The sequence below is a fragment of the Muntiacus reevesi genome, chromosome 11 (genome assembly GCF_963930625.1).
Source record: "Muntiacus reevesi chromosome 11, mMunRee1.1, whole genome shotgun sequence".
NCBI lineage: Eukaryota > Metazoa > Chordata > Mammalia > Artiodactyla > Cervidae > Muntiacus > Muntiacus reevesi.
The window spans coordinates 80,915,646-80,987,734 of NC_089259.1; the positions used below are offsets into that span (position 1 = coordinate 80,915,646).

The 72,089-nt window shown below is 49.4% G+C and overlaps 1 long non-coding RNA gene and 1 other non-coding gene across 2 annotated transcripts; one reads left to right on the forward strand and one right to left on the reverse strand.

Moving 5' to 3' along the window:
• The first annotated feature begins 3,719 nt into the window (after positions 1-3,719).
• Positions 3,720-3,796, forward strand: TRNAY-GUA (transfer RNA tyrosine (anticodon GUA)). Its single transcript has one exon. It is a non-coding gene; the product is annotated as a tRNA-Tyr (tRNA).
• A 4,769-nt stretch (positions 3,797-8,565) lies between these two features.
• On the reverse strand, positions 8,566-25,010 carry LOC136144296 (uncharacterized). Its single transcript, XR_010658520.1, has 3 exons — positions 24,908-25,010; positions 14,674-14,815; positions 8,566-8,640 (listed from the first exon to the last, which is right to left on the reverse strand). It is a non-coding gene; the product is annotated as an uncharacterized lncRNA (long non-coding RNA).
• Positions 25,011-72,089: the final 47,079 nt, after the last annotated feature.

The window sequence follows — 72,089 nt, forward strand, 5'->3', positions numbered from 1 at the left end:
CTCACCTCTTCAAATTGTGAATTGATTTGGACTCTCTTTCTCCATCGATTGCTGTGTTTTTGTTAGTTTCACTGCATGCGCCAATTCAGAATCTGCCCATGGCGACCATCATTTGTCCAAATGAGCTCCCCTTTGGGAGAAAGGAGGCCACGTCAGGTCATGAAAAATGAGAATGTTTTTGTTGGTGTAACCATGTCTCCCCCGCCCCCACGCAGGTACATCCACGTCAGGAGCCATCATGACTAATTACAGGGTCAGTGCAAGGCGTTCAAATTGTGCAATCGGGTCCCACGCATGCCAAAGCAACGTTTTTATTTGCTTGTTTCGATCCGGAGATTTTGCTTATGTAATTGCTACCAGGCTAAACCTTTCTGAACGTTGTTTACTCCACGCCTTAACTCCATAAACGAGTCTGGATCAATCCTTCTAGGTCAAAAAATGAGGAAGATCCCTAATTTCCAGCATTTCCAGACTGTCTGTTCTCCATGGAAAACGATTGCCTCAGAAGACAACTGTTCTGTCACAACCTCTGCTGTGACACGCCAGAATACAAACCGGCCCCTGGCAACTTGCAAAATTCTCTAGCACGAAAATGCTCCCATTTTGTTTTTAAAGGGGGATTGCTCAAAGACATTAAAAGCAATTGTCTCATGTACCACGTTTTGCTCAACTTCATTCGACATGATCAATAAATCTGTGGAGAAAATCAGTGTATTAAGAACTATAAATTGTCCTTATTTCCCCTACATAGGAGAACATTGATTGTGAGAAGAGAGTGGATACGCACTTGTAGGCACCAGGAAGCTTCAGGAAGGGCCCTCCTGGTGATAAGTTCCTCCACGAAAGCCCGGCTTGACCAGGAGCAGGGCCAAGTGGCCGCTGCTCCAGAACACAGCGGCGAAAAGTGGAAGTGTTACCAGCTCAGTCGTGTCCGACTCTGCGACCCCGTGGCCTGTAGCCCGCCAGGCTCCTCTGTCCGTGGGACTCTCCAGGCAAGTATACTGGAGCGGGTTGCCGTGCCCTCCTCCAGGGGATCTTCCCGACCCAGAGATCAACTCAGCTCTCCCACGTTGCAGGCAGATTTTTGATCATCTGAACCACCAGGGAAGCTCTACAAAGCATGAAATGGCAAATGGCTAAAGCTAAAATTTTTGCAAAAGAAAGCAGTGTAGTTTATTTGCACCCTCTAAAGGCCCAGCAAATGGGAGGTTTCCCAGGCCAGGCTTGTCCTCAGGAAAGCAGGAGTACGGCAGCTGAGACTCTTCAAATATCCCCCCAAACAAGACTCAGGTACATTTTCCCAAAGTTCCCAGAGACAGAGAACTATAGGAAGCTAAGAAATTAGATCAACTACATGTTGCATGTAAAAGGCACGGTGAGGAAAAGGAGGAGTTGCTTCCATACCCGGCTTGGAAAGCGAGCCCTGAATTTGCATGCTGCTGGGACACAGCCTGACCATCCGGGACAGGCCAGCAGCAGGCAGGCTGGGGGCCTCAGAAGTAGCCGTGACCAGGAGGAGGCGGATGGGGCCCGGAGGAGGGGCCGCCCCGGGGATGGGGGGCACCGCTGTGCCACGGCATCAGCGGGGCCCGGAGGAGGGGCCGCCCCAGGGATGGGGGGCACCGCTGTGCCTGGCATCAGCGGGGCCTGGAGGAGGGGCCGCCCCGGGGATGGGGGGCACCGCTGTGCCACAGCATCAGCGGGGCCTGGAGGAGGGGCTGCCCCGGGGAGGAGGAGCACCGCTGTCCCACGGCATCAGCGGGGCCCGGAGGAGGGGCCGCCCCGGGGATGGGGGGCACCGCTGTGCCACCAGGGACGCCAGCGGAGCCCAGACAGCCTGGACTCGGCGAGCACCGTCCTCTGCAGCCGGGCCGTCTCACTGAATGACTTGCTGACCTACCTTAAGGGGGCCTTCTCAGGGGAAAGGTCCTTCCTCGCCCAGAGCTACAAGCTCTGCACCCAACACTATGTCACCAGGAATATCATCCCGTGTTTGTCTTCTCCGGGGTTGAGTTTGAGAAAACGGTGTTCCACAGCCTTGCAGACCAACTGCAGGCACACCTTCAGATATATATGGGTGTTCAGTTCCAGACCACTACAATAAAGCCAACTTCACAATAAAACAAATACCGCGATAAAGTGAATCACACAAATGTTTTGCTTTCCTGCTGCATACAAAAGCTTCATTTACAAGGGACAGTCACCTAGCAGGTGTACAGTAGCATCGTATCTAAAAAACACGTACATACTTATTAAAAAATACTTTATTGCTTGGAAATGCTAACCACCATCTGAACCTTCAGCAGAGTATAGTTCATGTGCATCCTCACTTGCTTCATGTCCGATTCTTTGCAACCCATGGACTGTAACCCCCCAGGTTCCTCTGTCCATGGGATTCTCCGGCAAGAGTACTGGAGTGGGTTGCCATGCCCTCTTCCGGGGGATCGTCCCAAGCCAGGGATCAAACCTGAGTCTCCTATGTCTCCTGCATTGCTAGTGAATTCTTTACCACTGAGCCATGGGGGAAGCCTGCAAGGTGTAGTTGTAACATCCAAGATCATAGATCATAGATCACCATAACAAATACAATAATAATAATGAAAAAGTTTGAAATATTGCACGAATTACCAAAAGATGATGCAGAGACACCAAGTGAGCAAACACGGTTGGAAAAACAGCACTGAGAGCCTTGATAGAGGCAGGGTTGGCCCGAGTCCTCAATTTGAAGAAAACAGGCAACATCTTTTTTCTTTTTTTTTTGGCCTCATGGCACAGCACGCAGGATCTTAGTTCCCTGCCAGGAATCAAACCTGGTCACAGGAACAGGTCTCCCAGGAGTGTTATGTAAACCATTAAGTGTCTTAGTCCCTGGTTAGCCTGTTTCTGGAATAAAAGAGGGAGCCCTGTGACTTTGCCTGCAGACTTCATTCTTGCTGCAATTCTTCCTCTCTGCGTGGGTGTCCCTCAAACATTTTCTTGTCCACCCCTGAAGGAGTTTTTAGACGTGTCCTTCCTAACCCCTTCCCATGACCTGTTCTTGTCACAGATAGGCCACACGGGCTGGGTACTGAGGTCATTTGAAGGCCCACAGACATGCTCATATCTCAGGGGCTTTCTGTCCATCCAGGATCGGTTTTCACCTCCTGGGAACCACGTTGCCTTGTTGGAGATGCATGTCCTACTAAATCCATGACTTCCTTGTCCCGTTTTTAAGATGAGGTGCGTGGAGAGCGTTTGAAATTCTCGTTCTAGTTTCCAATGAGCAATTCTTAATACACGATCTTCCTGCTCTTAAAACTCTGAGACGATCCCACGTTTCCCTGTGAAAGGAAAGGTCAGCCTCTTCCCATGGAGACCTGAAGGGTGTGAAATTCGATGCTGGCGGCCACACCTGCCCTTGGACGTGGGTTGGGAGGGGGGGAGGGGGAAGGACACGTGACGTGATGTGGGTGCCAAGTGACAAGCTCTGTCAGGCGTGTTCTGTCACAGGCAGGAAGGAAATGCACTGTTGGTGGGTAGATAAAGGGATGTCTACCTACCTTAGGGGCTCTGAGTACAGTGTTGTTAATAAATGACATACTACTTTTTCAAAAACTCTAGTGAAGTGTAGTTGATTTACAATGTTGTATTAATTCCTGCCGCATAGTGAAGTCATTCAGTCATACAGACATACACCCCTTTTTAAAATATTTTTTCCATGTGGTTTATATAGAATGGCTTCCCTGGTGGCTCAGGCGGTAAAGCGTCTGCCTGTAATGCAGGAGACCTGGGTTCGATCCGATCCCCGGGTTGGGAAGATCCCTAGAGAAGGAAATGGCAACGCACTCCCGTACTGTTGCCTGGAAAATTCCATGGACGGAGGAGCCTGGTGGGCTACAGTCCACGGGGTCGCAGAGTCGTGCACGACTGAGCACCTTCACTTATACAGAGTACTGAGTATAGTTCCCCGTGCTTCACAATCGGACCTTGCTGCTTATCCATTCTACAGGCAAAAGCTTGCATCCGCTGACCCCCCCTCCCCCGGCCCCCCTCCCCCAAACCCCCCATCTCCCCCGGCAACCATCAGTCTGTTCTCTGCGTCTGTAATTCCGTTTACAGATTTTAACACAAAACCAGACCTGTAGCATCTCAGCACCGCTCAGTGTGGGAACTCTCCCGCCTTCTGCAAGGGAAACGGCCCCACGTAGCTATTTCCATGGAGAAGTCAGCCCCGCCGGGCACAGAGCGTTTTCCCAGGGACCCACAGTCTACCTTAGGTGGGTGCCCCTGAAGGCTATTTGGCACCTGTGTTTGAGAGCCGGCCAGATGTCTGTCCAGCAGAATGGCTGGAGCCGTCAGCACGTGTCTGGGAGCCAGTGTGTGCACTACCTCGGAGCATTAAGCCAAGCTGTCTGCCTCTTGCAGGTTGCAGATGAGGCTCTGACAGCTCCTGTGCCATCCCGCCCAGCGCCCCCCAGTGCTTCCTGAGCCACGCAAAGGGTCAGAGCGAGGGGCTCCGGGGCTCTCACAAAGCGCTGGAAAGAGGCTGGGGAGGGCATGTCCTTGGAGCACTCCTCCCAGCAGATGCGCTCCCTCTGATGCTCCTGGGAGGGATCCCCAGCCCCGCTCCCCTCGGGTCAGACTCAGGGCTCCGCAGGGTGGACCTCCCGCAGACATGTTGCAATGGGGAAAGTAAGGGTGGGCAATGGCTTTCTGCATTCCCCATCCTCTCCCACCACAAAGATGCAAACTGACCAAGAAAGCGGAGTCACTTCTCACTTGGCCTTGTTCATTCAGATGCCGTTACACTCTGGTGAACTGATTCTGAAAAAGATGAGTGAATCCCAACGCACAGAACCTTTAAGTTTGGACTTTCCTTCCTCAGTTGACTGGAGCAAATCCAGCCTGCAGGGCTGCCCCCATCCTGATGCTCGGTCAGAAGAAGCGATGGCGCCCAGGGAGGCCGGCTCACAGGCAGGACCTGAGGTCCAGCCTTGGCCACCAGCTGCAAGACATCACGTGGTCTGATTTGTCTTTTGACTTCTGTGCCGTGTTCAGAGCGTGCGTGGGGAAGCCGCCTCATGGGATGCTGGCTGCAGAAATGAGTGAATGCAACTCTCAAAACCACCTTCCATTTCCCCTGAGTTCCTACTTTTATATAAGAAGTAGAGGCAGCCGCAATGGCTAAGAGTGAGAGCTGGGTGCTATGAGACAGACCCTTACTGGATTCTCTTGGCAAGCCAGTGAAGAAGGTAAACACACATGATACTCCATTAGCATGAAGTAATGGCAACCTTTAGAACCGACTGGTTTGTTTTCTCAGTAGTGTGTTCGAGGGCAGGGAGTGCAGAGATGAGCTCGATGGGCGAGGTTGAGTGGGACCACGGCAGGTCTCTGGTGGGGCGGGGGTGGGGTGGTGTTGTTCTCAGCCCGGGAGGTGAGCGATCATTGTCTCAGCTTGCAGGCTTGGCCCAGATTCTGGGATAACAGGGCAAGTCTCGTTAAGCATCCTGCTACATGAATATCAAGCTCGTGTGATCTGGAGAATGCTTCAAATACAGTTTATTATTGACATGAATCAAATAAAAAGCCACACATTCCATCGCCCCAAATTTCACTCTTGACAGCACGAGTCAGCCAGTTTTCTCCAAAAAGGCCCAAATAGTAAATATTTCCGTTTTTCAGGCCGTGTGACCTCATTCTCAACTATTCACTTGGCTTCTGTAGCATGAAAGCAGCGGGAGGCAATGCATGCACAGACGGTCAGGGCCCTGTCCCAATAAAACTTTACTTACAAGCACAGGTGGGTGCCCATATCAGAGCCAGGGCCCACAGTTGGCTCACTCTCAGTTTATAGCATTGAAACAAAATTGCTACAGTAAACGGAGTATCCACCCAGGAAACACGAGCTAGAAGAAATTGTGTGGTACAGGTGGTACGCGCTCTGCCACTCAGCCTCGTCTGACTGTTCTGCGACCCCACGGACTGTAGCCCGCCAGGCTCCCCTGTCCACGGGATTTCCCAGGCAGGAACCCCGCAGTGGGCTGCCGTTTCCTTCTCCAACACATGGTATACACCTTTCAAAAAGCAAGTCCAAAAATGAGATTTTAAAAGATAAGTTCTCATCCTGAGATGCAGAACATCTTTGAATCTCTTAAAAATTGTAAGCAAAGTTTTGTACAACAGTATTTTTCCAAGGACTCAATCTATAACTGCCAGGAGATTCCCAAACTGTTTCTTAAAAAAAGCTAAAAATCACTGATTTAAAGTAAAACACAAATTTCAAAGTGGTCAATCTCCAATTTCCTAATAATGACGGTACCAATCACTCTATCAAGCTCTGCTCCTGAGAAGGTTGTGCTCAACCTCTAGCATTGTCGTTGTCTGGTCTGCCTGACTCCCCCAGTCCCATTCGTGGGCCCAGAAAACTCCCCAGACAAGGCAGGAGAAGGAGACGGCAAGCTGTCTGCAGCCACAAAGTGAAGCTGTCCACTGCTTCTGTAACAGCCACGCTCACCAAGGCTTTTCAGCTCTGCCGTAAACTACAATTTCCGCAGGGTCTCATGAAACCTCAGGGTGTTCCCGGGAGAATGAATTCCTTTCAGGCAGGTCAAGCAGGAAATAAAACAAGATTACTCACTGGTAAAGGAATGTTCTTAGAAATTCCATTTTACTATTGTTTTTTTTTTTTTTTTTACTGAACGTGCCAAAAACCACACCTTGTAACTCTGGGAAATTCATTTTCCACCGCTGTGTGAAGGACTCTCTACACCTCAAACCGTGGCTTCTACAGACGTAGCTGAAGCATTAAGAGCTTTCAGAAACTTTTAAAAAACAACCAAAAACAGCACTGTGCTCATGCGTCCCTGACAGAATAAATGAGATAAAATCAAGCTCTAGGTGTGTTCCCAGGAAGCTCAGAATAGCTGGAGGGCTCAGGGCCTAGAAAATAAGTAATGACTTCCAAGGAATTTATATGTATTAGTTAAAAACCAAATGCACTTTTATCTACATACACAAAAAGAGAGAGAGTTATGAAGAATCCACACCTGAAAATCTTTCAAAAATTTAAAAGGTTAATAAACATAGAATATTTAAGAAGAAAAAAGTCAGAGTACTACTGTACTCAACTTCAGGATTTACTGTAGAACTAGAATAATTATGACAGTACAGGATTGGTAAAAGAACAGACAAAATAGATCAATGAAATTGCATAGATAACCTAGAAATAGACCCATACAAATAAAGACAAGTGATTTTTGAGAAAAAGAACCAAGGGAAATCAATGGAGAAAAGACAGTCTCTTCAATAAATGAACATCCTGAAGCAACTGGACATCCATATGCAAGAAAATAAAGCTAAACACAGACCCTATAGACTTCACAAAAATTAACTCAAAACAGATGATAGAAGTAGGCGCAAAATGCAAAGCCATGCACGCCCAGAGGACGACCCAGGAGCAAATCTCGATGAGTCTGGATTTGGTGATGACATCACTAAAAACAAAATCCAAGGGCATCCGGTGGACTCCATTAAAATTAAAAGCTACTGCTTGAGCCCAGGGAAAGCCGATGTCCCAGAGAAAAACCAGTTGGGGGGGGGGGGTGGGGATTTTCTCTTACTTGGGAAGTGTCAGCTTTTTTTCTATTCAGGTCTGCAACTGTCTGGGTGAGGCCCACACCTACCCTGGGGAGAGCAATCTGACTTACTTAGTTACCAATTCAAATGCTAATCCCACTCAAGAGCGTCCTCACAGACACACCCAGGATACTGTTTGACCAGTATCTGGGCCCCATGGACCAGTCAGGATGACCCAGTGAGGGAAGCTGGGCAGTTGAGGGAGCAAGGGACTCACGGGGACACCGTGCCGCTCACTCAGCTCCTGCCTGAGCCTAAAAACGCCCCCAAAAGGTGAACAACTCAGAATGAAGAGCTCACTTTTCAAAGAAGTAATCTCCAAACATAACTACATGAAAGGCGAGTGAATCTTACAAAAATAAATTTCAGTTAAGTGGAATTGATTGACAAGATTCACCAGTTTTCAAAACCCTCTCCCCTCCAGCCAAGCGGATATTAACACAACCCTTATTGCAAGGTAATGGTCATTAACTGGCAATTTAAATTTGTATGGTGGTTGTTCTCTTAGCATTACAGTAGAGGATTTCTGAGTGTAGGTTAAAGTAGACAGAGATTTCTTTAGTCAAGAGAATTCTGCCACCTTCCGTCTGGAAAACAGGAGAGGGGTCTCTGTGTAGCTCACTCCAGGGCACAGGAGAACTCCACAAGCTTTGGTAACAGTGACAGAAGGGCGGTTTTAGTGGCTATTACACCGCGTTTAGGGTTAAATCATGGTTCAATAAAATCAGAGGCTGGAAAACTCTTGCCTAAGAAACATGACCACCTCATGTTTTGCAAATAAAGTTTTATTGGAATACAGCTGTGCTCACTTGTTTAACTGTTGTCTGTGGCTACTTTTGCAAACGTCCATGGTTACAAAGCCTAAACTGTACTATCTGGCCTTTCGTAGAATAATCCTTCCAACTCCCAATAAATTTGATCAGTTGTTATTTTCTTAGAAGAAGTTTGGCTTGTTTGATTTTTATGAGGGAGAAGAAAACCTCCAACCGCTTCTAAATATGATATGGTATCCTGAATTAAATCCTGAAAGAGAAAAATAACATTGGTTTGAAAAATGGTGAAATCTGAATAAAGTCTATAGTTAAAAGTATTACAGCAATGTTAATTTCAGGGTCTTACAAAACGCATCATGGTTACATAAAACATTAGCACTAGGAAAGTTCTCTGCGACATGCATGCAACTTTTCTGAAAATCTAAAATTACTCCAAGATGTAAATGTTATTTAAAGAAAAGATCTCAGCAGATAGATATTTGAAATAAACATTCAGAATGTGGATGGAGTCTGCCTCCAGTCATACTGGTGGTGTGGCTATGGGGGTGTATCATTCATTTATCCAATAAACATTTAAGAATTTGTGACAGCAGCCCAAACATCTCTTTTACACAAGTATAGATGAACATAGGCTTGCTTCCCTGATTTTGGCAATTTTATCCAAGCTGAAGTTGGAACCTGTAAAAATCTTCCTGACACAGATGACAAGTGCATTGTGAGCAGGTAAAAGGAGGTCTGGATATGCAGGTAACAACAAATTCAGAAGCCAAGCTTGAATAAAGTCTTCCATTTATAACCTTCCCAGAGGAAGTTTAAAAAAGAGGAAATGAATACTTCCTTAAAGTATTGATGAGAGGAGGAGGTGAAACATCTGAGCGCCCGCTCTTCGCCCGGGTTGCACATTTCCTCTCTTGGCCGCCAGCCAGGTCTGAGCATCATGGAAGCATTAACCCAGACAAAATCCAAAGGGCTGAACCCGGGGGCCCAGGCTGGGTCCCCAAGGCTTTGGAACGACAGATCTTGGGGAAATTGTTCACACTCCTGGAAGAAAGTTCATGCAGATGGGGCTCTGGATGACTGGAAGCCAGACGCTTCAAAAGGCAGAAGTGGATATGAAATCATGTCCAGAGAACTTACAGAGCAGCGACGCTCCATCCCAGCCCTGCGGGGGTCGGACAAACTGCAGAGATGCACAAGATGCTAGCAGGGCCTGCGCAAGGAGACCCTGCAGCATGTGCGGTTTTACTATTACGTGACCAGTGGCCCGGGGAGCGAAGGTGCCCCCAGCCCTTCCTGCTCCGTGGCTGTCCACGCTCACGACCAGCACACGTCTCACGAGATGCGATGAACTGGTTCGTCCATCCTGTTCCGCCGAAGTTCAGAGCCTAGTAGTTAAGCCCGGCCAGGCTGCAAGGAAATAAGCCCTGCACATCTGCCTCTGCTGGCTGTCTTAGTTTCATGGCCTGCACACTCACTGAAGGGGTTAGGAGAATTTGGAACGCGCCCTGCAGCGCGGAAACGTGGGACACCGTGGTGAGCGCCGAGAGCTCTGACGTCCGCACGCTCCCTCTGACCTGATTAGGGACGGGTCCCCTGGAGAGAAAGTGACGGGGCTGCGGCCTGGGGACCCCACTTGGGCCACCCAGGTGAGAGAATTCTGACATCCAGAAAATACACGCTACGGGAGCCGCAGGGCGCTGTCACGGTCTGGCCTTTGGGAATCCGTGTTCTAAGTGCCCGCCGGGACTCAGCAAAGGCCACTCCGTGATCGCAAGGAGGAAACTTGAGCCTGGGGAAAAAAAAATCATACTGTTTGGATTGTATTTCCTGTCATAAAGCTGGAATCATGGTTTTCGCTCCCAAGCCGGAAACGAAGTGTTTCCTTATTGCCAGAGGCCTGAGATACGGGGTTAAAGGTCCCAGCTCAGAAAGCAATTCAGTGGCAGCTGTGTCCCCAGAAAACGCTGACTGACGAGTCCACAGGTGATGGGCTCGCTGCTGAGAGCTTTGCAAGAATTGGCTAATTTAACTCCCACATCTGCCTGCAAGGCAGGAGACCCCGGTTCGACTCCTGGGTAGGGAAGACCCCCTGGAGAAGGGCATGGCAACCCGCTCCAGTCTTCTGGCCTGGAGAATCCCACGGACAGAGGAGCCTGGTGGGCTACAGTCCACGGGGTTGCAAAGAGCTGGACACGACTGAGCAGCTTTCACTTTCACCTTCGTCTGCTCTACGGAGGAGAGGTTGTCATGATTCCAACAGGAGGAAAGCAGTTCTCAGGCTTACTAGCTCAGCCCCAGTCATGCAACTAAGAAGAACTCGAACGCCAAGAGTCAGAACCCAAGGTCCACAACTGCCAACACCCCTCCTGGAGCCCCATGACGTGGGGATGTGACTGTGCAGTTAGTGTCAGAAAGAGACCTGCCCAGCTCAGTGACAACTTGACTTCCCCTCTCAGAAAAGCAATGGTGGAGATGCAGCCAAGGTCTCCTCCCCGCAGTCTAGAGGCTGAGGCTCTGCGTCCCTCTGTCCTGGAGGAGCCGTGAAGTGTGTCCTGTAACCACTGACCCATCTCAACGACCAACTCTGAGCTCTGGCGTTTCCTCAGATAACTTGACCTCGTGAGCAACCGTGTACCTGAAGAGTAGGGGCTGCAAAGGCTACCACTTCCCCAGTTATAAGAAAAGCTCACACGCGATCTGGAGATGGAGCAACATTTAGAATCAAAGTGGTTCATGTTCATCCAAGAAAGACAAAACTACCGTTTTCTCCACTAAATTATAGTTGTATGCATCTGCTCTCTCTGTGGTTCCTATTTAATTTCTCTTTCTGTGTCCCTGATGATAACACTACTTATAACTTACAAAAGTGCTTTTCCTGTTCAGAAATGTATTTTACCTTGTATGACCACATTGTCATATTTTATTAACATCTCAAGAACCTGATACAATTAAATATACTGTTCTCTCACTGGAAGGATCTCTGCTCAAAATACATACTGTACTTTTGTATATTCTACTGAAGTACATGCTTGGGACTCCCCTGGCCATCCAGGGGCTAAGATTCCATGCTTCTCCTGCAGGTGGCAAGGGTTCAATGCTTGGTCGAGGAACTGAGATCCCACATGCCACATGGTACTGGCAAATAAATAAATAATAAAGTACATTTGTGTTGTCGTTAAATGCAAGTGCCCTTGTGTAGAAAGTTGGCGTATTTATATATTCTTGTTTTTGAAAATGACCAGAGTTTTTAATTCACTGAAAACATTTTAAAGTTGTATGCTTTCTGTTAAACTCAACGGGCTTCCCTAGTGGCTTGGTGGTTGGAGAAGGCAAAAACAACCCACTCCAGTACTCTTGCCTGGAGAATCCCAGGGATGGAGGAGCCGGGTGGGCTGCAGTTCATGGGGTCGCACAGAGTCGGACACGACTGAAGCGACTTAGCGGCAACAGCAGCAGTGGCTCGGTGGTAAAGAATCCCCCTGCAACGTAGGAGCTGCAGGAGACACAAGTTTGATCCCTGGGTGGGAAGACCCCCTGGAGGAGGGCATGGCAACCCACTCCAGTGTTCTTGCCTGGAGAATCCCATGGGCAGAAGAGCCTGGTGGGCTACAGTCCACGGGGTCGCAAGGAGTCAGACATAATTGAAAAGACTTAGCACGAAGCTTGCATGCTTAAGCTGACTGTCTTACAATAAAGTCAAAAGTCAAATTATCCTTCTGACATTTCCAACCACAGAATCTTATCTTTAGTGATAAGACATAAATTGATGATCTTCAGTGACTGTCACCTACAAAAAATGATTCTTTTATGCAGCTTTACCAAACATAGCCAGTTGAACAAAAAGCAGAAAACTTTGCCAACAGTACCTTGAAGCTAATGAATGAGAATATCAGCATGACTTTGCATCTGTTTCTGCAAAGGTGGTCTCTACCTGCGCTGCATAAAGAGAACACGAGGGTCACTCTGTCTGACTCCCCGTGGTGGTCTCAGCACGAGGAGTTAAACCACAACTCAGTGGCGTATCACAACTGGCAGGAATTCTTTCAGTCTGAGGAGCGATCTGATGATAGCGGTGTTGTCATGTGTCTGTGGTGAGCTCATTGAAGACACGGTGTTCTGTTCTTGTCAGACCCTGCTCATCGAAACAGGACTTTTGCAACGAGGGAGAGAATGAAGGCAGCGATCTACGAAAACAGCTTGGGAGAAAGGCCAGGGGTCAACAATACGGCCTGCAAATGATGAGGAAGTACAGGAGCGCACCTTCCTGAAAATGTGCCACCAGATGTCAGAGGGAGCAGGGCTTCTGTGTACGTGCGTGTGCGTGAGTGTGGGTGTGCACACCTGCGCTCGAGTGTGGGTGGGTGTGCGTGTGTGCGCTGTGGGGGAGCACACAAGCACATGTGTGAGTGTGTGAATGTGTGTGTGTGTCTTTCCGCCACAGAAGGTGAGCCCGAAAACGCCCATCGATTCCGATCAACTGGCCTGCACTTGGACGCCCTGGAATTGTATCAAACGCATCCCCAGAGAGGTTGGAGAGGAAATGAACCAAAAGCTCTGTTTCCAGTTAGGGTGGAATTAACTCCATAATTGAGTCTGGCAGGATGACTCTGCAAGCTAGGAATTTTGATAGATGGTGTCGTGTGAGCTAAGCCAGGCTGAAGTTTCAACATAAACAACACACTCATTCCCGGTTTCAGGGGAAGAGTTAAGTTTTAAACCAAGGGTGTCTTCGTTTCCCCTTTTTCCTTCTCTTCCTCTTGAATTTAGCAATAAGATACCCTCACAAGACAAGTGAGGGCTTCTCTGTGGATCCTCCCACAGAGGACAGCAGTGGATGCAGGAGGATGCTGCACATGAGTGGGTGTGGTTCATCTGCTCAGTCATGTCTGACCCTTTGTGACCAGGTGGGCTATTGCATGGCAGGCCTCCCTGTCCTTCACCATCTCCCGGAGCTCATTCAAATTCATGTCCATTGAGTCAGTGATGCCATCCAACCATCTCATTCTCTGTCGTCCCCTTCTCCTGCCTTCAATCCTTCCCAGCATTAATGTCTTTTCCACTGAGTCGGCTCTTAGCATCAGGTGGCCAAAGTATTGGACCTTCAGCATCAGTCCTTCCAATGACTATTCAGGATTGATTTCCTTTAAGATCGATTCGTTTGATCTACTAACTGTCTGAGGAACTCTCAAGACTCTTCTCCAGCATCACGATCAGAAAGCATCAGTTCTTTGGCGCTCGGCCTTCTTTATGCTCCAGCTCTCACACCGTGCACGACCACTGGAGAAACCGTAGCCTTGACCAGGGTGAGTGGATGAGGGGAGCCAGCCCTGGGGCCAGTGTGGGGAGTCACGGCAGGGCTACCTGAGCATCACCAGTCCCTGCCCTCACCAGCCTTCCAGGCAGCTCTCTCCAAGATCCACGTGCAAATTCCCTGCCTGCCTGCAGCCTGAATGCCCTTGACTCCCAGGTTGGTTCTCAAGAGGATGCCTGGGCCATCAAGCTTATTTCTAGGAATTAACTTCTCACAGCTCATGGAAGACCTGCTCACTCATGGGAAATGTTCAAGTTAAGACAGAAGTTACCTGTCTTGGTTGGAATCTTGGCTGCCACCATGTAAAAATCAGTGGGGTAAATTTTGAACTCTCCAGGCCTTTTCTCTTTATAATGGGAGGGTGGGGTCAAACATAGCAGTTTTGTGGGGAAAAAAAAAAAGATGAGAAATTAAATGCAAAGCTCAGAGCAGAGCCTAGCCCTTATGAATAACCAGTGCCTTTACGTGGAACTTGCAGTCCATCTGAACTTCCCAGAAGGAATCAGTGCCCTGGAAGTTGCTAGAAACCTTGCAAGCTCCTTGTGGGGGGAGCAGAAAGTCGCTGGGGCACCAGACAGAGAAGTCCTCCACGGGAGGGGGCTGTGGGAGAGACGCGAAATGGAAAGAAGGAAGCGGAGGTGGCCACGGAGGCCCGCATGTTCACACGGGGTGCGAGACTTCTCCATGTCCCAAAGAGGAGAGAGGAGACGGCAGCTTCCCACTTGCTCAAGATTTCCCTTCTGCATTTTCTTTTAAACCATGTGGGTTGGAGGCCCTCTGGAGAGGCTTCCACTAAACCATGTGACCGAACAAGAAGTCAGAGGGTGCGCTGGTGATGCTGAAAGTGTAACCTCCCTTGACCGTGGGGTCCGGTCTGTGCTGCTTTTGACCTGAAGAACCTGTCCCTCGTATAAAGCACGGTGAAGAGGAACCCACGCCTGGCGCGTGTCTCTGAGATCAGCGGCCCCTTACCTTACGAGGCTTTCCTGTCGCTGGTCCACGAACCGCTCAGGGTCCTTTCCTCTTGGACGTCTTCCTTCTGTCTCTGCCCCTCCTCCGGCTGTCCCTTCTCTTGTAAGAAATGCACACTAGAGGAGACAGCTGTCCGTTTCTCCTGTGGCAAGCAGAATGAATGAGCAAGCTCAGCTTTTGTCACCGAACGTGTCCTCAGACAGCCCCGGAGTCCGCCACCCAAAGGTTTGATGCGTCTTAGGACCGCAGCCTGTGCAGGAGGCCCTGCTGCTGTCAACACGCGGCCGCTGCCTTTCTGCGTGACGCTGGGTCTCAGGGTTGCCATGCCAAGGCGTGGTGTATGTTTTTAGAAGAATCGAGCTCCATGAAAGCCTTTATAGTCATGATGAAATTATCTAATTGGACAGAGGAAAGTCTCGGGAGTTTTCAAGGGGGAGGGTGGGGAGAGTCTGGCATGTTTTCCTTGCTCCCTCTCATCTTAAACCCTGTACTAAGGAGCGTAAACAGAGGCTTTTTGCTGTTGACGTGCGTCTAAGCTGGCAAAACCCAGCCGCTCCACGTGTGAGGGTACATATCTGCCTCCAGCATGTTCATCTTTCCGGATGGGCTCTTGCAAGCTACAGATTCGGAAATTCTCAAAGCGAATCTTAGCACAGCAAACACAGTCTCTCTCGAGAAGCCCTGTCACGGAAGGAAACGCAGTGCTCTGGGATCAGTGCCCATCCGCTTCAGCTACGATTTTAGAACTTGATTTTTAAATAAATATATACATATAATCTCCAAACCCACTCTCAGCAGCTCAATGTTGATTTTGGTAATGCCTTGCCAGCAGTAGGAAAAAATCACAAGTGGATCTGGTATTTGTCCCCGGTGAATACGGGTACAGATAAACACATTCGGCTTCAACGACGGACTGGTCATTTCTCGCCTCTGCTTTGAACCAGTGAGGGACGCGGCTCAGGAGCCTCCTTACCTGTCTCAGGTGATGAGACTCTGGAACATCTTTAGCATTTAGCCTGTTCAGCCAGGGCATATTCAGAGGAGTCAAATTCCAGAGAGGTTGGCGGGAAATCCCACAGATAGATTTTTTTTTTCAAGAGATCCGTCCACTTTAGATATCAGATAACAACCTTATTTGTTCCCAAGTGGGCACTGTAGTTTTGAGCTTTCCTGCTGATGGCTGTGGTCTGCATGGTAACTGATGTCTCTGCGAGAGCAGGTGCCCCAGAATTCGTTCAGTTTTCGTACGTCACCGACTTATTTGGTACAAACACAGGAAGTGTGTGCGATGTCATGGGCTTTCCATGGCTTCCAGAAATCCATAACCTGCAGTGTTTTAAGTGCTGGACCTTCGGGTAGGTCTAAACTTTCCATTTTAAAAATCATATGTATATATATTTATATGGTTGGGGCTTCCCTAGTAGCTCAGCTGGTAAAGAATCCGAATGCCAAGACAGGAGACATCAGTTCAATTCCTGTGTCGGGAAGATCCCCTGGATATGGGATAGGCCATTCACTCAAGTATACTTGCCTGGAATATCCCCATGGACAGAGGAGCCTGGCAGGCTACAGTCCATGGGGTCGCAAAGAGGACTCAACTATGGGGACGTGACTGAGCGACTAAGCACACACATATATATTTATATTTATACATTATGTATGATGTCCACATATGTCATCCCTGAATTTATACACACACACACACGTATATATATAATACCATAGTAAGCAGATATGCTTTCACTTGGCATAGAGGGTGGGGAACCACAAAAAGAGTTTGTAGAGAGGGAACATTTGATATGCGCTTAGAGGGAAAACCTTGGAGAAGGGAATGGCAAACCACTCCAATATTCTTGCCTGGAGAATTCCATGGACAGAGGAGCCTGGCAGACTGCAGTCCATGGGGTCAAAAAGAGTCACACACGAATGAGCAACTAACACTTACTGACTTAGTTACTTTGAAGGAAAAATATCTTTCAACAGCTAAAGTGGCAAAGGGGGAGTGTCAAAGATCAGGGGTGGGAGACCCCTTTGGGATTACAGGACCAGTATGAACTGGGTTCAGAATTGTGGTGATGATGGTGAAGGTGATGGCGGTGGTGATGGTGGTGAAGGTGGTGATGGTGGTTGTGGAGACAGTGATAAAGAAGCTGACGGTGGTGATGATGATAATGATGGTGGTGATGGTGATGGTGGTGATGGTGGTGGTGATGATGGTGGTGGTGATGATGGTGATGGTGGTGGTGATGGTGATGGTGGTGATGACAAAGGTGATGATGGTGAAGGTGGTGATGGTGGTGATGGTGGTGATGATGGTGATGGTGGTAAAGATGGTGATGGTGGTGATTATGGTGACAATGAAGGTGATGGTGAAGGTGATAATGATGGTGGTGGTGATGGTGGTGATGGTGGTGATGGTGGTGATGATGGTGATGATGGTGGTGGTGATGATGGTGATGGTGGTGGTGATGGTGATGGTGGTGATGACAAAGGTGATGATGGTGAAGGTGGTAATGGTGGTGGTGATGGTGGTGATGGTGGTGATGATGGTGATGGTGGTGATGATGGTGATGGTGGTGATGGTGGTAAAGATGGTGATGGTGGTGAAGATGGTGATGGTGGTGATGATGGTGATGATGGTGATGGTGGTGAAGGTGATAATGATGGTGGTGATGGTGGTGATGGTGGTGATGATGGTGACAATGAAGGTGATGGTGAAGGTGATAATGATGGTGGTGATGACGGTGATGGTGGTGAAGATGGTGATGGTTGTGGTGACAGTGATAAAGAAGCTGATGGTGGTGGTGATGGTAATGATGATGGTGATGATGGTGATGGCATTGTGAAGGTGATAATGATGGTGGTGATGGTGGTGATGGTGGTGATAATGGTGACAATGAAGGTGATGTTGAAGGTGATAATGATGGTGGTGATGGTGGTGAAGGTGGTAATGATGGTGGTGATGGTGGTGAAGGTGATAATGATGGTGGTGGTGATAATGATGGTGGTGATGATGGTGATGGTGGTGAAGGTGATAATGATGGTGGTGATGATGGTGATGGTGGTGATGATGGTGACAATGAAGGTGATAGTGAAGGTGGTGATGATGGTGATGGTGGTGATGATGGTGACAATGAAGGTGATGGTGAAGGTGATAATGATGGTGGTGATGACAGTGATGGTGGTGAGGATGGTGATGGTCGTTGTAGTGACAGTGATAAAGAAGCTGGTGGTGGTGGTGATGATAATGATGATGGTGATGATGGTGAAGGTGGTAATGATAGTGGTGGTGATGGTGGTGAAGATGGTGATGGTGGTGATGATGGTGATGGTGGTGATGATGGTGACAATGAAGGTGAAGGTGATAATGATGGTGGTGATGATGGTGATGGTGGTGGTGGTTATGGTGACAGTGATAAAGAAGCTGGTGGGGGGTGATGACGAACATTAAGGGGGCACTTGGAACTTAGATTTTTGCCTTTGTCACTAACTGATACATGAAATCTGAGACACAAAACCTTCATTTATAAACCAGGGATAATAATAATAAAACCTAAGGCTCAGGTTTATTGTGATGACTGAATAAAATTCTGTGTATGTAATACTGTACCTAGAATATACTCAGTAAATATTAGGTACTGTCATTTTTGTTCTTTTTTTTTTTTAATTAAATGGATTATTTGATAGGGAGTGAACACTTACCTTAGTAAACTAGTTGGGAAAATCTATGATGCATTTTACCCAGAATAACTCGTGTGTGGTCATAAAACAAAATATAATTCCAATTCGTCGGTCGGGCTCTCATGTCACCACTCCCTGCCTGCTAGGGGGCTGGCAGAACTCCTGACTCGGACCTGAAAATTTTCCTTTCATATCGTTTCTTTGCACTTTTTCTCTGTTGCATTTGTAAGTAACTCCAGAATGTGTCGTAACAATCTATGTCAAATGGAGGCTCTCCTTACACCAGGACTGACACATCAGTTGGGAACATCATCTCTCCTTCTATACTTGCTTGAAGTTCATTTAGGCCACTTGCAATTGCGTTTCTGTTTTTCTTCTCTTTGGAAATTTTCTCTTTGGGAACAATCATCTCTTTTTTTCCCCCTGATTGGCAAAAGAGCTGCCTCAATGAAGGCCATGAACCGTTTGTCCAGAATATTTACCTGGTCTGTGTTTGTCTTTTCATTTCATTCCTGCTCTTGAGTTTCGTTCATTCAAACTTTTGTTTTTAATTTTTACAAAGTCAGATTTATGACTCTTCCCTCTTGTAGTTTCTTCCATTGATTCATACTTAGAGAACATGCTTCTGAGGTTGGTTACATTTCTACCTGTATTTCAGTTTAGATCTTTATATATTTCTTCTTTTTTATACTTGACCCTTTAGTCCATCTCGATTTTTTAAAATTTCCTTTGAAGTAAGAATCTAAGTTTTGTCAGTTTGCTGCATTGCTAGATATTTACAAATATTAGCTGATATCCTAGCATTATCTATAAATGGAAATGTCACCTTTCACTTGATTTGAACATGCTTACTTTGTCACATAACAAACATTTTATCTAAGGGCAACCGTCCCTGAAATTGCCCGCTTAAAGTGACCCTCAGCATCCACAGATGAGGTGGGAGCACTGAGAATGTACGTGACTCTGGGAGGGAAAGAGGCAACCACGTCTCAGCAGGTCTCTGGTGAGCAAGCCCTTCTCTTCCCACGGTGCCTCCCCTCCCCAGCCTCACGAGGCCCTGTTGCTAATAGGCTCTGAGCTTGTGAACCTTTTTGTTGGCGTTTCCTGCGTAAACATTGAACTCACTAAGCAAGTCACTGCATATTGAAGTGTTTAGCAGATGCAGAGTCTGAGCCAGACGGAGCACACCCAGCACAGAGGGTCCGGGCTCTAGACGCGCTGTTTCTCAAGGCCACACGAAGGAGCTTGAGGGCATCACCCTGGGCCTGGACCGCACTGGGGTAAGAGCCGGCACGCTGCCTCCACCTCCCCGACGGACGTCCAGAATCACCTCGGAGGCCGACAGGAAAGACAGAAAGAAGCCAGGGGACTTCTGCCAATCGCTTGTTGCGCAGAGTACGTCCAACTGCAGATATGGACGTGGAGGCCCCTGGGAGGTCACTGCCACTGGTCGTCTATCAGATCCTCGTGGTGTCCTCCACCCACCCCAGTTACACCCCCAGAGGCTTGCTGACCGACTGGCAGGTCTGGGTGACCAGATGTCTCGTCCTCACCGAGCTTCACACTATTAAGTCACAGGGCATGCCAAGGTATATTTTTTAGAGTGAGTTTTTATTAGCACTGTTCTAGAAAGTAGCTGAAACCATTAAAGCATTTTAGGGGGTCTCCTTCTTTTCTTCAAAACCCTTCTCTTCCCCATCAATTCACTCCTAAAGCCTCTCGGTTGGCTGGAGCCAGGTAAATGTCCACGCTGGATGGAAGGGGCCATGGAAGATTGGGGGCAGGGTGGCATTGTGAGCCTTGCCGGAGGCTGAGCTGGGCACGGGGGTGCCCCTGGGGCTGTGGTGCAGCAGGATGGAGGCTGGGATGGGAGGGGAGGGCGTGGGACCAGGGCAGCCTTTGTGACCGCCGCAGCCTGAGCATCAGATCCCAGTGTGGTGGGGTCGGGGACACACTTGAGGACTGGGATCCCGAGCAGAAAGGAGAGTGTATCAGAGTGGGGGTCGGAGTTGGAGGGGGGTGCAGCTCCCAGTAGGATGAGGAGGACAGCTGGAGGTGCCAGGCCCCAGAGCAAAGTGCCAGAGGCTTGGTGGGGAGGAGAGAGTTCTGTGGGTGGGACAGCAACAGGTGAGGTCACGTGGTGGGGGTGACCCCGTGGGGAGAAAGCCCAGGTGGGGCGCAGTCTGCCAGGAGGCCAGACGGAACCTGGAAGGGTGGCAGCGGCGGTGGACAGCGGCTGGGGAGGCTGAGCTCCGGGGGCGGGAGTTACAAACACAGGAGGAGAGGCAGGACCCGTCCTGGGCTGCCTAACGGCGGGTTCTGGAGCGGACTCGGGGTTCTCAGTATGAGTAGATGTGTCTGGAACTGCTTGTGCATGTGTGTGCCCGCCAGCTCTGTCCACGGACGCCAGCACCCGCTCCAGACCTTGCTGCCGAGTTCCGTTCTCCCCTGAGGGGAACCAGCGCTCCTCGGAGTCCAGGGCAGGGAGGGGCCGTGGTCCGTCTGCAGCTTGTCTTCAAGCTGATGGGGAGGACATGTTTAGAGGGTGATGAAGCGTGGGTTCCACACTCCGCTCCCCCCAGATCCAGGCACCTCGGAGCATCACGGTGAGTGATAATGATGACAGGTTATAATCCATCGAGTGAAGTGGAAACTGCGAGTTCACACCAGTAGGGGCAAATGCAGAAATGAATAAACCGACTGCCGGAGGAGGAGCAGGCTACACATGTGGTTTTGAGGTGGTTCCTACCCGACTGGTGTCGTCACCGAAGGGAGGAGGCGTGAGGACACCAACAGAGGCCATCTCGGTGCCCGGGGACGGACACTGTCCCTGCAGGGCCCTCCCTGCCTGACGCCTGGCCGCCTCTGGTCAGGAGGGGGCCTCGGACAGACCCGGAGTCTCCACGGGGCCTGGGATCATCACGGCCAAGGTCGCGAGAGACAGAGACGATCCAGGAGCTTCCGCAGAGCGGAGAGGAGCAAAGCAATGTGATGATCAAATGCAACACGAGGTTCTGCAGAGGGTCCTTTCATTTTCAACTGCTTTTTAGGGCAAACGTGCGTGACATCTGGGGACGTGTTCTGTTAAGTCTGTTTTTGCCAGCTCTGTTGAGGTCATGTGAAGACCGTTCGTGTGTTCAGAAGATACAGGCTAACGTGCTCGAGGGTCGTAGGATGTAAGGGAGGCAAATCGTCCTCAGAAGGCTCAGGCAATCAATTATCTGGGTGGTACTTTCAGCTTTTCTGTGAGTAGTTTATGATTGTTTAAAACTCAGACTTTCTGTAGGGGATTCCTTTATGCATAAAGGCATGCATAAAGGGATACTTACTTGGATGAAAGTAAGTCTCGGGACCCCTGGGAGCCTGTGGACCCATGTGGGTTCACCCTGTCCCCACTCCAGCCGGGTGTTCCCAGGTCGCTCGAGTGTGACCTGTGATGACACACACGTGCCCCAGGCTGCAGTGACCAACCCCCCTGCAGTGTGCCAGCGTCCTAAATAAAGGACAGCGAGGCCACAAATGACACCCCTGGGCTGCCAACCCAGGAGGAATGGAGCGGGAGACGGCCAGAGTGGGTCAGGAAAGGACTGCTCGGGGAGGCCAGGCAGGTGAGCGTCCAATGAGAGGCGCCCGGGCAATCTCAGGACGGGGTAATGGCAGCGCTAAAAATAACCAGAGCGGCTGTTTATGCTCAGCGCTAAGTCCTCGGCTCCAGCATCTCATGTGACCAGCGCCGCCGTCCTGCAAAGGGGGTATAATTAGTGTCCCTGCGGGAGGAGGAAACCTGAGGCCCGGGAGGCCGAAGGACGCGGCGCCTGGGACCGGCCGGCGGACGGACCGTGGCCAGCATCTCCCCGTGCGCAGAGGCGGCACCTTCTGCAGCACCCCTAGCACTGACCGAGGGGCTGTGCTGATTGCATCTCAGAGGAAAATCGAAATACAAGCAAGCAGCGAAGCTAGGGTCACTCTGGTTCCCTCTGCTATTCAGTTCATCCCAGCAATCCCAGGAAGGGAACACGCATTCTCAGGCTCTCACAGATAAGGACCCAGAGGCAGGAATACTGGGAGCTGGCCCGGGGTCACCATCTGTGATTGGAGGGCTGGACACCCCTCTTTCTCGTCCCCAGGCTGCTCTCTGGGCCCACCCCCTGGACTCCTGGACACCCCCTTTCTCATCCCCAGGCTGCTCTCTGGGCCCACCCCCTGGACTCCTGGACACCCCTCTTTCTCGTCCCCAGGCTGCTCTCTGGGCCCGCCCCCCTGGACTCCTGGACACCCCGCTTTCTCGTCCCCAGGTTGCTTTCTGGGCCTGCCTCCCTGGACTCCTGGACACCCCTCTTTCTCATCCCCAGGCTGCTCTCTGGGCCCGCCCCCCTGGACTCCTGGACACCCCTCTTTCTCGTCCCCAGGCTGCTCTCTGGGCCTGCCCCCCTGGACTCCTGGACACCCCTCTTTCTCGTCCCCAGGCTGCTCTCTGCGCCCGCCCCCCTGGACTCCTGCCCCCTGTGTTAGGGCTCCGTTCAGGGACACAGGCTTCATCGTGGCTGAACTCTGTGGGGTGTCCCGAGAGCACATTTCAGCACCAGCAGCCCCCAGGGCGATGGGCGTTCCTGGGCTGAGCCACCGCGGCCTCTGCACCGTGCTCTGCGCTCCTCCGCCACGTCCCTACTGGGCTCTGAGCGGCTGAGAACCATCACCTCCCCACCTGCGAAGTCACGTCTCATCCTGAGATGGGACAGAACAGGAGGGAAGGGGGCAGGGCACAGCTTCTGAAAGAATGACGCGGCCTGGGGACAAAGTGAGTCCAGGATTCAAGGCAACTGCAACTAGACTTCGGCCCTCAAAGTGAGCGAGAGCTGTTCAGTCGCGTCTGACTCTTTCTGACCCCATGGACTATACAGTCCATGGGATTCTCCAGGCAAGAATACTGGAGTGGATAGCCACTCCTTTCTCCAGGGGATCTTCCCAACCCAGGGATGGAACCCAGGTCTCCTGCATTGGGCAGGCGGATTCTTTACCAGCTGAGCCCCAGGGGAAGCGCAAGAATACTGGCATGGGCAGCCTATCTCTTCTCCAGCAGGTCTTTCCAACCCAGGAATTGAATCAGGGTTTCCTGCATTGCAGGCAGATTCTTAACCAACTGATCTCTCAGAGAATCCTCAATCAGCAAGCTAAATGACACACCCAGAAGGGTCATGAAGGTTCCAAGGCCCCTCAAGAGACCAAAAAGGGGGCGGTGGCCCAATTCCTGGAAATCTCCATTCCTTCCCCAAAATAGTTGGAATAATCCTCCCACTCATTAGCCTATGAAATTACCCAGCCCATAAAAGCTATCCGCTTTGGAGGCCGCCCGCCCGCCCTCTGCAATGGCCCACGTTCTGTCTGCAGAGGATACTTCTCTCTAAATAAATCCACTTCTTACCTATCACTCTGTCTCACTGGATTCTTTCTGCGATGAGACATCAAGAACCTGAGCTTCATTAGGTCTTGAAACCAGGCCTGTGGTCTCAGTTGGAAGACCGGGTTTGGGCTGTGTTCCTGGCACTTGGGTTCGAGGCCCAGTTGGAGGTAAACGGTTTGTGAACCTGGTGCAAGGCACACCCAGGAGGAGGGGCCCCGGGTGGGGGCTCCACGCGGGACGCCCTTGCTTTGGTTCTCCGGTGATAATGCTCAGGCTGAGCACAGAGCCCTGGGACCCCCCACGGCCATCGCAAGCCCCGGGGCTCACTGGTCAGTCCCCTGAGAGGCTTTGGGGACAGAGGGGCCCCAGGGCCTCCCACCTGTGTGCTTCCATGGGGCCCTTCCTCCCTGGATTTAAAGCGCTGACCCAGCGGTGATTTGGGGTGTTTTCCAGCCCTGATAGAAGGCTCCATTTCCCTCTATGCTAGCGGCTTCCCTGCAACTTAGAACAAGACTCTTAAGTTAACAGGAAGTGGACTCTGTCTGTTCCTTCCTTGGTGGCTCAGATGGCAAAGAATCTGCTTGTAATGCAGGAGACCCAGGTTCGATCCCTGGGTTGAACTCTGTCTACACAGCCCCGAGCCCCTGAGCAAAGTGGACGCAAAGTCATCAGATTCATGGGATGGAAGAGGGGAAGCAGAAGCCCCAAGGACCAGGAGGGTCACGAGCTCGAGAGTTTTCCCAGCTCAGCCATCTGAGGCTCTGAGAAGCGTCCCTAGAAGGGCCCCTACAGGCTCTCCGACTTGGGGTCACGCAACCTTGGGTCTGCCCCTGCCGTCTCAACCTGACCGGGAACAGCTCGGGAATAACTGTCACCGGGTCTCAAGTCAGCCTCTGTCTCTCCCTCCCTTCCTCTTATAATGCAAGACCTTGACTTTCCAAGGAGAACACAACTCTGTCACCAGCTCAGCACCAGACTCACTTCCTGGTGATTCTTTTTTCACACCAGAGCATCTGAGGTCTTTGGCGCTGGGTTGCCTCACTCCCTAAATTCACGCGACCGTGTCTCCCAAGGCTCATCCCTCCCTGCACTGGAAGCTGAGACCCTCGCGGGAGGCCTGGCACGGAGGATGGCTTTCAGTTTTCCACTCACAGGGGTGTGCAGCAGCCAAGAAACGAGGGTGTCCGGACGCGGTGGGGGCCCAGCGCCAGCCTCAGCCTCCGAGCTCCTGCGGCCTCAGCCTGGCTTCCCGGGGGCCGCGGACGAGCGTTTCCGCCACCAAATCCATTTGGCTCTATTTAGGAACGAAGTACAGGAAGGTAGTTATTGTACAAGATTAGTTTCCTGTAGGCCATAAATTGGCAGTAGCAGAAAAATACAGGATGAATCTATTAGCCTGCAAGGTCAGCTCAAAGGAAGGCCGGGCCGGCAAGGGTGCTGTTTTCTTTCTTTGAACCCACCTCCCAAACTCAGCCAGGCTGAAAAAGACCCTTTAACTACTTAATTACTTCTTAATAGTTTTAAGCAAATTCAAAAGCCTGTGCCCGTGGTTGCTAAGTGCCCGGAGGTCAGAGCTGCCTGGAATATGTCAGGAATTCCTATTTGGACTGGAGTTTCTGAAACCTGATTAAAAGCTCCTACAATCCGGGGCCCTTCGAGAGGGGGGGAGTTGCTTCCGTTTTTTTGTTTTGTTTTGTTTTCTGGTGGGGTGGTGGGGGCGGAGTGGGGGCAGAGAAGGAAGGCTTAGTTGGTGTTGACTGGCAAGGTATTTATTTTCAATCTAGAATTTTGTATTTGGAGATCAAAAAGCAGCTTCTAACAGTTAAAAATAAAATCGGGTCAAAAATATAACTGTTTCCAACCAGAGATGTGATCCTGTGATAAACGTCCCTGAAGATGTTCCCTGGAGACAGTCACTTGCTTTTTAAGTGAACGCTTCCTTGAAGACACAGGGCCACAGGCTCCACCAAGGTGCGCTTCTCTCCTGGAGGCTGTGCTGCGTTCCGTGGAGGTCGTTGGCCACCGGGGCCTTCCTCAAGTTGGAAACGTAACCTTCCCTTTTCCCGTTTGATATTTTTCCAAGCGGCTTAAAGCTGTCAGGTGAAATCAGGCCCCACTGTTGTGAGAGGGGGTGTGCGGGCCGGTTTGCTAGAGCTTTTGTATGAAAGGTTGTAATTCAAATTTTAATTATCCCGGAAACCTGCCTCGAGTTGTGGGTGAGCCCTCCTCCTCCTCCTCCTCCTCCGCCACGCTGAGGCTCTGCCCGCCCCCCACCTCCGCCGAGCTGGAAGCCCCCTCCCCACCCCTACAGGGTGGGCACAGGGGGCTGACGGAAGAGGAAGGAGGGGGCGGTCCTCCCCACCCCTTCCTGGCAGAAAGCAGCCCTGCAGACTTCCTGATTGCGTCGTGAGCCCCAGCACTTGGGGCTTCCCTGGGGCCTCAGATGGTAAAGAATCAGCCTGCAATGCAGGAGCCCGAGTTCCGTCCCTGGGTCGGGAAGATCCCCTGGAGGAGGGCATGGCAACCCACTCCAGTGTTCTTGCCTGGAGAATTCCATGGACAGAGGAGCCTGGCGGGCTGCAGTCCACGGGGTCGCAGAGAGTCAGACACGACAGAGTGCACACACAAGCACAAACACACAGCACTTTATGCAGCAAAAAGTCCCCGTGACCGGCCTGTCTTCACGCACAAAGTACCCAGGTCGCATTGATGGAAGGCATCTTCTCTGTTCCCCGTGGCTTGCTGCCTGCTGCCCCCCGGGGTGGCCCCTGCTTGTGTCCCGGGCCTAGGGAGCTGTCACAGTCCCCCCTCGCCCTTGATGGCCTGCAGGTAGACACAGGGATCTCAAGGTGCGTGCAGTTCAGAGGTTCAGACCGGGCCCTGGGTCACTCCTAAAGGTTCCAGGAGCACCAGGCTCAGATGAATTGTGTCCACTTCTCCAAGCCGTACTGCTTTTATGAAAACACTTGAGGAAATGTCTCCTATGATGGAGTCTTCTGCAGATGTCCTAAACCTGCTCTGTGCTATCCACAGCCCCGGTGAAGGGCCACAGAGCAGCTGAGCCAACCCCAGCTCCACGGCCACCGGCTCGGCCCTTCTGGGGGGCGGGCTGGCCTGCTCCCCCTTCCCATGGCAAGTCAGAGGTTTGGGTGACAGCAGCTTGGCTTGGACGCTTGACCCTCCATCCCTCCCCTGAGGAGACAAGGGTCTGGGGTGAGTGCAGGCTCCACTGTATGTGTCTGACGTCGGCTAAGGTCAAGCCAGACCCAACCTCTTGTGACATTTCCTGAGCCAATGTCACAAAAGAAATCCAGAAATGGAGGGGGACGTTCACATCCTAAACTCCGCCAGTGGGAGCCTTCCTGAAGCCACCCGGGGCCAGACCCTGGAAGGCAGGGCCCTCAGTGACTCAGCAGGCTGAGTCCCCCAAAGCGCACACCCCCTCCCACGTTGCTCTGAGGTAGGTTTTAGAGAATCTTGTAAACCTCGAGCCAATAAATATTTAGACCTCATGATAAATGTTAGCTGCTCAGTCGTGTCTGACTCTTTGCAACCCCACGGACTGCAGCCCGCCAGGCCCCTCTGTCCACGGGCCTCTCCAGGCAGAACACTGGAGAGGCTTGGCATGCCCTCCTCACGAGAGCCACGGGTCCAAGTCTGCTCCCTGCTCCGTCCAGACAACTGCGGAAAGACCGTCCGGCTCTGGAGCTCCTGAATCTCTTTGTTCAGCCGTCTTCAGAGACAAGTTCAGTTACTAATTTTATTCTTATAGAACACAAAACCAAAGCAGCAGACTTCTGAGACTGGGGGATATTCCTCTCAGAGCCAGAGAAATCTTTGTGGCAAGCTTGACGAATGCTGCAGCAAACGCTCTCGGAACGTGTGCTTCAGGGTGGGCTGCGCCAGGTGAAGAGTGGAGAGCAGAGGCCACCGAAGGCTGGGGAGGACCCCCGACCCCCTCGACAGCTCCCGGGGGCGCCCCTGAGAGCAGCGTGGCATCGCTGGGGCGCACGGTCAAGGAGGGAGGCGTTTGCTCCTCTGTAAACCCATGGAGGTCCTCACCTCGGACCCCCGTGAAGCTTCCTCCAACAGGTGGGGACCCTGCAGGCCCAGCTGAGCAGACAGGGGGGCTTTGGCTGGACTCTCACCCCTCTCCCAGCCCCACTGGGCCCTCCACCGTCTCTGCCTGGCTGAGAGGCCGGTCATGTCACAGGGAGAGCCCACGACCCGACAGGGGTGATTCAGGGTGTGACACCATCAGCTACTGAGCCTCAGGTCGTCACTTGCCTCTGAACCGGCGACGCCACTGCTGGAGGGGAGGAAACAGCCTTGAGGAGCACCGTGTACTTTTACAGACTCTGCTCGGTGACTTGAAAGGTGATCGGGAACTAAAGACTGATTCTTTCTGCCTACTCACCCCACCCCACCCTGCCCCGACCACACACACGCACACCCGCACACACCCGCACACGCCCCCACACACATGCACACCCGCACACACCCGCACACATGCACATCCGCACACACCCACACACACATGCACATGCCTCCACACACGTGCACACCCCCACATGCCCCACACACGTGCACACTCACACACACATGCACACCCACACACACCCCCACACACATGCACACCCACACACATGCACACCCACACACATGCACACCCGCACACACCCGCACACACGTGCGCACACACACATGCACACCCCCACATGCCCCCACACACGTGCACACTCACACACACATGCACACCCACACACACCCCCACACACATGCACACCCACACACATGCACACCCACACACATGCACACCCGCACACACCCGCACACACGTGCACACACACACATGCACACCCCCACATGCCCCCACACACGTGCACACTCACACACACATGCACACCCACACACACCCCCACACACATGCACACCCACACACATGCACACCCACACACATGCACACCCGCACACACCCGCACACACGTGCACACACACACATGCACACCCCCACATGCCCCCACACACGTGCACACTCACACACACATGCACACCCACACACACCCCCACACACATGCACACCCACACACATGCACACCCACACACATGCACACCCGCACACACCCGCACACACGTGCACACACACACATGCACACCCCCACATGCCCCCACACACGTGCACACCCACACACACCCACAAACATGTGCACACCCACACACACCCGCACACACGTACACAGCCGCACACACCCACACACATGCACACCCACACACACCCGCACACATGTGCACACCCACACACACACACACATGCACACCCGCACACTCATGCACACCCGCACACACCCACACACATGCACACCCACACACACCCGCACACATGTGCACACCTGCACACACGTGCACACACACACACTCGCACACATGTGCACACCCACAAACACACACACATGCACACCCGCACACTCATGCACACCCGCACACACCCACACACGTGCACACCCGCACACACCCACACACACGTGCACATCCGCACACACCCACACACACATGCACACCCGCACACACCCGCACACACGTACACAGCCGCACACACCCACACACATGCATACCCACACACACCCGCACACATGTGCACACCTGCACACACGTGCACACACACACACCCGCACACACGTGCACACCCACACACACACATGCACACCCGCACACACCCACACACATGCACACACCCACACACACATGCACACTCACACACGTGTGTACACCTGCACACACCCATGCACACATGCACAATCACAGACAGCACGACTGGCTCCCCTTCCAGTGCAGAAAACGTGCTGCCCGTGTCCTGGAGCTGGAGCGTGCTCTCCTCACTGGTGAGTTCAGAAGAACCCCCATTTCCCCCCTGCAGAGAGCCCATCTCAGGGAAAACCTGAAGACATCGACAGTAGACCAGCAGCCGCCTGTGACAAGCGCGTGGCCAAAGCCACTTCCGAGTCTACAGAACAGACAGGACCCAGGCAGGACAAGAACACAGCAAAGGAACACCACTCAAGAGATCACCCAATAAGCAACAGGGGCATTGTAGGAGGGGTGAGGGGACAATCCAGGCATGACTGTGTCAGGATGAACACTCTTGAAAACACTGCGTTATCATTTAAAGAATAATCTTCTTATGATAAAACCAGAGAAACAACATGTGGTTGACTGTACAATGGAATGTTACCCTACCATCAAAAGAGTGAAGTACTGATACACACGGATAAACCTTGAAACATTATCTAAATGAAACAAGCCTGATGCCAAAGGCCACACGGCGTGTGATTCCATTTATTTGAAATATCCAGAAGGCCCAAGTTAACAGAGACAGAAAGCAGATGGGTGTTTGCCAGGAGCTGGGGGTGATGAGGAATGGGAAGTGACCACAGATGGATACGGGGCTTCCTTTAGGGCTGATGTAAATGTTCTCGAATGAGGCCGTGGTGACGGTTGCACAAGTCTGTGAATCTACCAAATGCTTTGTACACTTTGAAAGGGTGGATATTATGATACCTGAATCATATCTCAAAAGAAATAAAATAAAATAAAGGAGGGGCAATGGCCGATGGAAGCAGAAATGACGGCTCTTATCCATCATCACGCCTTCCAGCAAGGCCTTGACGCTGCCCCACTTCCCTGCAATCAGCTCAGGAGACAAAGGTCACTAGGATTTGGACGAGGACCTAAAATTACAATCAAACTTTCTAGGGGACCTGGTCTTACGCAGTTTCCTGGCTAAGGCCTATGTCCCTTTGAGTTTCAGTGTGAATGAACCTGCAAAAGGAAGAAGCATCGAGAAGGATCCTCCAACTTGGCCAAGACCTTCATTGTTTGAGTAACTTTGCCCTGGAAACCACGCATGTTGATCTATTTCGTAGCAAATCCTCAAGTCAATGAACTGTGCCTGCAGTTGACTCGCGTCAGGGGATCTGCACTGGGTTGTCTATGGGAGTGCCGGCCTGCCCACTGGGGCTGCATTTGCAGGCGGGCTGATTTCTCAACCTAGGCATGCTGGCGGACTCCCTGTTGTGCTGTGCACACGCTCACGGCCTGGTGGGGACAGGGCCCCCAGCTCAGCTCCCCAGTTTCCACATCAGTAAGTGTTGAGTAAGAAACTCTTATTTCTTAACTGCTTAGACACCAAGGACAGACGTGGAGGGGAAACGGCAGGGTCCCTTGAGGACACGTTAGGAGTGGTGTGCTGCCGTCCAAGGGACCGGACCAGAGATCAGGCATCACTTGCCTAGAAACGAGGACTGAAGCCTTAGCAATGGGGGCGACGGTGCTGGGAGAGAGTGAACCGCGAGGCGAGGAGCACGTGAGGACAACCACTCCTCGGGGGCCGAGGAGGAGAAGAGAGAGGAAGCAAGGGGCCACAGGGGCCTGGGGTTGGGCGGCTTTCCGGGACGGGAGAGCCCGCGTGGGGGGTGCAAGGGCAGCGGGGCTGAGGGAAATCTGAGGCTGGCCGAGCTGGGGCCCCCCGACCCTCACGAGAGCAAGTCAGTCACTCAAGGCTGCAGGGGGCAGAGCTGGGCAACTGCACCACGTCCCTGGTTCCCACACTCTGGTGCTTCCCGGGGGCGAGCCCCAGACCAGCGGGGCTGCCTGGGAGAAACGCTGTTATTCCTAGAAACGCTGGTGATCAGGCCCCCTCCCCTGGATCCACAGATGGTGTGTGTGGTGTGTAGTGTGTGTGTTCATATGAGTTTATGAGTGTATCTGAGCAAGTGTATGATGAACATGGTATGTGTGGTGTATGAGTGTGTGTGTGCATCTGAGTGGGTATATAAAGCGTACAGTATGTGTGTGGGGGGGTGTGTTGTGTGTGTGTGTCTATGAGTGTGTATGAGTGCATATGAGCAGGTGTATGACGCATATGGTACAAGGGTGTATGAGTGTGAGTATGTGTGAGTATGTGTGAGTGCATCTGAGTGGGTGTATGATGTATGTGGTATGTGAATTGCATGTGTGTGTCTCTCTGTGTAAATGTGAGCATGTGTGAGATCTGGGTGGAGCAGGGGGAATCTTTCCGTTTGACAAAAAAACAATCCTTGAGAAAACATACAACAAAAAGCTACCATAATTCAGTAATGTTTGAATAAGGTGTATGGTCTATTGGTTGTGAATATCCACCAATACTTACAGTACTTTTGAATCCCGTACAGACAATACAAGTAAAATTACGGAAATCTGAATACGGTTGGGGGATTCTGTGGATGCCAACCTTAGCTGTGATAATTTACTATAGTTTTGCAAAATGCCACCATTAAAGGTATCTTTGCAAAGGACATGTGGATCTCTCTATATTATTACAATTATACTTGAATCTACAATATCTGAATTAAAAACTTCTATGAAAAATGGTGATCTTGGATCATGGTTTTACATATTTTTTAATTTAATTGTTTTGAGGATCAACTTTTTATACTTTTAACCACAGAGCTGCCACGGGATGCAATGCACTACATACAAATGCTGCTTGCTAGCACATCAGTTAGCCACCACGAAGACAAACAGCAGCTAGAAGGGCAAGTCAGAGAGAAAAATCAGTGAAATGAGAATAGCAAAGCAACATCCAGACAGATGAGACAGCAGATGAGGAAGATGACAGCAAATGAACGCCATCCAGACACATATGTTAGATAAATAGGAGATTCTCAAATCCTTGCTTGAAAATTAAGATGGATTCAAAGCCCTTTATTGTAGGATTTATAAATCTTCCATTTGTAATAAAAACTCCACTACACTATTCAATTAATTTCTTTGTTATCTCTTGAAGAGTTATAAAGCAGAACTAAAGAAAAAAACATAGCTAAATTATGCCCAAAACCCACACAAGCCATATTTATCAATTATGTTCCAGATAGAATTCTTCCCCGTTATCCCTGAACGACTGTTAGGTTAGATGCCTGCTGGGCTACGCTCTCTCATTCCCTCTCTCTGAACTGTCAGAGTGCCTCAGTAAGGCTCGCCTGGTCTTCCTGTCTAGAATTATAGCCCTCTACCCTTCACCTGGCTCCTCTTTTATCTTCTTCCTAAAGCATTTATCCCTCCCTAATCTTTGTTGTGTCTACAGTGATCATCTGCTGTCTGTCTAGAAGAGCAGCTTTATGAAGGCAGGGATTTTCTGGGGGAGAGTTGGGATGGGCAGGAGAGACATCCATTGATATTCCTGCAACGTAGTCTGTACACAGGAAATATTTGCTTACTGATTGAATGAATTTTAAGCATTCAATGGTCTCATTTTTATTTCAAAGGTTTTGGGTAGAGACTGAAAAGAAAAATAAAGGAAGCTTTGTGCGTGGCTTGTCCTTGCTGCGGGCACCGCTACCAAGGGCGTGACGTGAGCCTTTGAGCCAAGAGGGGAGCAGCAGGGTCAGCCTTCCATCCCTGCGGGGGCAGCACTGGGCCCCCGCCGTGGGCAGAATTTAGTGATGAACACGGAAGGACCTTGAATTAGGACCAAAACGTGGCCACATCCTTGGAAGTTCACAGTCCAGGAGGGGCGCGACACACAACCATGAATGAGGGCTAGGAAGCCTACAGAGACAGAGGCACAAGCTACGTGAGTCCACATCAGAGAGCTCTGACATCTGGGGGTTTCCCGTGGGATGGCCTTGACGCTGGGACGGGATCTGGGTGCCGGGAGACGGGACATTCTCCAGGAGGACACCTCAGAGGACATGATTCTGCAGGCATGAAGCTGTCCCTGGGGGAGGGGGTTCCCTGGGAGGAGCTCTGTTTGAATCAGAGGAGGTGCAAAGAGAAGGTGGAAATGTCATCAGGGACATGGATAAGAGAGCATCCAGGGGCCAAGACTTACAGCAGTGAAGGGCTAGGATGTCACATAGGAAACTGGAAAACACGGATTGACTATGAAAGAGCCTACACGGTGGGGACATGTGCCCCCAGGTCTGGAGCCAGGATGGGGAGAGAGAGGCCCAGGGCCACTGTCTCCAAGGAGAATGGTCATCAAGTGCGCCTCCGGCTCTCCTTGTCTGGTACCCACTGACCCCCGCCCCCCCAGGGCTCTGCCGTGGTCTGCGTCCTGGAGACCCTGAGGCCTCCTCAGAGTCCCACCGGAGGACAGGCCTGGGGAATGGGCCCCGGGGTGCGGGACCACGCCTTCTCCTTGTGTCTTCCCACCCGCCCTCTCCTCTGCTTGCCTGAACCCCACACGTTCTGCCTGGGAAGCTCGGAAAACCAACCAGTGCCAAGGTGCTCTTTTTTCCTTCCAAAAAAGTTAACTTCTTTTCCCCAAAGACACTTTAGGGCTGAAACGGTGTCTTTCAGACAGCGCCTGACTCAGCCACTTCCCGGTTCCTACTAGAATACCTATGAAAACACAGACAAGGAGAAAAACACAGCACGCGGGGAGAAGCAGGATGGTGGGTCCCCCCCACCGCCGGCATGAGGGAGCCGCGCCAGCCGAGCAGCAGGATGATGGAAGCGGGTTGGGACCCGGTCTGCGGCCCAGCCAGCCCGGGATCGGGGATCCAGAACCCAGCAGGCCTGATGGGGGAGGGGGTCCACCTACCCCTGCCCTCTCCCCAATCTCTGCCCTCCCCGAGATCCTCATCACCTAGGAAAACAGGTCGTCTGTCCTTCTCCAGCTCAGCCCCCGGCTGGGAAGAGCCGACCCGTTGGAAAAGACCATGATGCTGGGAAAGACTGAAGGCCAAGGAAGGGGGCGGCAGAGGATGAGATGGTTGGATGGCATCACTAATTCAATGGAGATCAGCTTAGGCAAACTCCAGGAGATAGTGAGGGACAGGGAAGTCCATGGCATCACAAAGAGTCGGACACGACTCAGCAACTGAACAACAACCACAGGTTGATAACTGATGCAGAATCCAATTGTCGGCAAAGTCAACCTGTCCTGAAACCCAGGGGAACACAGCTGATATCTCTCCTCCCCCACGCCAATCTCCAGGCCAGGAGAACTGTGGTCTTCTCACCAACCCCACCATCGCTTAGCACCCCCTGGTCCTCACCTGGTTGCTAAAAGAGGTTTGCCTCCTCTGATCTGGTCCCGTTCCAATCAACGCTGCACTGTGACCAGCAGGGTCCCTTTATAGGCCAGTCAGAACACCCCTCCGGACATCTCCCCACAGTTCCAGGTTCAAGTTGGGGCTCACCTTGGTCACCTCCGCTCCCCCGGCAGTACCTGGACCACTCGTCCTCTGGAATCCTCTCTGGCTAGAACCTCCCTGCACACACCGAGCTTGTCCCCAGCCCCTCATCCCCGAACCTTCTTGTCTCTCTGCCTGGGATGTCCTCCTCTCCCCGCCCCCCGCCCCTGCCCCTTCCGTCTCGTGCGTGAAGACTCAGCTCAAGGAACTGCTTCCCCAGCCGGCAAAGGCAGGGGAACCCTCAGGCGCAGCATACTCGGAGCCCTCCCTCAGTCCAGCGAGTACACGCAGTTGTGCCATGACGCACCGCGGTCATTCTCTCCCGAAGCTGGGCTTTCAGCCCCGGGACAGACCCAGCTCTCACCAGGCACACTCCCTGGGCACACAGCGGTGAGGGCCCACGTCCTGGGCTGTCGGTGCTAATCAGTGAACATCAGGAGCGTGGCCCCGACAGTGATGGGTACGGCGGGGCTGTCACCTCCTTCTCTACCTTCCAAGAGCAGTCTGGTATTTGACACAAGCAACGTGGCCAGTAAGTGCGCTGAGTGGGTGTGAAATGGTAAGCTTCAGGGTGATGATGGCAATGCAGTCCTGAGCACGGAGACATACATGTGGAGAGTGTGGGGACATACATGTAGAGAGTGGGGGACATACATGTAGAGAGTTTGGGGACATGCATGTAGAGAGTGGGGGACATACATGCAGAGAGTGTGGGGACATACATGTAGAGAGTGGGGGACATACATGTAAAGAGTGTGGGGACATGCATATAGAGAGTGGGGGACATGCATCTAGAGAGTGGGGGACATACATGTAGAGAGTGTGGAGACATACATGTAGAGAGTGTGGAGACATACATGTAGAGAGTGGGGTACATACATGTAGAGAGTGGGGGACATACATGTAGAGAGTTGGAGACATACATGTAGAGAGTGGGGGACATACATGTAGAGAGTGTGGGGACATACATATAGAGAGTGGGGGACATACATGTAGAGAGTGTGGGACATACATGTAGAGAGTGTGGGACATGCATGTAGAGAGTGGGGGACATACATGTAGAGAGTGTGGGGACATACATGTAGAGAGTGGGGGACATACATGTAGAGAGTGGGGGACATACATGTAGAGAGTGGGGGACATACATGTAGAGAGTGTGGAGACACACATGTAGAGAGTGGGGGACATACATGTAGAGAGTGTGGGGACATGCATGTAGAGAATGGGGGACATACATGTAGAGAGTGGGGGACATACATGTAGAGAGTGGGGGACATACATGTAGAGAGTGGGGGACATGCATGTAGACAGTGGGGGACATACATGTAGAGAGTGGGGGACATGCATGTAGAGAGTGTGGGGACATGCATGTAGAGAGTGTGGGGACATACATGTAGAGAATGGGGGACATACATGTAGAGAGTGGGGGACATACATGTAGAGAGTGGGGGACATACATGTAGAGAGTGGGGGACATGCATGTAGACAGTGGGGGACATACATGTAGAGAGTGGGGGACATGCATGTAGACAGTGGGGGACATACATGTAGAGAGTGGGGGACATGCATGTAGAGAGTGTGGGGACATACATGTAGAGAGTGGGGGACATGCATGTAGAGAGTGTGGGGACATGCATGTAGACAGTGGGGGACATACATGTAGAGAGTGGGGGACATACATGTAGAGAGTGGGGGACATGTATGTAGAGAGTGTGGGGACATACATGTAGAGAGTGGGGGACATGCATGTAGACAGTGGGGGACATACATGTAGAGACTGGGGGACATGCATGTAGAGAGTGTGGAGACATGCATGTAGACAGTGGGGGACATACATGTAGAGAGTGGGGGACATACATGTAGAGAGTGGGGGACATGCATGTAGAGAGTGTGGGGACATACATGTAGAGAGTGGGGGACATGCATGTAGAGAGTGGGGGACATGCATGTAGAGAGTGGGGGACATGCATGTAGAGAGTGTGGGGACATACATGTAGAGAGTGGGGGACATGCATGTAGACAGTGGGGGACATGCATGTAGAGAGTGTGGAGACATGCATGTAGAGAGTGGGGGACATGCATGTAGAGAGTGGGGGACATACATGTAGAGAGTGGGGACATACATATAGAGAGTGTGGAGACATGCATGTAGAGAGTGGGGGACATGCATGTAGAGAGTGGGGGACATACATGTAGAGAGTGTGGGACATGCATGTAGACAGTGGGGGACATGCATGTAGAGAGTGTGGGGACATACATATAGAGAGTGTGGAGACATGCATGTAGACAGTGGGGGACATACATGTAGAGAGTGGGGGACATGCATGTAGAGAGTGTGGGGACATGCATGTAGAGAGTGGGGGACATACATGTAGAGAGTGGGGGACATGCATGTAGAGAGTGTGGGGACATGCATGTAGAGAGTGGGGGACATACATGTAGAGAGTGGGGGGCATGCATGTAGAGAGTGTGGGGACATGCATGTAGAGAGTGTGGGGACATACATGTAGAGAGTGTGGAGACATACATGTAGAGAGTGTGGAGACATACATGTAGAGAGTGGGGGGCATACATGTAGAGACTGGGGGACATGCATGTAGAGACTGTGGAGACATGCATGTAGACAGTGGGGGACATACATGTAGAGACTGGGGGACATGCATGTAGAGACTGTGGAGACATACATGTAGACAGTGGGGGACATACATGTAGAGAGTGGGGGACATACATGCAGAGAGTGGGGGACATACATGTAGAGAGTGGGGGACATACATGTAGAGAGTGGGGGACATGCATGTAGAGAGTGGGGGACATACATGTAGAGAGTGGGGGACATGCATGTAGAGAGTGGGGGACATGCATGTAGAGAGTGGGGGACATACATGCAGAGAGTGGGGGACATACATGTAGAGAGTGGGGGACATGCATGTAGAGACTGGGGGACATACATGTAGAGTGTCGGGGACATACATGCAGAGAGTGGGGGACATACATGTAGAGAGTGTGGGGACATGCATGTAGAGAGTGGGGGACATGCATGTAGAGTGTCGGGGACATACATGCAGAGAGTGGGGGACATACATGTAGAGAGTGGGGGACATACATGTAGAGAGTGGGGGACATGCATGTAGAGAGTGGGGGACATGCATGTAGAGAGTGGGGGACATGCATGTAGAGAGTGGGGACATACATGTAGAGAGTGGGGGACATACATGCAGAGAGTGGGGGACATGCATGTAGAGAGTGTGGGGACATGCATGTAGAGACTGGGGGACATACATGTAGAGTGTCGGGGACATACATGCAGAGAGTGGGGGACATACATGTAGAGAGTGTGGGGACATGCATGTAGAGAGTGGGGGACATGCATGTAGAGTGTCGGGGACATACATGCAGAGAGTGGGGGACATACATGTAGAGAGTGTGGGGACATGCATGTAGAGAGTGGGGGACATGCATGTAGAGAGTGTGGGGGCAAGAGCAGAAAAAGGGAAAAGGAGTGTCCCCGGGGGCTCAGACAGTAAGGACGCTGCCTGCAGTGCAGGAGACCCCAGGCTGATCCCTGTATCTAGGTCCCCTGGAGGAGGAAACGGCAGCCCACCCCAGTGCTCTTGCCTGGAGAATTCCATGGACAGAGGAGCCTGGTGGGCTGCAGTCCAGGGGGTCGCAAAGAGTTGGACAGGACTGAGCGACTTCGCTTTCACTTTCATTTTCCACTGCAAGGGTCACAGGTTCACTCTCTGGTCTTGGAGCTACGATCCCGCATGCTGCACCGTTTGGCCAAAAGAAATAGAGGAAAAAAGAAAGAGGAGGGGAAGAGTAGAACTTCACCAAATAATGGGCTGATGCAGAAAGAGGCAGTGGTGCACGCTGCTCTGAAGAGTTACAGGATGTCTCGGTCAGCTCGGCGGCTGTCACAGAATCGCATAGCCCGGGCGGCTCCCACGCCAGGAATTTGAACCTCACGGTCCTGTTGGCGGGAGGCACACCAGCAGGGTGCCCGTACGGCCCGCCTCCTCCCGGTGTCCTCCTGCAGAGGAGACAGAGCTCTGGGGTCTCCTCTCCTTACAAAGACTCCAGTCCCAGCATGGGGACTCCATCCTTGGCCTAGTCTAACTCTCATCACCCCACAAAGGCCCATCTCCTAACACCAGCACGCTGCAGGTTCGGGGGTAGGGTTTCAACATTAGAATTTGGAGAGCTGGAAACACCCAGTCCATAACAACCTTCCCTGAGCTTCAGAGAGATAGCTAGTGCGGTTGGTGGGAAGGGGTCTGCAATGCGAGGGGGTGCCCTGCTGGCCTCCGTTTTCGTTGCAAGTCTGAGTCAAGGGCGCCCGCTCAGTTGCTGGGGGTAGGGGATGGGGAGTTGCAGGGAAAACCACTCACTTTTAAAATGACTCTTGAAGAGCATGGGAAAGGCAGCTGTCCAGAGGCGGGAAGAGGACCCCTCCCCAGTCCAGCAGCACGGATGCCCAGCTGTCTAGACCTCACATAGGTGTGGGCTTTTCCTGGGAAGAGTCCTGCATGGCCAGGGAGGGGCAGGTGGGGCGGGGGGCAGGTACACAGAGAAGTGGAGAGAGGAAGAACCTGCAGCAGAGAAGGTGCCGGTCTCCTGGGCAGGTGAGCCCTGGATGCAATCGAAGCATCTCAGGGCTGGCGGCTCCAGAAGGTGGTCCGGGACTGGGGTCTGGGGGTGGACGTGGGGTGATCAGCAGAGAGAATGACGCAGTCTGAAAGTTCTGCTTCATAAACTAAAGAAGAGTCGTTAAGCTATTTAAAGCCCAGTGAAAGTGTGGCATAAATTGACCTTGTTCCCAGAACACTGGAGCCCAACCAACCTGCCAGTCTTCAGTTCCGATCTGTGTCTATTGCACATCAGAAATCTTCCCTAATGTGTTTCAGGGCCTAAGGAACCTGCCAGCTCTGGTCTTTACTCCCGGCACCAGGAGCCAGGATGACCGTGAGAGAGAGTCTGACCGGGACACACCTGTAACGACCCCCGGAGCAGAGCCTTCGGGGTGCAGGGGTCCCCTGCAGCGGGCGCAGGACTGGGCAAATCTCAGTCAGCAGCGAGCCGGGGAGGGACCATGTGTGGTCGGGTGGAGAACCAGCAAAGGTTTGAAAATGGGGCACGTGAGAAACGACCTTTCCTCACATTAAACTTCACTTAATGGAAATAAATGTGCACTTGCCCATGGCCCTGAGGATAAAAAGCCTCTGCTATCACCTCCTGCAGCCTGGGTCCCCACCCTGCCTTGGAAAGCAGAGTGCGAGGCACACCATTGGCTCCCGGGTGAAAGCAGCTTGGCTCCCGGTCAAGTCCGAGTGAGTAACATGAGCAGGAAGGGGTGGCTCTGTTCTCTGCACACCCGCAGGTCGACTGGGGAAAAGGTGATGTTTACTGCAGCTCAGGAGCTGAGCCCACAGCGGCCGAGGGGGGGCTTCAGCGGGCGGCCCCTCCGGCCAGGTCTGCGTGGACGGGCCAAAGGGGAAACGTTAGGCAATGGTCTGAAAACAGAGAAGATTAAGATCTGGACCCGGAGCTGTGTCAACAGGCGAAAACGAAGGGAAGGGTCAAGAAACTGGGCTGAGCGGGGACATCAGTGCCTCCAGACGGCCCGGTGCTGGCGAAACAGGGCAGGACCCGGTCAGGACGGAGGCCAGGAGGGCAGAAGGGGTGGGTGGGGGTGGACGCGGGTGGACGCGGGCCCGGCTCCTGCGGGACAGGGCCTCAGTGCTCCTCTCTGCACTCATCTGTCTCTGCCCCCGAAAGCTACCCCCTACTGATTGACGGCAACCGGCTCATGACAGACCTCTTGGAGCAAACGGAGCCCTTTGAGGCCAAATAGAAAAGACGTTGGCCCAAAGGCTCTGGGGCAAGTCTGGACATTTGCAGTGAAAGGTTAACGCGGTGGTTGACATTCTAAACTGTAACAGGATGGCCGACATCAACTGAAGCGTTGAACGGTTATGTGGGACAATTTGGGGGGAGAACTCCTCTTTATCACCCAGAAAAACAAAGAAAGATGAGCAATATCAAGTCAAATGAACCCCTCCTTACTTTCAATAACACATTTTCGGGCATAAATTGTCCTGGCAAAACGCCTTCACTGGTGTTGTTGACAAGCGAGTAGAGTGGTTGGGTTTAAACAGGGTTCCTTAAACTAATTTAGGGAGTTAAACACTGGAAAGTTGCGAAGCCTAAGAAAATATTGATATTCAATTCTTGTTTTCCAAACTAGGATTTTTCGTTCTTAGTGCTTAAAAAAATGTCAACATGGGAAGCACGCAACACAAATTCACAACGACAGAGACAGCTCTCTGTGAAAACCCAGCTGTCAAGCGACATTCGTTAGTCGTTTCCAAGTGATCCTGCTCAGGGTTTGCACTTGTTCACTCTTTTCTTCATCAGTTTAAGTGCTTTCTGGCAGATAAGCCATAGAATGTGCCAACGATTTAAGTCACTGGGGAAACTTTTTAAAATGGGAAAGTTCTATTTATTTTCTCAACCAGGTACGTGCAGAGTTTGTGTGTGCTCAGCCATTTCTGACTCTTCGCCGCCCTGTGGACTGTAGCCCGCTGGGCTCCTCTGTCCGAGGGATCTCCCAGGCAAGCATACTGGAGTGGGTGGCCATTTCCTTGTCCAGGGCATCTTCCTGACCCAGGGACTGAACCCACGTCTCCCGCTTCTCCAGCATCTCCTGCATTCGTAGGCTGACTCTTTGCCATTTGAGCCACCTGAGAAGCCCTAATGTGAGAGATGTAAGAATTGGTCCATAAAGAAGGCTGAGTGCTCAGAAATGGATGCTTTTGAATTGTGGTGCTGCAGAAGACTCTGAGAGTCCCTGGACTGACGAGAGATCAAACCAGGCAGTCCTAAAGGAAATCAACCCTGAATTTTCACTGGAAGGATTGATGTTGACACCAAGGCTCCAATACTTCAGCCATTTGATGTGAAGAGCTGACTCACTGGAAAAGAGATGCTAGAGAAGATTGAAGGCAAAAGGAGAAGAGGGAGGCAGAGGATAAGATGGTCAGACAGGATCACTGACTCAAAGTGGGGTGACTCTGAGCAAATTCCAGGAGATGGTGAAGGACATGGGAGCGTGGGGTGCTGCACTCCATGGGGTCACAAAGAGTCGGACATGACTTAGCAACTGAGCAATAACAAATAGCAAATAACAAATAGCAGATCAGTGGTTGCCAGGATTGAGGATGGGGAGCGTGTGAGGGATCGCCTGAGGGAGGTTTAGGGAGACGACCAGACCATGTTGTGTCCTGACCATGGTGGTGGTCATAGAAATCCACACATGTCAAAACCGATAGAACTGTAAACCCCAAGAAAAATATCCTCATCGCTGTGAGCTTGAAAGATCTACCTGGTAGAGAACAAAAGCTTGAGATGCAGGTGAACACAGGATTGTGGAGAGCTGCAAAGAGATTTTAAATGAACTTTGAATGCAATGGGGAAACGAAAGATTTTTAATCATGAGAGAAGCGTGATTAGATTTGGGTTTTATTAGGGTCATTCTGTTGACAGGATGGAAGACGGATTGGAGAGGGTTACATTGAAAGGAAAAAATCAATTAGTATTCTATTGTGAGAGATCAATTAAGGGCAGGAGATAATGAATTCAGCTCTGGACGTTCTGAGTTAGAGACATTTATGGACATTGAAGCAAGATGTCTATAGGGGATTGAATAATACGTGTCTGACGCTCTGGAAAGAGGCCTGGCCTAAGAGTATTAATTTGATGGGTGAATTCGTACATCTGGGTGAAGTTGCTTTTAGTGAATTGTGTGCAGGTTCAGGAGGAAACAATCAGTTGGGGAATGCAACGAAAGGGATCACAGTGTCTAAAAAGGACAGAGAGAGGACGAAAGCGGAGACGATATGACCAATGAGGGCAGGAAAAGAACCAGGGGGAAATGGCATCTCAGGAGGAAAGAAGAGAGGATCCAAGAGGGCTGACTCTTATGCTGAGAGCCTCAATTATTATCACATGACGGATGGTGAGCAGCCCAGCCACTCACAGAGCCGGGGAGTCATCTGCGTGTCCCATCCACAGCCTCATTTCACAGGGAAAGCATATGAGTCCTAGGAATGCGAGTCAGCTTGTTTGAGGTACCATGGCTAATTCATGGGAAGTCCATCACTGGCGACCAAAATTCATAGAGGTTGGAATGAAATGATTGGATTTTTCAACAAGTCTTCCATTAAAAAATATACATATGTATGTGTGTGTGTGTATATATATATGTATATATATTTTAGTCAACACATCTCATCATCAATTTTCCTTATGCCCACTTACAGGAGAAAAACCCCATTCTATTCCAAGCCAGCTAAGTCAGAACCAGCATGACTGGCTCAGTTCCATTTTTCGGTCTCTTTTTGAATGAATAATCACCAACCTACCCTGACACTTCATTTGCCTTTCGCTCCCCAAGAAGTAGACCTTAAACATCACTTTTGAACTTGCCATAAACGCCCCAAATTTGGCTCTGATAGGTTCCTCGGGTAACTATGACAGAAGCTGTATTTTGCCCCAGCCTTGACTTTTCCATTTTCTTTCCCCAAATACATGCCACTTGCTATTCCCCTGGGGTATGGAGACACTCTCAAACATACAGAATTTCCTACAAACTGGGATAACTTATCCAGGCCTTCCAGTTGCTTAGAAAATACCACACGGCTTAAAAAAAAATCCCGTGTGTGTTTCAAACCTTACAATTAATCTGTTATACGACTGAAATTATTCTTTGCAGAAATGTTAAATGTCACACCACAGAGCCTCGGATTTTCAACTCACTCCATTATTCCCAGATAAATCTCAGTAAATGAATATATATATACACACACACTCCCTGATGCTGGGAAACATTGAGGGCAAGAGGAGAAGAGAGTGGCAAAGGATGAGATGGTTAGATAGCATCACCGACTCAAGGGACACTAACTTGAGCAAACTCCAGGAGATAGTGGAGGACAGGGAAGCCTGGCGTGCTGTAGTCCATGGGGTCACAAATAGTGGGACATGATTTAGCAACTGGACAACAGCAAATACACACACACACACACACACACACACACACATATTACCAACACGTCAAATTTCATCCCCGATATACAAATTTCTGAAAAATCAGATTTTGCTTAGCAAGTTTGGAAGAAAGGAGAACACCGCCTTCAAACACGTGACAACAGAATAACTAGTCTAGAACTGAAGCTGGAGACACTTCAATGAGTATGAAGCCGCCCAAGGTTTTCTTGGAAAAAATCAGTAATGAGCGTTCCTTCCCGCAATGTCACATCTTTGAGCAGCGGCACTGATATAACCAAAAGCCAGTGAACGAGAAAACCGAGGTGGGCAGGAAAGTGTGGGGTGGGGTACTCGATCTGACCCCAGCGCTTGATACGCATCTCCATTCCAAGGGTACACCCAGCCCCCACTCAGCGTGGGGTTCTCTTAGTACGGCAGAGAGATGCTGTTTTCTCTTTTAAGTTTACGTGTGTTTGGCAGGTTTTGTTTTTAATCAGAGCACAGCTGATTTATAGTGTCTCGGGGGAGCGGCAAAGTGATTCGGCTGTACACACACACACGATCTTTTCTGTCACAGAGCACAGTGCCTTGTGCGATACAGGAGGTCGCTGTTGCTTATCTATTTTATAACAGTAATGTGTGTCTGGCTTCACTTTTTAAACAGCTGCGAAGTCGTTAGGACATAAATAGCTAGCACGCTGTGTGGACCTACCTCCTCATGCAGAGGGTGGGAAGGACGCGCTTTTGACCTAGGGGCTGCTGTGAAAACTCGCTGAGACTCGAGGCCAAGGCCAGAGGAGCACAGAAGTCTCCGAGCTTGTTATCAACGCCCTGGTTTGGCACGTGGCCCGGGCGGGGGCGCGGAGGCCCCCAGGATGCCTTCTTGTTTTCCCTACTGTTGGCGCCTCCCCGCCTCCTACGGGGCCTGGACTTAGCCATTCACGGAAGAGGCCTGCTCAGGAAACAGACGTGCAGGCTGCGGAGGAAGCCCACACTCACCGCCCACGGGAACCAGCCCAGGCCTCCATTCATAAAAACGCAGCAACCCCAGGGCCCCGAGACAGGAGGGGGAAGACCAGCGTGGAAGATAAGGATGACGACGAACGAATAAAGCAGCTCACCAGAGAGGAAACAGAAATAACAATAATAATAATGATAAACCCAATTTGATCGTGAAAGATTAGAGAGGAAATTGCACCCATAAAATTAGAATTGGCCGCGATTAGAAGAAGGAGGGGGAAGGGGAAAGAGAAGAAGGAAACAACATCCACAGAAAAGAAAGACATGCTTGGAAATAAAAGCAGGGTCACAGGATCGACAAAATAAAAACGGATGGAAACACGGATCTGGTTATCTGGACCACAATCCTCCTCCACTGTGTTGGCCAGACAGTCCACAGACGGAGTCAAAGCAATTCCTCAGATCCAGGAGCAAAACTAAACAGACAGATGAACAACTGAAAACTTCACAGTCCTGCAAGATATGTCCAGAAGGGTCAGACTATCTAGCAGAACTTCAGAGACAGAGACGTTAGAAAGGAAGAAAGAATAAGAGAAACAATTGAAGCATCGTTTCCAGGGCTGAAGTTACTTAGATCATGGTCCACCAAGGACCAAACAGGAAGAAGAAATACATCCACATCCTGATGACATGTAAGAACACCAAACACGAAAGGAAAATTCTTAAAGTTCCCAGGACAGAACATAGAAGAGGGGACCATGCTGGGTATGAACCACTGGCAGCTGCAGGAAGCTGAGAACACTCACAAGAAGTTTAAAGGAACGCAGAAGGCTCTGGCCTCGGCTGACGCTTCTTTGAGTGGTCCGTGTGAGTGATGTGGATTACGCTGCCGTTGGGACAAGTCCAATCACATACCTGGCTTTGTAGAGGACAGAAGCCACATAATCATAATATTATGTGCTGCCTGGGAGGGTCAGCTACCACAGGAAAGGAACAAGCTGCAGAAGAAGTGGGCACTCTCACCCTGTTGAAGCTAAATACACACACATGAGTGTATGAACTGGACAGACAAGATGATGGTGTTGAGAAGGAGAAGGAGGGTGGATGGATGGATAGACAAACAGATATAAACATTCTAAAGGACATACCATGGGAAATAAATCAGAGAAAGACAAATATCACATGATATCCCTTATATGTGGAATAAAAAAAAATGATAAAAATGAACTTATTTAAAAAACAGACTCCCAGACTTAGAAAACAAATGTATGGTTGCCAAAACAGACAAATGAGGGGAGGGAAAAATAGACCGTTTGGGACTGACATATACACACGACAACAAAGGTCCGTCTGGTCAAGGCTATGGTTTTTCCAGTGGTCATGTATGGATGTGAGAGTTGGTCTATAAAGAAAGCTGAGTGCTGAAGAATTGATGCCTTTGAACTGTGGTGTTGGAGACGACTCTTGAGAGTCCCTTGGACTGCAAGGAGATCCAACCAGTCCATCCTAAAGGAGATCAGTCTTGGTGTTCATTGGAAGGACTGATGCTGAAGCTGAAATTCCAATATTTTGGCCACCTCATGCAAAGAGCTGACTCATAGGAAAAGACCCTGATGCTGGGAAAGATTGAGGGCAGGAGGAGAAGGGGATGACAGAGGATGAGATGGCTGGATGACATCACCGACTCAATGGACATGGGTTTGGGTGAACTCCGGGAGTTGGTGATGGACAAGGGGGCCTGGTGTGATGCGGTTCATGGGGTCACAAAGAGTCAGACATGCCTGAGCGACTGAACTGAACTGAACATATGTAAAATTGGGAACCCATAAAGACCTACCATGTAGCACAGGGAACTCTACTAAGTATTCTATAGTAACCTAAACGGGAAACAATCTGAAAGAGATTAGATATATATGTGTTTGTATAGCTGAATCACTTTGCTATAGCCCTGAAACTAGAACAACAATGTAAATCAACTCTGCTCCAATATAAAATGAAAACATGAATAAATAAAATTTTAAAAATCAATAAATAAAAGGACACAGAGCAGACAGGTGGGATGAGGAAGAATGTTAATCACTCATTTGTGTCCTACTCTTTGTGACCCCATGGACTGTAGCCTGCCAGGCCCCTCTGTCCATGGATTCTCCAGACAAGAGTACTGGAGTGGGTTGCCATGCCCCCCTCCAGGGGCTCTTCCCATCCCAGGGATAGAACCCACGTCTCTTATGTCTCCTGCATTGACAGGTGAGTTCTTTACCTCTAGTGCCACCTGGCAAGTCCAAGGTTCACTATCTACACAGTTTTTCTCCTTGCTCTCCAGAACTTTCCCATCAGCGATGGGGCCAGCTGTCCTTGGATGTGAGATGCAGTTGAAAAAAAAGTCTCCAAACATGGTGGAAAATTCTAGATCATCTTGGGAGAAGAGAGCATGAGGGAGAATCCCCCAGTCACCCTTTCCTGGCCTTCTGTCTCAGGGATGCCCCTCAATAGGTGGGCCTGTAGGGTGGACAGATGTCACACAGGGCCCACAGCCGGAAGCCCCAGGATGGCCTGGTTTTGCATCCATGGAGAAACTACGGGCAGGGGAGGAAACTGGACGGATTCTCACCTGCCCTGGGCTAGAGGCACAGGTCAAGGCATGATTTCCCATACTTGTGCAGGTGCCTTTCTGATGCTCAGATGAATTTATCGCACAACAGACTCTCATAGACACACCCTCACACCTGCAGTGGGAAGGGCCCCGGGTGCTCCAAGGGCCACACAGCTGACCCTCAGGTTCTGAGCAAAGACCTGAGTCAGCTCTCTGGTGGCCGGCCCCCTCCAAAACCCTCCCTTGGCCAGTCACCAGGATCTCACTACAGAAAATGTATCAGTTCAGTTCAGTCACTCAGTCGTGTCCAACTCTACAACTCCATGGACCGCAGCAGGCCAGGCCTCCCTGTCCATCATCAACTCCCAGAATCCACCCAAATTCATCCCAATGTGAGTCAAAGATTCTTTTCTGAAAAGTAATCAACAAGCATCTACAAAAGAAACCAGGATAAAAAGTAAGTACAATTCAAGTCTTATTGTTGCCTCTGTCTCTCAAAAGAAAAAAAAAAGCAGATATTTTTGGCATATAAATTTTATTTCAAAACATTTAATACCGAGACTGTCTTTGACAATAAGTGTTTTTTTTTTTTTTAATGCATCAGGGCAGTCATCAACAGGGTATTCATCCTGGGGTGAAGCTTTCCACAAGATGCACCCCCTACCGTGGATGATACTTTAATCATCTGTCCTTGGAAAAAGATGAACACAAAATCAAGTCGTGAATATTGAATGTTATTGAATTGAATATAACCTTGAATATTATTATATAAACAAAATGAGTCTCCAACATCAGAAAGCACTTAAGAATTAAGAATGTGTTTTTAATGCCCGTGAAAAAAAAAAATGTGATGAAGCAAGTGGGTGTAAGGGGGACTGTCTAAAGCTGAGATAGATGCTCTTCCCTCCAAGTCTCCCCCGAGCCCGCTGTTGTGAGTCTTTGGGTCCCTGGGGAGGACACTTTGTTTTCTTCCACGTTCTGACATCATCTGATGCAACCTGATGCAAAACGACCTGCTTCTTGTCACAGGAGAAACTGAAAGAGAGGCAGGGATAACTCTGTCCCCGGAGAGTGGATGTGGGGGGGGGGGGGCAGCCAGAGGGCGAGGGTGGGGCCGACCGCCTCCCATAGCTCAGGGAAGCGGTGGTTCCTCGGAAAAGTAGGATCCATCTTTAAAAAGTGGGAATCCTTGCAGGTGGGGGTCATAATGCAAACCTTCAGATAAAAAGCCAAGGCTTATTTCAGAATGTCTGAGTAACTGCTCCACAGGTCATGGGAAGAGGGTTTGGAGCAGAGCATCGGTAGAAATGAGATCCTTTAAGAAGGGAGAGACAGCTTCCCTGGTGGGCTCAGATCATAAAGAATCTGCCTGCAATACCGGAGACAGAAGTTCAGTCACTGGGTCAGGAAGATCCTCTGGAAAAAGGAATGGCAGCCCACTCCAGTATTCTTGTCTGGAGAATCTCATGGACAGAGAAGCCTGGCAGGCTACAGTCCATGAGATCGTAGACGGTCACAACTGAGAGACCAACACACACACACGAGAAAGGAAGAGAGCAGGAGTGATGCTAGTGGTCCTCAGCCCCCTTCTCAGTGGTCCTGGGGGCCACAGGGGCCGGACGGGGAGCTTCTTCTAGGGCCCCTGCTTCCCGAAGAGGAGGCCAGCCTGGGGAATGTCACAGCAGGTGAGCTTGGACCAGGCCAGCAGGGCAAATGTGCCAGGAACAAAAGCTCCCTGAAAGGTGTCATTTGGGGCCAGAGCTCTTGGGATGACTCCGTGAGAACAGCACGTGAGCCGCCTGTGGCCCACGGGACCCCAGAGGCCTGCTCCCCAGGCCTTACATAGACATGTAGCATCTAGCACACTGCTTCTCACAGAACACCGGCAAGTAAGTAGTACATGTGAGCACAGAAATGAGAAGTCCTTGGTAAAATGGTTAATTTTATCTACAGATAAATGAATGAACTGAATAAAGAACAAAATACAGACCGATAAGATATTGCATGAAGTTACCATCTTGTTATCAAATTCATTTGTATAATAATAAAAGCAAGCATGTGCCAGGACTGATATAAGAACTTCAAGGGTTTTGAAGCACGTCATTCTCCACTCTGTCACCCACACAGAGGCAGGAGGCTGAGGCCCCAGAGGTCAGGAAACACGCTGAGGCCAGAGGGATGAAGGGCGAGGGACGCAACCCCACGGAGTCGGGGACCAGTCACAGCCCTCCGGCAGTTTGTGAGCACCACGCTGCTAAGTCACAATTAAGAGCCCCTGTCTTTCCTTGCTGTCAGATTTGCTTCATCTTGTTCAAATTATGCGTATTCCGGACATCTTTCAAGTTTTCGGGTTACGTGGTTAACACATTGGCCGACAAGAACCAGACTGTGGCTTGTTTAGTGCTCTCTACACAGCTCCTCAAAGATGGGTGTTAACCTAATTTCCTCATCGCTGACTGTGAGGGAATACTTAAGCTTGGAAGCCTTCTAAGTCACTGTTTATTTTAAGGCTCAAATAAAACAGGATCCATGAAATGGCTTCAAATGTCTTTCAGGGGCTCTGAACTCACAGAATACCATCATTGGAGGTTTTTAAGATTTTATTTTAGTTGAAGCATAATTAGAGAAGAAAATACTTTTTAAAAAATTATTGAGAAATTTTTCCACGGTGAGATTGTAAAAACATTAAATAAATTGCATAGATCTACCGAAGACACCCAGGTATTTCCAAATAGTGAGGTCATTTGGAATTGTATGTAACTAAGAATTATCATAGAATAACTTTGCTATGATTCATAAAATCTTTAGCAATTGATAAATTTTTAAAATTATTAGCTCTTGTGAAAGATCTGAAAATACAACTACTTCATGTGTTGAGAATGGAATACTGCTAACTGAAGGTCTCTTGTGTAAATCCTACCTGGGGAGCCATGGAGGATTTAAAGCTTTTCCACACTCTTCCCCACAAATACGCTCAGGTAAAATAATATTATAACATAGGAAAAGAGACGAACCTTTATCCACCATCAATTGTTTACTGAAAGTACACCCTGGGCCAAGCATTGTGTTGGTTAGGCATTTGGGATCCAGATAAGTGGGGCCAATTCCCCGCCCACAAACTTCCTGTCCACAAACTCACTTCCTGTCCACAAACCTACTTCCTGTTCACAAACTTACTTTCTGTCCACAGCTACTTCCTGTCCACAAACTTACTTCCTGTCCACAGACTTACTTTCTGTCCACCAGCACCGTGGCTAGAAAGGGATGTGAGAGGGTGAAGGCCACAGTTGCAACGGGAACCCACGGTGGGTACCAGATCAAGGAGTCTCTCTGGCAGAGGGGACATATGAAGACGGGCGTCTGCACAGAATGAGCAGCGGGGGGTGGAGGGGGGGGCGTCTACAGAGGAGGTGAGAAGCGAGCTGGCTCCTGGAGAATATGTGGGAATCAGATGCTCACGGGAAGCAGCGAGGGGCCCAGAAGCAGAGGAGACTCTTTGGTGATCCAGTGTCCAATGACAATGATAGTAGAAGTCATTGTAACTGGAGAGAATGATTTTAGCAAGGGAGAAGGAGAAATGTAAGTTAGAAAGGCAGATTTGGGTCAGAGTGAGGTCATTCTCCAATGTTAGCCTGAAAGCTTTATCCCATAGGTAACAGGGAACAGTGGATGCTTTGGGAACAAATATCAACATAAAATAAGTCACCAAAAATGCACTATCAGAGTTGCAATGTCTTTAGAGAATTTTCAGCCACCACTCCCAGCTCCTCTAGATTGAAGTCCTTTGTGTCTAGAAGGGAGATTTATTTTCCCTGTTCCCCACAGTGCCTGGCAGAAAGTAATCATTCAATACAAACTTAATTTAAAAATGAAAGGGTAGAGAAGGAAATGGTTAACCCACTCCAGTATTCTTGCCTGGAAAATCCCATGGACAGAGGAGCCTGGTGGGCTACAGACCATAGGGTTGCAAAAGACTCAACACGACTAGGTGACTAAAGAAGACAGTGGTAAAAATATTTTTAAGAGTAAAGGGTATTTTCTTACCTCCGTTGTTGTTTTAAAATAGCATTTAAAAAGGTAAAATTAATATGCATGCGTACTAGGTCACTTCAGTCATGTCTGATTCTTTGCAACCCTGTGGACCATAGCCAGAATGGCTCCCGCATCCATGGGAGTCTCCAGGCAAGAATACTGGAGTGGGTTGCCGTCCCTTCCTTCAGGGGATCCTGCTGACCCAGGGATCGAACCTGTCTCCTGCATTAGTGGGTGAATTCTTCACCACAGAGCCACCAGGGAAGCATGGTGTTACGTGAGAATGAATTCAAAGTGTAGACACATCCTATACACCTGTTAACACATATAGTTATATATAGGATATAGATTGTTCATGCAGATTTGTGCAGCAAAAATTCTAAGTGAGTAAACTTTGCCACACTGGGAGCTTCATGTTTCAGTGTATTCAAATGTCTGGGGAAGTAGGGAATCAAATTGGTAATTGCATTTTACACTCAAAACCTAAACTACATCACTGTGTTTATAAAGCGTGACTAGTTATAGTAGGTACAGGGCTGGAAATACCAATTCTTTCTTCACAGGCTGTTGAGGCATCCTTTAAGAACTGAGTATTTTTCATGTTTCTATTCGGGATGAAATCAACCACACTCAGCTGTAGTCTGTAGCTAAGACGCAGGTGAGTAAACCAGATTTTAGGGTGAGATTATTGTGATGTGATGCCTGAAAGGCAGGAAGTGCCTCTCAGAGTCCTGGGCTCTCAGAACTGGAAGGAATAATGCACATGAAAGGTGCTCTGAAGAGGCTCCAGCTAAAGACTGAGTTAAATGTACTGGAACTCAACTTACAAGTAAGTTAAAAAATAACAAGGGTCCCCACATTTCCCAGCTCCTTTAATTGAAGTATTTTCTACCTTGGAGGCCCCGTTTGAAATGCAACACTCCTGGGAGTGGTCACACCTTAAATTATCAGCTGACACTTTTGGAGAGAGTGGCCAACAGCCCACAGAGAGAAAGAAAGAACGGGGTGTAGGCATAGTGCCTGGGGGTGAGGGGAGAGCAGGAGGGAAAGGCGGGGAGATCGAACTTGATAACCAGACTCCAACTCAAGAGTCCTCTGGTACAGTCCAGACTCCTCATCGTGTGGTGCTGGGCTTCGACTGAAAAGACAAATGGCAGCTCCTCTGTTGCTATGCAAGACATTTCAGCACATCTAGATGGTCTCAGAAGCAATTTGAATCTGCTTAAGGGGGTCAGGCAGGAAGGCAAACAACATCAACCCTAAAAACAACGGGTAAGTGTTGACTTTTGACCTCAAATACATTTAGACAATCCCTGAGGGGTGTTTGTACACTGGAGATCAGACTTTAGAAGTAATATAAACACATGATAAGTAAAGACATTTGTTTGTTGTCGTTCAGTTGCTGAGTCATGTCTGACTCTTCGAGACGCCATGGACTGCAGCACACCAGGCTTCCCTATCCTTCACTGTCTCCCGGAGTTTACTCAAGTTTACTCAGGCTCATGTCCACTGAGTCGGTGATGCCATCCAACCATCTCATCCTCTGCTGTCCCCTTCTCCTCCTGCCCTCAATCTTTCCCAGCATCAGGGTCTTCTCCAATGAGTTAGCTCTTAGCATCAGGGGGCCAAAGTATTGGAGCTTCAGCTTCAGCATTAGCTCTTCCAATGAACATTCAGGGTGGATTTCCTTTAGGATGGACTGGTTTGATCTCCTTGCTGTCCAAGCTACTCTCAAGAGTCCTCTCCAACCACAGTTCAAAAAAATCAAATTTTTGGCACTCAGTCTCCTTTATGGTCTAACTCACATTCATACATAACTACTGAAAAAAAATATAGCTTTGACCAGATGGACTTTTGTCAGCAAAAGTCTCTGCTTGTCTTTGCTTTTTAATGGCAAACCACTCCAGTATTCTTGCTGTCAGAACTCCATGAGCTTCATGAAAAAGTAAAGATGCAGTGAACAGAATAGCCAGCACAGATAAACCTACATCCTGAACACTCATCAGATTCTTCTAGTGCTGCAACTAAGATGCTCTACCAAAAACCATTGCTGAAGAATTTGAAAAATAGATTTCTCTTCTGCTTTAAGAATCTATTTTTTAAATTTTTACATAGTAACCAAAAAATTGTTTTCCTTGTGATGAAGACTTTTAAGATCTACTATTTTAGCAGAATGAAATAATGCCATTTGCAGCAAGATGGATGTAACTAGAGATTAATAATACTAAGTGAAGTCAGAAAGAGAAAGACAAATACCTCATGATACCACTTGTATGTGGAATCTAAACTATGAAACAAGTGAACTTGTCTATGAAGCAGAAACAAACTCATAGGCATAGAGAACAGATTTGTGTTTGTCATGGAGGGGGCAGTGGGGGAGGGAAGGATGTGGAGTTTGGGATTAGCAGATGCAGACTACTATATATAGAATGGATAAACAATAAGGTCCTACTATATAGCACAGGAAACCATATTCAATAACCTATAAAAATCATAATGAAAGGAATGTGAAAAATAATATATAAACACACACACATATATATTTGTAACTGAATCACTTTGTTACATAGCAGAAATTAATATAATACTGTAAATTGATTATACTTCAATAAATTTTTAAAAATACTCTTCAGCAACTTTCAAATATGCAATACAGCAACTTTAACTACAGTTATGACGCAGATAATCACGATGGTGTGATCACTCATCTAGAGTCAGACATCCTGGAATGTGAAGTCAGGTGGGCCTGAGGAAGCATCACTACAAACAAAGCTAGTGGAGGTGATGGAATTCCAGTTGAGCTATGTCAGATCCTGAAAGATGATGCAGTCAAAGTGCTGCACTCAATATGCCAGCAAATTTGGAAAACTCAGCAGTGGCCACAGGACTGGAAAAGGTCAGTTTTCATTCCAATCCCTAAGAAAGGCAATCCCAAAGAATGCTCAAACTACTGCACAGTTGCACTCATCTCACACGCTAGTAAAGTAATGCTCAAAAATTTTCCAAGCCAGGCTTCAGCAATACGTGAACCGTGAACTTCCAGATGTTCAAGCTGGTTTTAGAAAAGGCAGAGGAACCAGAGATCAAATTGCCAACATCTGCTGGATCATCAAAAAAGCAAGAGAGTTCCAGTAAAACATCTATTTCTGCTTTATTGACTATGCCAAAGCCTTCGACTGTGTGGATCACAATAAACTGTGGAAAATTCTGAAAGAGATGGGAATACCAGACCACCTGACCTGCCTCTTGAGAAACCTGTGTGCAGGTCAGGAAGCAACAGTTAGAACTGGACATGGAACAACAGAATGGTTCCAAATAGGAAAAGGAGTACATCAAGGCTGCATATTACCACCATGCTTATTTAACTTATATGCAGAGTACATCATGAGACACGCTGGGCTGGAGGAAGCACAAGCTGGAATCAAGATTGCCGGGAGAAATATCAATAACCTCAGATATGCAGGTGACACCACCCTTATGGCAGAAAGTGAAGAGGAACTAGAGAGCCTCCGGATGAAAGTGAAAGAGGAGAGTGAAAAAGTTGGCTTAAAGCTCAACATTCAGAAAACTAAGATCATGGCATCTGGTCCCATCACTTCATGGCAAATAGATGGAGAAACAGTGGAAACAGTGGCTGACTTTATTTTTCTGGGCTCCAAAATCACTGCAGATGGTGATTGCAGCCATGAAATTAAAAGACACTTACTCCTTGGAAGGAAAGTTATGACCAACCTAGACAACATATTTCAAAGCAGAGACATTACTTTGCCAACAAAGGTCCATCTGGTCAAGGCTATGATTTTTCCAGTGGTCATGTATGGGTGTGAGAGTTGGACTAGAAAGAAAACTGAGTGCTGAAGAACTGATGCTTTTGAACTGTGGTGTTGGAGAAGACTCTTGAGAGTCCCTTGGACTGCAAGGAGATCCAGCCAGTCCATCCTAAAGGAGATCAGTCCTGGGTGTTCATTGGAAGGACTGATGCTGAAGCTGAAACTCCAGTACTTTGGCCACCTCATGCGAAGAGTTGACTCATTGGAAAAGACACTGATGCTGGGAGGGATTGGGGGCAGGAGGAGAAGGGGACAACAGAGGATGAGATGGTTGGATGGCATCACCGACTTGATGGGCATGGGTTTGGATGAACTCCGGGAGTTGCTGATGGACAGGGAGGCCTGGCATGCTGCGATTCATGGGGTTGCAAAGAGTCGGACACGACTGAGCGACTGAACTGAACTGAACTGAACTGAACTGAACTGAACCACTCTTCTGGGCTTCCCTGGTGGCTCAGATGGTAAAGCAATCAGCTACAATGCAGGAGACATGGGTTCAATCCCTGGGTCTGGAGGATCCCCTGGAGAAGGGAATGGAAACCCACTCCAGTTTTCTTGCCTGGAGAATCCCATGGACAGAGGAGCCTGGCTGGCTACAGTCTGTGGGGCTGCAGGCAGTCGGATACGACTGAGTGACTGACATACAGACACACACCGTGCTTTACATGACAGTTCAGTTCAGTTCAGTTCAGTGGCTTAGTCGTGTCCGACTCTTTGTGACCCCATGAACTGCAGCACGCCAGGCCTCCCTGTCCATCACCAACTCCTTAAGTTCACACAAACCCATGTCCGTCGAGTCGGTGATGCCATCCAACCATCTCATCCTCTGTTGTCCCCTTCTCCTCCTGTCCCCAATCCCTCCCAGCATCAGGGTCTTTTCAAATGAGTCAACTCTTCGCATCAAGTGGCCAAAGTACTGGAGTTTCAGCTTCAACATCGGTCCTTCCAATGAACACCCAGGATTGATCTCCTTTAGGATGGACTGGTTGGATCTCCTTACTGTCCAAGGGACTCTCAAGAGTCTTCTCCAACACCACAGTTCAAAAGCATCAATTCTTCAGCACTCAGCTTTCTTCATAGACCAACTCTCACATCCATACATGACCACTGGAAAAACCATAGCCTTGACCAGATGGACCTTTGTTGGCAAAGTAATGTCTCTGCTTTTTAATATGCTGTCTAGGTTGGTCATAACTTTCCTTCCAAGGAGTGTCTTTTAATTTCATGGCTGCAATCACCATCTGCAGTGATTTTGGAGCCCAGAAAAATAAAGTCTGACACTGTTTCCACTGTTTCCCCATCTATTTGCCATGAAGTGATGGGACCAGATGCCATGATCTTAGTTTTCTGAATGTTGAGTTTTAAGCCAACTTTTTCACTCTCCTTTTTCACTTTCATCAAGAGGCTCTTTAGTTCCTCTTCACTTTCTGCCATAAGGGCTGGGTCATCTGCATATCTGAGGTTATTGATATTTCTCCCAGCAATCTTGATTCCAGCTTGTGCTTCCTCCAGCCCAGCGTGTCTCATGATGTACTCTGCATATAAGTTAAATAAGCATGGTGGTAATATGCAGCCTTGACGTACTCCTTCTCCTATTTGGAACCATTCTGTTGTTCCATGTCCAGTTCTAACTGTTGCTTCCTGACCTGCATACAGGTTTCTCAAGAGGCAGGTCAGGTGGTCTGGTATTCCCATCTCTTTCAGAATTTTCCACAGTTTATTGTGATCCACACAGTCGAAGGCTTTGGCATAGTCAATAAAGCAGAAATAGATGTTTTACTGGAACTCTCTTGCTTTTTCGATGATCCAGCAGATGTTGGCAATTTGATCTCTGGTTCCTCTGCCTTTTCTAAAACCAGCTTGAACATCTGGAAGTTCACGGTTCACGTATTGCTGAAGCCTGGCTTGGAGAATTTTTGAGCATTACTTTACTAGCGTGTGAGATGAGTGCAATTGTGCTGCAATTTGAGCATTCTTTGGGATTGCCTTTCTTAGGGATTGGAATGAAAACTGACCTTTTCCAGTCCTGTGGCCACTGCTGAGTTTTCCAAATTTGCTGGCATATTGAGTGCAGCACTTTGACTGCATCATCTTTCAGGATCTGACATAGCTCAACTGGAATTCCATCACCTCCACTAGCTTTGTTTGTAGTGATGCTTCCTAAAGCCCACTTGACTTCAAATTCCAGGATGTCTGACTCTAGGTGATTATCACCATCATGATTATCTGGGTTGTGAAGATCTTTTTTGTACAGTTCTCTGTGTATTCTTGCCACCTCTTCTCAATATCTTCTGTTTCTGTTAGGTCCACACCATTTCTGTCCTTTATTGAGCCCATTTTTGCATGAAATGTTCCCTTGGTATCTCTAATTTTCTTGATGAGATCTCTAGTCTTTCCCATTCTATTGTTTCCCTCTCTTTCTTTGCATTGATCACTGAGGAAGGCTTTCTTATCTCTCCTTGCTATTCTTTGGAACTCTGCATTCAAATGGATATATCTTTCCTTTTCTCCTTTGCTTTTTGCTTCCCTTGTTTTCACAGCTATTTGTAAGGCCTCCTCAGACAGCCATTTTGCTTTTTTGCAGTTCTTTTTCTTGGGAATGCTCTTGATTCCTGTCTCCTGTACAATATCACGAACCTCCATCCATAGTTCATCAGGTACTCTGTCTATCAGATCTAGTCCCTTAAATCTATTTCTCACTTCCACTGTATAGTCATAATGGATTTGATTTAGGTCATACCTGAATGGTCTAGTGGTTTTCTCCACTTTCTTCAATTTGGCAATAAGGAGTTCATGATCTGAGCCACAGTCAGTTCCCTGTCTTTGCTGACTGTATAGAGCTTCTCCATCTTTAGTTGCAAAGAATATAATCAATCTGATTTTGGTGATGACCACCTGGTGATGTCCATGTGTAGAGTCTTCTCTTGTGTTGTTGGACGAGGGTGTTTGCTATGACCAGTGCCGTCTCTTGGCAGAATTCTATTAGCCTTTGCCCTGCTTCATTCCGTACTCCAAGGCCAAATTTGCCTGTTACTCCAGGTGTTTCTTGACTTCCTACTTTTGTATTCCAGTCCCCTATAATGAAAAGGACATCTTTTTTGGGTGTTAGTTCTAGAAGCTCTTGTAGGTCTTCATAGAACTGTTCAGCTTCTTCGGCGTTACTGGTCGGGGCATAGACTTGAATTACATGATATCCCATGTCTGAATATGAAATCTACTCTTAACTTTTCTTAGTACCCTGGCTATAGCTTTTATGCATTAACTTCAAACATCTGCTTGTATTGATCAATTAACGGCAGAAGCTCGTCACAGTGCTTTCTTGGAACCATACCACCCAGAGAAAATAATTTGTTGAGATTTTTTTTTTCATACTTTTTCCTATAGACTTCCTGGAAGCAAGAGTGCTTAGTAAGCTTTTCAAAGTTTAATTGGGTCTGTAACTGCATTGGTCGACCCTAATGGCCTTAAGTATTACCAAGAGTTGCTGAGCATGGGCTTTGTAAATACGTATTTTGTGAATATTAGCTCCATGCATGATCATGGCAGCATACACAGCAAAGATAGAAGATGCCAGAAGTAGCAGCCACCCAACTCTGTTTCCCCATCCATTTGTGTCTCTGTCACCAAGAACCTTCTCACTTTTGCTAACAAGTACCAAAGAAGACCTGCCAGAATTTTAATTATTTTTCCATATTTTCAACTTCAGGTGACAAGATGCATGAGCAACAGAAAGGTCAAACGTGTTAGTATCCTTAGACAAGCTTTGTTGTTGTTGTTCAATCACTGAATCATGTGCGACTCTTCGTGACCCCATGGACTGCAGCACACCAGCCTTTCCTGTCCTTCACCATTTCCCAGAGTTTGCTCAAATTCGTGTCCATTGAGTCGGTGAGGCCATCCAACCATCTCATCCTCTGTTGCCCCCTTCTCTTCCTGCTTTCAATCTTTTCCAGTGAGTTGGCTCTTTGCAGCAGCTCCAAATGATTGGAGCTTCAGCTTCAGCATTGGTCCTTCCAGTGTATATTCAGGGTTGGTTTCCTTTAGGATGAACTGATTTGATCTCCTTGCAGTCCAAGGGACTATCAAGAGTCTTCTCCAGCACCACAATTCGAAAGCATCAATTCTTCAGCATTCCGCTTTCTTTATAGTCCAACTCTCACATCCATACATGACTACTGAAAAAATCATAGTTTTGAAAATGCAGACATTTGTTGGCAAAGACAAGCATTAAAATCACTTGAAAGTGAGTCTTAAGAGAAGTGATGTTTGTTCTTTACGCTTTAGTCTGGCAGATGCAGCTGAGCTCCTTCTGTGCAGCAGACCGCGGGTATGCAAAGACCGGGGCAGGGAGACAGTCACCGCCCTGTCAGGGCAGCACCATGTAGCTGCAGGCAACCTGGGTCTGACTCATGAAATAATTGGTGACATTGGAATTCTGTTGAGAAACACTACTAAGGATCAGGAGAGTTGATTTATAATCTCCGTGTTGCCAATTACCAGGTATGTGACCTCAGACAAGTCACAATGCCTGTCTCACAAGTTTTTCCCCATAAAATGTGCCACTTGGCCACTCATGTCCATCGAGTCGGTGATGCCATCCAACCATCTCGTCCTCTGTCATCCCCTTCTTCTGCTGCCCTCAATCTTCCCCAGCATCAGGGTCTTTTCCAACGAGTCAGCTCTTCGCATCAGGTGGCCAAAGTATTGGAGCTTCAGCTTCAGCATCAGTCCTTCCAGTGAATGTTCAGGACTAAACATTTGATCTAGGCAGCCAAGAATGAGAGGTGGTCTCTTGCTATTAGATTTTGGACTTTAAACAATTTTAGGGGAAGATTCTATTAGTTAGTCAGTCATATAAATACTATACATCTACTCCTATTTCCCTGAATCTTTGTATGAAAGCCTTTGTCTGTAAGATCACTAAATCTTAGAGAAAAGTGTAAATGTTGAACAATCTGAAAAGGCAAGTCAGAGAAACCCACTTACAAAGGCTTCCATTCTGCCCAAATTTGTACGTAATAGAGCTGACGTGACCTTCTGAAACTGCATGACCCCCGACCTACAAGGTTTGCTTTTCAAAGCTTCCTTCTGGCCCCACAGTCATTTCTAGGTCTGCCAAGAGGAGAAGATGTTCTTCAGCTGTCTGGATAAGGGGTCTCAGAAGGGAACCTGAGACCCTCTCCTCCCCGGAAGCCTGGAGACTGGCCAGCCGCCACCCCAGGCCCACATGACGGAAGGAGAGCCAGACTCCTTCCCAGGCAACTTCACTCGTGTGTTGTAAACGGTGTCCTGCTCATTAAGAGGGTTTCCTACCTGGCAGCTCACTCGCTTCCTTCGGGACCCAAACCGTCTGTCGTCAGAAACACCAACAACCCCGTTTGCCCATCAGTTCCGAGGTGATGACTTATGGGTGAGCAGACCTTTCTCGTTCTAACAGATTCCCCTGCTGTTTGGAGACCAGGAAGGAGGATTCCTTCTTAATTTAACACCCATCCCCCCGAACATTGGACTGATTTGAAAAGATCGTTGTTTTGACGACCACGTTGACGTTTCAAACAGAGGAGCAGCTCACAGTGGGGACGCCTTGGGCTCCGACCCAGCAAATTGGAAGGATTTCACGCAGCCAGGCTGAGTGCAGAGGTTCTGGAGCCCAGCACGGGATGCGGCTTCCTCCCTCATCTATGCCTCCAGGCTGGGTGGGCTTGGGTGAGTTTCACCATCTCTAAATCTCATCAGCTCTTGAAGCATAAAGATCACTGGGAGGTTTATATGCAACGGTGCATTGAAGCATTTTGCTCTATGCCTTAGAGGCATACAGTGCATGGCATACCTACATAGTTATAATTGTTAATAATACTAAGAAGTCCCAAAAGGGGGCATTATCAGTTTCCTATTGATTTGGCATAACAGCCTCAGTAGTTTCTGGAATTTGATTCACGGTTGACCATGAATTACAGAAAGGGCAAAAAGATGAAATTCCTGAAAATGTAAATCTCAAGGGTATGGAATAGAATCAAAGAACCCTGTGAAACTGAACACAAATCATGCTTTGTTTTCAAGGAAAATTGTGCTTGAATTACCATCCTAAATATTTCAATACACTTTTGTGAGACACATGCTTTATTGGGATGATAAAATGTGTATTTTGCAAAAAAAAAAAAAAAAAAAAAAAAATAGCATTTCCAAAAGGACTGAAATACATATTTCAGCAGGATCTTCGCTCTTTGCTGAGGCATACAGGATGTTCACCTGCACGTGCGGGATCTAGTTCCCAGCCCGGGGACTGACCTGGGCCCCCTGCATTGAGAGTGCAGAGTCTTGGCCACAAGCCCCCCGGTAAGTCCCTCAGAGCTATTTCTCAGTGCTGTTATCCAACTACGCAGCCCCCACTTGATGCAGATACACCACCAGGGTGCTGGTCACCAGGGCAAAACCCTGTCTATACTTAAGGTTTGGTTTTGCACTTGGAATTCACAGTCGGTCTCACATACCAGCTGTGTGCTGAGTATGAAACAGTTCTCAGAACTTTGTAAAAACTAGCAGAAGGGGCAGCCTACTGCCTTTGGAGGAGGAAATAGCGCCGTGTGTGATACTTGTCATAAATGCTGACAGAATCCAGAGCAAGGGTTTGCCTTTGGGGCGAACAGGTGAACTGGCAGTACCTGTGGTAACAAAAGTCATGAACTCCTGGGCAGAGTCTGGTCAGGGGCGGTGATAAAGGGCCGGTCATGGGGCTTGGAAGGTCCTTGATCTCTTCAGGAAACCTCAGCTTCCCATCGCAACACTGCTCGCCGTGGACAACGGGTCCGCTTTGGAAGAGCTGGACCTCATTGGCTGCAGCAGGGTCAGACCTGAGAAGCCGGAGACCAGGGGCACCAGACCTGGCGTCCGGTCACACACAGCCCGGAGCAGCGGTCAGGCCCTCTGCCAGCTACGCTTCTGCAGACAGCCTGGTTACCCCCAGCCGGTGGCCGAAGGATCAGATTTCACCCCCTGTTGGACAGAGTGTCTGATTTTGCTCCAAATATCTGAATATACGTGTGAAGCCAGAGTGCCCAAGTCACCTGGCCACATTTCCACATCCACGCACTGGCTGCTCACGGTCAACCCAGCAGGCACCAGGGCCTGGGGGGACAGAGAGGGGCATCCACAGTCTCCCTTCTGTCTGCAGTGCAGACCGTGTGACGGGGACAATATAGAAAACAGTCAAATTCCACTGCTGAACATGAACCCTGAATGGAGGCCCCCTTGTCCCCCAGGTTTTCAGCTAAAGAGAAAGGGCTCAACCACGGGATGAGGTGGAAGCTCTGACAGCTGACCCTGTGGCTCTCGGAGGCTGGAAAAGACCAGGGTCTGGGAGGGGTGGGGAGGGCTCCCCGAAGAGGAGGGGTCCCAGCAGGGCTTTGAAGGAGAAGGGTCCATGTAGGCAAAGTGTAAGGGTGGTCCTTCAGAACCACCACCACCCCCAAATCTAAAACCAGCCTTTCCCATTTTTTGTCAGCCTTTGTCAGCATCATTTACCCCTAAGACTCTGTGCAAATGAAAAACATTAAAAGCAATCAGTAAGTAAAGATAATCACTTCAGTGGAAGAGATTTTTGTTTTCCTACCCTCCTCTCTGTCTGCAGAAAGGCAGCTCTCGGTTACATCTGCTGTGGGAAGACGGTGCTCTGCTTACTTTAAAGAAGAAGTCACTGTTTGATTTGGTTTCTCGTCCTCGGTGTGTCAGCCCCGGTCTCTTGCCTCTCCATTCCAGGAAGGAAAAATAAAAGAACAAGGCTCTTTAAATATCAGAGTGATGGTTGCTTACATATACAGTCTCAATATTTTATACAACAGCCACTTAGGAAATGCGTACGAATCTCCCAGCTGGCAGCTTTGATTTGGCAGGTGCACCTCCACTGAACCAATCACTTCTGATTTGGCTGCAACTCGTTTGGTTCTTCTGGCTGCATTGCGCCAGTGTGTTTTTATTTCAAAAGGTCATTCACCTCTTCCACGGTTCAAAGGGACCATTTTGTTCATTTAAAGGGTGACTGTAATGATATATGAAGACAGAGCCAAGGACGTGAGTTAGAATTGTGAGTAGGAAAATCTAGGAATACAAACCACAAAACGCACACAAAAAATAAACACATAAAAATATCATTCCTTCATTTTAAAAAAACATGAAAAAAAAAACATTTCTAAACCACACTGTAAGAGTTTTATTCTGTACTAAAATTAATAATCACATGTGCTATAAATACCTCATTTATCTATTTAATCCATATTCTGCATTGGCCACATATTCTAGTTAGCTGCTTGATTTAACTAACCCATGGCAAATAAAAACAAGAGATTTATATAAATTGGGTTTGTACTAGATTGTGATGGAGTCCACAACTAAACTTAGGAGTTACTTGATCAACTGAATAGTGATGTATCTTTCCCACCTCCATGGGCAGGAGATGAAGGGGGCCTAATGAAACGGTCATAAGCGACTGTCACAGAGGTCAAGTTGTCGCTCTCCGCACGACAGGCCAGTGGATCAGAGGACCAGTTGCTGGTACAAGGAATAGCAATTTTATCTAGAAAGCCAGTCAAGTGAGACAATGGGGGACTAGCAGCCCAAAGACCTGTTTTCCCTAAGTTAGAATTTGGGCTTCTTTTATACTAGAAGGGGAAGAGGTCCAGTCCTGGCTCTGGTCAGCCTGCAGAGGGGATGTGCTACTTCCTTCCTGCCTGCATCTGTTCACAGGTGGGCCAGGTCAGGATGTCTCCTGTGAGCAGAACAAAGGTATTTTAGCTTAGCCCTCACGACCTGGGAGGCAGGGTTCCCAGAGATGGGCCAGTATGTAGAATTTAAACGTACAGGCCACACCCCGTTAGTGATGAACTTGGAACACGGTACAAAGGCTCTTCCCTAGGGAATTCCCTGGTGGTGCCGTGGATAGAAATCTGCCTGCCAGGGTGGGGACACGGGTTCGATCCCTGGTCTGGGAAGATTGCACGTGCTTCGGAGCAACTAAGCTCATAGCACTGAGTCAGTGCATTGTAGGGCCCACGAGCCACAGCTACTGCACCCCTGCGCCTAGAGCCCGCGCCCCGAAACAAGAGACGCCACCAGCAAGAAGCCTGTCCACTGCAACGAAGACCCAGCCAGACCAAAGAAAATCAACACATCAAACCCCTCCATTCTTAACAAGAAAACAATGCAAAGGTTCTTCCCTCTTGTGTGAACAGCTTTCCCCTCTCCTGGGGTCGGCCCACTCCCAGGGAACCAAAAACTCAGCTGTGGCTGCACTGCCTTTCTCGTGACTCAGAAAAGGCCCCTCTCGCGGCAGGCATGAGGGCACGTGCTTCTCAAATGTAACAGGCTCACTGGCTGCACTCGTGCTTGGCGGAACCGTGGCCTGGCCAACCACAGGCTCTGTTCAGGTGACACGGGTGGCCGTCACTCGGTTGTACCATATTAAGATACTTTATTTACATGAGATTCTTTATCATCAGAATACTGTGGCTTTCACAGATGTTTGGCCTGCGAAAATGCTGAAGTTAGCGATTTATTTGTGCTACCATCCACCTGTATTTGCGGAGACCACAAGACAGAAAGCAGAACCCCTTGGAAGCCAAAAAGAACGTGAATGACCTCCGCCACTGACTGTCGTGGCGCTTTCCAATCTGGTCCTTCCTGAGCCCGACCTTCTCGGGTGTGAAAACGCAGGCGCTATGACCTAGGGCAGAGCTGGTGCAACCGCCAGGCTCACGTGGATGGAAGAAGGGCTGAGCGCGCTGCCTGGCAGGAGAGACACACCGACCCATCGGTGGGGCTCATCAGCGCCCTCCCCCTCAGAACCTCCCACCCCACATGGTCCCAGCGGCAAACGCCAGCACTGACAGGCATGTGTCTGACCCTCGGGCAGGTGTGCTGGGCTGGGAGCAGAAGTCGGGCATCTCAACATCCGTATTTATTCACCAACTGACACCCTTGCCGTCTCTCCCCAAGCTCAGCCTGAATATTGGGGCGGTGGGGAAGCCCACGCTCCCATCCGGGAGTGCAGAGGCCCTGCGGACATGCATGCAAATGCACTGGGGTAACTACCACCCATCAAGCCTTTCCTCTTACCTACGTGCTGAGCTGAAGCAGGCCCTGTTCACAAACACAGCAGCCACGCCAGGACTTGGACCAAATAGCACCTCAAGCACAAACCAGAACAAACGGCACTAATTTGCTTGAACCCCAAATGGAGCCAAATTCGAAGCTTTTATTTTTGAAACTGCTAGTAGCAGAGAACCACAGCTTCAAAAACACCAGGAAAAGAGCCTCAACCAGACATTACAACAGGAAAGATGCCTGAAATCTATTTCAGTGTGAAAATGCCATGGCGTTCTTACTCTCCTTTCTAAAACTGCTGAATCTGTTATTAACACGATAACCTACATCATCTGACGGCCCCTACATGGAGCCACACTTTATTTACCCTAAGATCTCTCAATCAAGTGGAGACATAATCAGTGTGATCAATTTAGGGATTTCTACAGTATCTATTCCTGTGACACATTAAATCTATGTCTCTATAAGAGAAGTAATTGATTTTTTTTTCCCATAGCAGGATTTTTTTTTTCAGTTCCAAGAACAGCTGAGGGCTGCAGAACCGAGCAGATGGCCCCACGGAAGAATCTGCTTGGTAGATAAGATAGTTTATAAGAAATATTGTACATCCTGAATAACTGTCAGACTCGGTCACTTTCGCTATTGGATTGGACTATACCAAAATATCAGGTCTCAATTTTCCCAGAGCTCACAGTAACTTTCCTGCCTAGACCTGGACTTAAGCTTGGATTTTCCCTCATTCCCAGAACCTGGCCTGTGACCACGTCTGGGGATCCAGTCTTAACTCTGCTGACCGCACTGGGGTCTTAGTAATTATACCACGTCTGACCTGAGTAAAAGGCTGTGGCTGCTGTTGTTCGGTCACTAACTTGTGTCCGACTCTGTGACCCCATGGACCGCAGCACGCCAGGCTTCCCCGTCCTTCACTATCTCCCAGAATTGGCTCAAACTTATATCCATTGAGTCAGTGATATTATCTAAACATCTCATCCTCTGTCATCCCCTTCTCCTCTTGCCCTCCATCTTTCCCAGCATCAGGGTCTTTTTCAATGACTTAGCTCTTTGCATCAGATGACCAAAGTATTGGAGCTTCTGCTTCAACATCAGTCCTTCCAATGAAGATTCGGGGTTGATTTCCATTAGGATTGACTGGTTTGATCTCCTTGCTGTCCAAGGGACTCTCAAGATTCTCCAGCACAATTCAAAAGCATCAGTTCTTTGGTGCTCAGCTTTCTTTATGGTCCAACTCTCACAAACGTACATGACTATTGGAAAAACCATAGCTTTGACTATATGGACCTCAGTCAGAAAAGTGATGTCTAGCGGATGCTGTCTAGGTTCTGGGTAGTAGATGCCTAAAGATAGGGTTCAAGGACTTAGCCAAGCCCTGAAGCAGAATATGACTAAGCAACTTTGTAAATCCTCAGAAAAGTATAGCGAGATGTTTATCAGAGAAAAGAGATGCTCCTTACCAAAGAAAGAACATTATCTTGATCCAAAAAAATGGTAGACTCTCTCCTTGCTGCTGTGATGGGCAGCCTCTACCTTGAACGGCAAATTTGCAGATTAATGAAGACAGTAAAATATGGTGCATCTTGCTGCCTCCAGCTGCAATATTTTATTCACGTCAGAGCTGTGGGAGCCTTGATTTATACGGACTTTCATTAATAGGCAAAATTCAATGTGAAGGATTCACCTCCGGGCTCGTTAAATTCAACACTTGGTCAAACGTGATGGGTGCGCCCCTTCCTAAGGTGATCCTTCCCAAGAAGACAAAGAAAAAACAGGGGGAAAGGAATGACAAGCAGGTTAGAAAGGTGGTCAGATGAAACCATTTAAGCAAGTGGAATAAATTGTGCGGGTCCCAGTATGGCCCTGACTCTCCCAGTCCTAGATCAGCATCAGTCTACAGTGGAGTCATTTTACTCTATTTCTAAAACTTTGTACTCCCAAGTTTTTTTTTTTTTTTTTAAGAAGTATACTTGATTTACAATGTTGAGGTAATTTCTGGTGTATGGCACAGTGATTCAATTATATGCGTATATATACTCTTTTCCATTATGATTTATTGTGTGTTAAGTTGCTTAGTCATGTCCAACTCTTTGCGACCCCAGGGACTGAAGCATGCCAGGCTTCCCTGTCCTTCACTATCTCCTGGAGTTTGCCCAAACTCCTGTCCATTGAGCTGGTGATGCCATCCAACCATCTCATCCTCTGTTGCCCCCTTCTCCTCTTGCCCCAGCCTGCATTAATGTAATGTATAATGTAATAAAGATATTGAATACAGTTCCCTGGCTATACAGTTCCTTGCTGTTTATCTTTTCTATGTAGTCCTGTATCTGCTAATCCCAAGCTCCACATTTATCCCTGCCCGCACTTTCCCCTTTGGTAACCTGAAGCTTGTTTTCTATGTCTGTGCGTCTGTTTCTGTTTTGTAAGTAAGTTCCCATGTATCATTTTTATAGATTCCACACATGTGATGGCATATATTTACCTTTCTGACTGACTTCACTTAGTGTGATCAGCTCTGATCCGTCCCTGTTGATGCAAATGGCATTATTTCACTCTTTTTATGACTCAGCAGTATTCTGCTGTGTGTATGGATACATATGTACCACCTCTTCATCCACTCCTCTGTCGATGGACCTCTAGGTTGCAGTGACGTTTCGGCTATTGTGAACAGTGCTGGCGTGAACGCTGGGGGTTTGCATCTTCAGATCAGGGCTTTCTCAGGGTATGTGCCCAGGAGTGGACTTGCTGGACTCTAGAATAATCCTATTTTTAGTTTTTTAAGGACTCTGCATACTGTTTTCCATGATGGCTTTGCCAATGGACATTACAATGCTACCAACAGTGCAGGGAGGCGGGAGCTTCTCTTTTCAGTAGAGACGTTTAAAATCTCAGATAGCTAATGTATGGTGTCAGATGTTTGAAAATGTGTGATTTATTTTCTCCATAAATTGTGAATGCTTTCCAATTTGCCCCAAACTTTTAAGAAGCTCTAATTGACCCAATGCAGAAATTCAATTACATATTTTATCATCATTTCTATACTCAAGTGCTTGATTTCTTTAGGTTCGGAACTTTCATTCGCTCACTCACTCATTCACTTGCTTCCGAGCCTGACAGCAGAATTGCAGGGAGGTATAAAACCATGTGCGTGCGTGCTAAGTCACTTTACTCAAGCCCAACTCTTCGCAACACTATGGACCGCAGCCCACCAGGTTCTTCTATCCATGGGATTCTCTAGGCAAGAATACTGGAGTAGGTTGCCACTTCCTCCTCCAGGAATCTTCCCGAACCCAGGGATTGAACCCGTGGTTCCTGCAGTGGCAGGAGGGTTCTTTACCATGAGGGCCATCTGGGAAGCCACCATAAAACCACATGGGGCCCTCCAAATGGATTATTTTTTACTTTTCTAACCATTAAAATGTAACTCAAACTCACAGAGTTAGAAAATGAACTCATGGTTGCCAAGGGGAGGGAACAGTTAAAGACTTCGGGAAGGTCGCGTACACACTGCTATACTTAAACTGGATAACCAACGAAGACCTATTGGATAGCACATGGAACTCTGCTCGATGTTATGTGCCAGCCTAGACGGGAAGCGAGTTTGGGGGGAGAATGGATACATGTATATGTATATGTCTGAGTTCCTTCACTGTTCACCTGAAACTATCACGTTGCTCATCAGCTATACCGAAGTACAAAATGCTTTTGGTGTTAAAAAAAAAAAGTAACTCAAGTACATAAATCTATCTGCCAAGAAAGGAAGCGGGTGCTAAGTGTTCTGATAGAGTAGGACAGGGCAGTGGGACCCCTTGGGATCTGAAGTCCAGCGTTTTAACCTTCAGGCTATTCTAAGTCCTTGGTGATCACCCATGATACTGGCGCAGAACCCGCGGCCAGCCCCCAGATGGCTCCAGTCCAGGGCGAAGCAGGGACAAGCTGAGCCACCCACCACGGAAGCTCACGCCGACTGCCACTCCCGGAGGAACCAGAAGGGTCCACCTTGCCTTACGCAACTCCTAAGTTTATCTGGGGCTCAGAGCGGGAGGTGGCTCAAAGGGTGGATGACCTGAGGTCACCTGTGCTCTGGCAAGGCATCTCTTGAGCGTGGTGAATCGACGCGGTGGCCCTGTGCCCAGGGCAGAGATTTGAGAAAATCACCCGTGGCAACAATGAGGCCAGGAGTCCTCAGTGACTGCCAGAAGCTTGCTGAGTGTTGGAGGGAGAGAGATTTTATGTGTAATCCAATTTGGAACAACAACAACATCAACTGAACGCTCCTGGTTCTGCAAGGGAGAAAGCCAGCCCGGGTCTGAAGGGACCCTGATGGTGTCACTGACCGGAGGTGGGGGCTGGCTTCCTGGTGAGACATTCATCTCATCAAGCTGTGGGCTCCACGACTGCAAATCAGGACCCCCTACCTCAAAGGTTCTGTGAGGCTTCAAGGCCAGCACCTAAGTACTCCGCAAACCACAGTTATTATTACTATAAGCCTCTGGGCTACTGTGACGGGTGGAGTCCATGCCAAGCGGCAAAGGCCCCCTAAACAAGGCGGGGGGGCCTAATTACCCTAATATAAGCTCCACAGAGATGCTCTCCAGGTTGGCCCTCAGAGTAGGGACCTGTGAGAAAGAGGTACAAAGTTGACATCATCAGCCACAAGAGGGAAAATTCAGCCCCACAGCCTTCTTGCAGACCTTCTCAAAGTCTTGGAGAAAACTTCAACAAGGAAGAAATAGCAGAAGCACACAAAAATGAACCTTAGCAGCAGGAAGGAGCCTCTCTGAGCCCCAGCTGCTGCTTCAGTAGTGTCCGACTCTGTGCGACCCCATAGATGGCAGCCCACTAGGCTCCTCTGTCCCTGTGATTCTCCAGGCAAGAACACAGGAGTGGGTTGCTATTTCCTTCCCCAATGCATGGAAAGTGAAAAGTGAAAGTGAAGTCACTCAGTCATGTCTGACTCCTAGCAACCCCATGGACTGTAGCCCACCAGGCTCCTCCATCCATGGGATTTTCCAGCCAAGAGTACTGGAGTGGGCTGCCATTGCCTTCTGAGCCCCAGCATCTCTGACCAGAGGGATGCAGATCCTGCTGGGTGCTAGTCAGGTGAATGAACCTTAAACATAAGCCTCATTTCCCCATGGAGACCCTCCGCCTTCACGCGAATGGACAGGCTGTGGCCACTGGCCAAGGAGCAAGATATGGGTGAGGACCAGTGATGATGGGGGCAGGCTAGTCCCCAACAGGGTTCCACCCTCCCTGCCCCCGACATCTAAGGAGCCACCTTTCCCAGGTGAGGTATGATCCCAGAATGAAGCCATCTTCCCTCAACATCCCACTTTTATTCCACATATTTTATGCGGCAGGCAATGTGCTGACTCTATTAAGCAGGTGATAATTTCTAACCCCCAAAATGACCCTGAGATGTAGTATTATTGAACTAACTGTGGTGATATTTCTAATCCCCATACTGACCCTGAGATGTAATACTGTTGAACTAACTGGGGTGATATTTCTAATCCCCACACTGACCCTGAGATGTAGTATTATTGAACCAACAAGCTGGATAAGTGAGGCTCCCAGAGACTGAATACCTGGCCCAGCTGAGGACACATGGATACATGTAGCACTTTGCTCACTCCAGTTTCCTTCCTCTTCCCAGGATTCTGAATGCAGGTGGGGGATAGAGAACTATCCAGTGGGGTGGACTCTGAGCCAGGCTGCAGAACCAGGCCCAGGTGTGGGTCTGGTCGACCAGTTGGGTAACAGTTGCAGGGTCGGGCTTGGGGCCTTCCTTCCTGCCCTGTGTAATCGCCAACCCTCAAGCCACCCCAAATATACACTGGATATAAGCTAGAACATAGTCCTTGCCGGGTTTCCCAGGTGGCGCTAGTGGTAAAGCACCTGCCTGCCAACGCAGGAGATGTTGAGAGATGTGAGTTCGATTCCTGGGTTGGGAAGATCCCCTGGAGGAGAGCACAGCAATCCAGTGTAATATTCTTGCCTGGAGAATCCCACGGACAGAGGAGGGGGGAAGGCTACAGTCCATGGGGTCGCAAAGTCAGACACGACTGAGGGAAGTCACATGGCGAGGCACGAAGTCCTTGCCAAGAAATTCAGCTTCAGAATCAGCGCCCTCCGCGGCTCACCGCCCACGCCCCCAGCAGCCCTTCCCGTGGAGACCTGAGGCTGCGCCTGCCCTGGCCGGCTCAGAGGGGAGCACCCAGACCACAGAAACGGGGCCTGCGGAAGCCCGAGGTCCAGGGCGGAAGGCGCTCCGCCGCCAGCGACAACGCTGAGCGGCCCGGGAGGCTGACCGCGCGGCGCTCCGGGGAGCACGTGAGCCCGGCGGAGCCCGGAATCCCCGGAGGGAGTGAGAAGGCCCGCGTGTTAGACAAAGCGGGGCCTCACACGGGGCCGACGGGACGTGTGCGGAGATCGGGGGGCCGGGGGGGGCCCGACGGGACGTGTGCGGAGATCGGGGGGCCGGGGGGGGTCCGACGGGACGTGTGCGGAGATCGAGGGGCCCGGGGGGGCCGACGGGACGTGTGCGGAGATCGGGGGGCCGGGGGGGCCCGACGGGACGTGTGCGGAGATCG